At 39.7% G+C, this 72,089-nt stretch overlaps 2 protein-coding genes across 7 annotated transcripts in view; both read right to left on the bottom strand.

The window, feature by feature from the left end:
* ehbp1 (EH domain binding protein 1) overlaps positions 1–2,072 on the bottom strand; it is a 161,762-nt gene extending 159,690 nt beyond the window's left edge. For all 4 annotated transcript variants that reach the window (XM_063492101.1, XM_063492103.1, XM_063492102.1 and 1 more), the window contains exons 1-2: positions 1,699–2,072; positions 668–1,153 (exon numbers count right to left, since the gene is read on the bottom strand). In XM_063492101.1, the coding sequence (XP_063348171.1) occupies positions 668–771 (104 nt within the window). In that variant the 5' untranslated portion in view covers positions 772–1,153; positions 1,699–2,072. The remainder of the gene's footprint in view (positions 1–667; positions 1,154–1,698) is intronic.
* Positions 2,073–31,054: 28,982 nt separating this feature from the next.
* b3gnt2b (UDP-GlcNAc:betaGal beta-1,3-N-acetylglucosaminyltransferase 2b) lies at positions 31,055–55,993 on the bottom strand. Of its 3 annotated transcripts, none has more exons than XM_063491834.1 (3): positions 55,759–55,993; positions 40,082–40,226; positions 31,055–34,718 (listed from the first exon to the last, which is right to left on the bottom strand). In XM_063491834.1, the coding sequence occupies exon 3, from the start codon at positions 34,691–34,693 to the stop codon at positions 33,500–33,502; it is 1,194 nt and encodes a 397-aa protein (XP_063347904.1). In that variant the 5' UTR covers positions 34,694–34,718; positions 40,082–40,226; positions 55,759–55,993; the 3' UTR covers positions 31,055–33,499. The 3 variants fall into 3 exon arrangements, with proteins under 3 accessions (XP_063347904.1, XP_063347903.1, XP_063347905.1); XM_063491833.1 differs by having other exon boundaries at positions 55,836–55,993; XM_063491835.1 differs by lacking the exon at positions 55,759–55,993 and adding an exon at positions 44,870–44,947.
* Positions 55,994–72,089: the final 16,096 nt, after the last annotated feature.

Genomic DNA, 72,089 nt, shown 5'->3' with positions numbered 1-72,089 from the left:
ACTTTCCTAGCTATTTGCTTGGTTTTCTGCTTGGGCTGATTCCCTCTCATCTCTTTACATACATGCGTAAAAACCATAATCAAGAGTTTAAGTCACTTTTAAACGGTCACTTTTAAAGGCTGCAGTCTCCTGTTGATTAATGTGACTTCATGTAAACTTAATCTGACAAACAACCTTTTGTTGTGTGCCTGGAGTTCATCAACTTAGACTGTTCTTGAGTTGTATTTATGTGACTGTTTACATTAACCATTAGATTTTTCCTGTGAATGAGACTTAACTGGTTATATTAATAATTTGTATATATGGTGAGTTTGGAGGTCAAGCTGAGATTCCCAAAAGCATCCCTAGAGCTGCTAGTGGTTTGCTCAAGAATATCAACAGAGGAGTGAGTGGAGGAAGAGAAGGGGAGTGAAGCCAGCACATCTGGTTGAAGTGAAATCTCTCTACTGCACCAAATCCACATCGATACACAAGAAAAAAAGAAACATTTTAAAAGCCAGCCGGGCTCCTCCCTGCATACAGACATGCCTGTACACCAAGGAGACTGTGAGTGTATGTGTGTGTGAATTATGGCCACCAGGAACAAGCTCGGCATTCCAAAACACACACACATACACACACCTTTCACTAGGCTTCAATGACAGCAATGTGGTCGCTAAAAACTCACCATTTCTTAGTGCATTCCACCATTAGTTCCTGATAGGAAGCCACGAACTGGAATTTAGACGCATGCTTCCCCACACGTTGCAGTCTCTTCCACACCGAGGCCATGTTTCTTTGGGACGCGGGGTAGTTTCTGCGTGCCTATCCCGTCCTGGACTTCCTTCTTTGGGCTTCCCTTCGCACGACTTCACGCTTGTGTTTATCTGAGCATATCCAACCCGCATAGACACATAGTTAATGTTTTACCGGAAGCACTTTAAAAAAAATAATAACAAGAACGACACTAAGAAGACGAAGATGATGATGATAAGGACCGTCTTTAAAAACTGGCGGATAAATCCAAACGTAAGGAGGTGAAATCTCTGCAGCAGGAGACTAGGCTTGATTTGTAGAAACGCATGATGCTAAGGAGAAAAGCACTCCACAATTTCGAAAGGCGTGATGAGTAATCCACTGGGTATAAATATCATTTTTCCATCTCCTGACCTTCCTGCAAAAGAAAGGGGGGGAAAAGACACAGTCGGTAGAGAAACACAGAAAAGCCCGGAGTATCTTTGACTATGTCACAAACCCACTAAACGTTATAGAGATGCAATTTACGTAAAGCAGCTGCTCCGTTATCACTGGCTTAAGCTCTGCAGATGTTACAACAAGACAGTTTATCTGCAGAGCACTTTGTTCATGTATGAGAATGCAGCAGCACTTAATGCTGCCAACACGGCGTGTCGGGGGGGGGGGCTATTTGCTAGCATGTTTGATAATAAAATTTGAATTTCTGCAATGAAATAATGAAAGACAAGCACTGACATCAGACTAAAACAAGCTCTTTCAACCACACAGTTAACAAAAGCTGCAACAACAGGCACCACCTGAAAGTGAGACCCCGCTAAAACACGTTTTAAACACGAACAAATTAGTGGAATTCCTCGGGAATCCAGGGAGTAGTCTGCGCCGCTGTCCGCCGCTAACCGGGATGATTCAGCTTCCAGGCTAACGACTTTACATGTGAAACTCCTGAGGCTATGTGACACTCACCTTACTGCAGCACCCAGCGCATAATGTGTTATCAGCAGAGATGGCGAACTGTCTTAAAAAGAGAACAAAAAAAAAAAAAACCAGACGAGTGAGTGTAGCCTGCTTGCTGGCTAATTGCCGCTTTCTCTATGTTGCAGCAACACCAGTCATACAGCTAGCTAGCCCTGCTAGCGACCACGGCTAGCCATCACAACATGGCACGAGCGGAAACCGTTGCCTGTCCCTCTGCTCCTCAGGTAAGCGCAACCCCCGGAACTCAAAAACCGGCGTTTATTCACGGCTGTCCCGCGGCTAAACTGAAGCAAAGTGAACCGATCCCTGGCAGGGATCCCCTCAGCTAAGTAGTCCGATAGTTACTGATACTTTGACTGATCTGTTTATCTGAAAAGTGCGTAAAGTTAGGCGAGGTCCAAAAAGGTTTCCGTTAGAGGAAGCTGCATTTTCAGGATAACTGAAAGAACAAGGATAACTCTTCAATTAATCTATTAATCAATCATTATTACAAGCCAAGGAGACTAAATTATAATAGGAATAAATAAACATATTATTATTATCATTATCATTATCATCATTATTATTATTATTATTATTATTATTATTATTATTATTATTATTAGTAGTAGTAGTAGTAGTAGTAGTATATAAAAAGTAAAATAAAATAAGACAATAAGATAGAGTTAAAAAAGTGAAAGATAATAGACTAGGGTGTTTACTTGGCTGTAAGTATTTTTTAGTGCAAAAGCCGATCTGATTATCATTCGCTCCCCCCCCCGACAAGTATCCCTTACAATATGAGCATTTAAAAAGGTTAAAACTAATAGTGCGTAAAATTCAAACTAAACTTTTTGATTGATTTTAGACATGTAAAAGAAAAATAAAACACACATAAGTAACAAAAGAGCATTGTAAACAGGTAAACAAGAAAAGGGATACTGAACTGCCATCAACAACACTATACCGATCAGTTTACATACTGGAAAAGGAGTAGGACGAAGAGTAAACTTTTGTAATCCTGCCTCTAAACTGTATTGACTGAAAATAAATTGAAATAAATATATTCAAAACAAATAAGTTTAAAAGATAGGAAAATTACAGACAAATAAAATCAAAACAAGACAAAAAATAAAATATAGAATAAGGGCTAAAAATACAGTTATACCCACAATATTTCTTCAGTAATATTTTGATGATATCATTATAAACTATTCCTCGAACTTGCTTATCAAGTTTTTGCGCAAGGTGTGTTTTATTTTGAAGGTTGATGCCCCTACTTCCTGTCTTGGTTCAGGCTAACTTCACTGATCCTCTCCTCTCCATCATTTGCTCTGCCGCTTGGATGACTGAAGGCTGGAGAAACGCCTCCAGACATCAGCCATTGGTGGCATTTTTGTGCCTGTTTACTCATTCATGAGGCATTTCTAGGATGTTGTTGCTGTTGTTATCGCCCCTGTTAAATCCTACATCCATCAAACACATCGCTTAATCCTTCATAGGATGGTAGATAAGGGTTTGCTGCTGCTGTCCCCAAACCTCCTCAAGTCACCATCAAGCATCTGGCAAGTCAAATATCTGCAGTTTGCCAAACGATGTGGCATTTAAATGCAGTATACAGTAACACATTCCTCCTTTTTTAGTGGGTTTCAGCTATACACATAAAAATAGCTTTTTTTGGGGGGGGGGGGGGCTGTTCTCATTATGCAAAGTCATATATTTTACTGGATCATGATAATTAACATGATAATGTTGCAACAGGTTAGTATCTTATATGCTGCTGGGAAGCTTTATTTCTAATCTGAAGTATCCTGAACAAAAACTGGGAGCTGGTTCCACAGGACAGGAGCCTGATGGCTCTGCCTCCCATCTACTTTTCCAAACTCTAGGAACCACAAAAAAGCCTGCAGTCTGAGAGCAAAGTGCTCTGTTGGAATAATATAGTACAATGAATTTTTTAAGTTAAGTTATGATGTAGGATTTTCAGTTCAGTGGGGGAGCCAATATTAGTTGATAAATTACAGTTTTTGTATCTAAAATATACCAAAAAAAAACCAAACAGAGCAGAAACAGAAATCAGCTTAAAAAAGACATAAATAGGGTGCAGCTACATTGAAACTACACTACTTTGTACTACATTGTACAAAAAAGATCCCATTAATGTTCTCATCCAACATCAGTGGTGGTGGGTAGCACCAGAGGGAGCAGTCGTATTTCCCCTCCCCTTGTGGACACATCCCTACTTGAAAGCCTGGATCTACAGCAGAGCTTCACCCTCAGGTTTGTACTAATGAAGATGAGACCTCCATTTTCTGGAGGAGGAGTTGTCTTTCACATGTTAAGAGGAAATAAAACACCCACTGCCCATCAGAAATCAATAAACCCTCATCCACACACACACACACACACACACACACACACACACACACACACACACACACACACACACACACACACACACACACACACACACACACACACACACACACACACACACACCATTGCACATGCTTCACACACCCCTGTTAACCACAGGCCTGTAAATGCAGAGCAGGAGAAGCAGAAGGAAGGAGGCCAGCTCTGCTGAGGGAAATCCAATATGAGGCAGATTAAATAAATCTCAGAAAAGATATGGGTATAATAACAGGAAATTGATATCTTATCCTTTTAGATGTTGCTCTGGGTTATGAGACACATGTGGGATGGTGGTGCTCTTTATTTTTCTATTTTTCTCTCTGGAGCTGGTTGAATAGTAAAAGTTTGACTCCATAGGTAATAGATAAAAATCTAGTGTAACTGTATTTGTGTTAAACAGTTTATTGATAAATATGCATCAAAGAGACAGTTGATTTTCTTACACTTAACCAACGAACCTAACTGCATGCCTGTGTTCAGTTTGTGGAAGGAAGCCAGATTACTCAGAGAGAACCCACACTTACACAGGAAAACATGCAAACAGAAAGGCACCAACAAGCTGGTTGCGTTGAAACCAACAACTTCTTGCTGAGTGCCGATGATGCTGCAGTTTTTAGTGGACCTTCATTTTTCAGCTCGTAAAACCTGAAAAATAATTTTTCCTGTGACAACACATTACTCAACCTCTAAATACCTGTTTATGATAATATGCAGGATTGTTTAAAACTCTGAGCACAACAACTGTTTTCCAATTTTGGAAATATAAGCCTCTCTGGATTAGGCTATGATGCAGTATGTTATAAAGCATCACAGTCCCAATGGTTTTCTTTAGTTTCCTGTTCATCCTATAGTTATTTTATCTGTGTGCCTATCATGTTCTTTAGTGATATTCTCTGTATTTTTCCTACTCACTTACCTGAATTTGATGGAAAATGTCTTGAGGTCAAGGCAGAATGGTGTGCAGAAAATCAGATTCTGTTTACTCTAGCCTCTTTAATACATGACAGTGGATTATGCCTGCTGTGCTGAAACGACAACATCCTTCTTAAATCTTAAGTGTCCAGTTTAAAACGTTTATTTATTAGCAACTGGGGAATTCAGGGTCTTAACACAGGAGACAACTTGTGTCAGAAAGGAGAAGGAGGTTGATCCATGTTGCTGGTAAGTTCTGAAGCGTCTAATGTTTGAACTGAATTGGTCTGAAATGGGAGTGACTGGCCAGATTTTTCCAGGAGGCAAAAGATAATGGAGGGCAGACATGCAGGTGAATAATTTGGTGGGGACGGACTATCTCAGAATGAGTCTACAAGAATAAGAGCAAATAAATCTAACAGAGAGACAGGTGACATTAGCAGAGGAACAGTGATCATCAGAAAGCCCGCTTAGGACAACTAAAAGAGATCAAGCTTGAAGGAAGCTTAAGTTGGCCCTTAAGTACTAGCTATATAACTACCATTTTTTTACAGTTAAAAAAAGGTAAAACAATTTTTTTTTCCACGTAGAAATTTCATCTATTGTAAAGGTGGTTTCTTAAAAAAATGTTTTTGTAATACAATCATAATAAAGACAGAAGTCTGTAAACAAAAAGAAAGACTGACTTGTTAGAGTTAACCCTTCATTTTAATGGCGTTCATGATCTTAATTTCTTAATTTTTGTGTTACTCTTGGTTCTTCAGACAAGGCAAACAGCCTCATGAGAAGCAGATTTTATCAGAGCACCATAACATTCACAGTTCACCCGTGCGTTTAAAAATATCTGCAGGTTATGGCAGGAAATAGAAAACGCAACATTAACTGCTTTTTTTTTTGTAAGACAGTGCGTCACTTTGAACTGTGGAATGATTTGATCTCTGTTCCTTTCATAAAGGATGGTTCAGTGGATCCTCTGGTAAAGTAGGTCATAAAAGATGTACTGCACCTTTCCGGGGTGTTTGGAGGATTCAGCCTGCTACAGACCAGCAGATTCCTCCAGGTCACTTCACTCAGTAGAAAACAGATCCCTCATGTGTTTTGTTCTGTTTTTATGTCCTGCTTTACTTTACTTTTGCCTTTTCAGCTGTGGTTGATGTTTCTTGTCTTCTGTCTTCCTCCTTGTCATTAGATAGGAAAACAAACTAATAATATACTATTTTTGTTGTTAGTTTGGTGATCTTAAATTGAGCTTACCTTTTGCTTTTGCTGTAATCTTGACATTAAAGCCTTCACGTCTTTTCCCATCATGATGCAAAACAGTATTTTGGCTCAGCTTTCATTCAGACAAGAATTTGCTAACTGAGAACAATGTGGGGTTTAGGGTCACAGTCGATTTGACAGCAGGGCGTCTGCTGATCCTGCTGCTCTGTGTCGCCTCTTTACATTTGACTCTGACAGATTACAGGGAGCCTCCCTGCATGTGCCAAGGAATGCTCTGATGTGACAAATGACCTGGTGCTAAACGACGCTTTGTGTGTCTGCCCGCATGTCAGCGAAGGCCTCATTTCATAAATAACACAGGGGACGGCAGGCCTGCTGAAAGAAAGGGACAACAGTGAGAGACAGAGGCAAGCATCCTTCTCCTAACGTCTTCCTGAAAGCAAAGAAATGCTAATTTGCTTCCCCTGTTGCCAAGTAATGATTTTCATTTTCGATTTTATGCCATTTTAATCGCTTAATTGTTTTGAAAAAATACTCAAAATTACACAGTGAACACTATTTCATTTTTTAATGAATATAGCATCTCTAATGCTGCACCACGGGATCGTTTTATGTGCAAATACATTTTTCTCAGCCCAAAACACAAGGGGAAGGAGCGAGAGAGCAAAGCGGCATACCCCCAACTGAGATTTGCCCCATTTGGCCATAAATATAATCTGTTTATAGATTATAGCCAGAGGAAATTATGAATCCAAACTAAAGTGAGATATCAGCAGGAAGTCTGATCACTAAGTAATTAATTATAACCAGATTTATTGAAATTGAAAACTGTTGCTTGTGCGGTTATACGACCCTTGATTTGTATGTTTGTTTTGCTCCTCATGCTTTGCCTCTCACCACAGCCTGTATCTTTGTAGCTCTGTCTTTGTAAGCCTTTTTTCCACACATGGAGTCTAATCAGTAGTAGCAGAGCTTTTTTTGTTATTGTGGGCTCTGTGTTGATTGTGCCAACAGTGGTTCTTTCTTCAGCCAACTGTGCAGGAAGAGTGTAAGTTTCACACCTAACTTCTCTTTCTATTTCTCGATCACCTGTCCACCTACTCGCTCTGTTCCCCCTCTGTGGAGAGCCAACAAAAACACATCCTCCAGGGTGTAAGTCGGCTCTTCGAGAGCAGAGTCTCTGACTTTCTGTGTTAGACCACTTGAAAAGACCTGTTAACAAAGCAGAGTCCTTTAGATACTAAGCCAAGTGAGTCTGAACCACTTCAGTGGAGCACAGATAGCCAAAAGTGTCACTGTTGACAGCTTAGTGGAGGAAGAAGAAAACAGAAGCTGGAGCCTTTGAGTTTTAGTAGTGTGTGAATGTTTTAACGGCGCCATTCAGGGTTGGGGGGCCTACAGGCATCTATTTATTTCACATTAATGCACAGCTTCTTAGAGATGATTGGCTGATAAACAGCATTAAGAGTCTGTAGATGTTAAAAAGGCCATAAAGGGGTTAGTTCTCTAACCAGTATGGTAAACCAAATAAACCAGATTTTATGTCATAAAGTGAAAGTGCAAAAGGTGTGTGGTGTTCTTTCATTTTTGGGGAACTGAACTGGTGTCTGGTTAAACATGCTTCAGAGGCCAGCAGGGGGCGACTGCTCTGGTTGCAAAAAGAAGTCGGATTGTATAGAAATCTCAAAAATGACGCAATTTTACTCAATTTCTCACCTCGGCAAAGACTTTCCCAGTGCGTTTATGGTTTCAACTGGTCATTTGTAGTCTTAGTCTTACAGCATGATGTTCCTTCTGTAGATTACAGTCATCCATAAAGAGCCTATCGAGCTGGATATGTTTTAGAGCGTGCAGTGTCTGGTTTGCTCGACATGTCCGTATTCTAAACACCATGACAGGGATGGCTAAAATATTGCACTTCAGGCTTCAAATCAGGGTACCACAAACCAGGGTGGCTATTTTTACCTTTTATATACAGAATATGTTATACAGATCCGCACTTGTGCTTTGTTGTCCCGTGTATCAAACATTCATCATGAGCCAAAAAAGTGAAATTATTTCACTTTGAATGCAAGGAAACACACTGTTCTTCTTTTATCTTTTTCATGTTGTCTAGTCAAACACAATCTGACACTAAAGTGAAAAAGTATGGATGATATGGTGGCTTTAGAGAAGTCATTCATGTTGAAATTTCACTATTTTTTAAAGACATCTTGGATCTGTATGTCACACCTCGGATTAAACTGAGCAAAAAAGGTTGTTTTAAGAGTTTAAATCTAGCATGATGGCTGGGCTTTAAGATTACTGATTTCTACTGGAGAACTGAATATCATCCCTTTTTAGCTGTATTACTCAGAAAATGCAGAGCGTAGCTCCTTTCAGAATTTGTTAAGCCTTTTCTTTACATGAGATTTGTTTCTGGCAATAACACCAAATATGTAAAAACCTCAGGCTTGTTTTCTAAACTCATACTGTTTTAAAGTCAGGGGTTGTCAGCCACCGATACCTGGACACGATGCCTCTATGTAATTTGGAATTGTGATGAGTTGGGAATGCATCCCATATCTTTCATCAGTCAAGGAAATCTGGAAAAGCAAATACAAATATAACTGTGTGTAAGTTTGCCAAGGCAACCTGAACCACCATGTTTTCCTCTTTCCACGATCTGGTCTTCTGTCCCTGTGGAGATGTGTGTGATGTGCTTGCAATGCTAGATAGAAATCTGATAGAAACTGTGCCATCCTGACTCATGGCAGAGTGTCTGATCTGTATCTGGTGCTCAGTTACAGGAAGCCTCTATGTTTTCAGACGCATGACTGGAGACGCAGCTGGAAGAAGGGTGTGGCAGTTTCCCCTTTTGGACTGCAGCTATCAAAAGCCACAACTGGGTTAAATTTTGGGTTAAATCTCATAACAGAATTATGGGAGGCGTTTAACTATTAACTGGACAAAATACAATTTTATATTTGACTCCAGGAAATACTGATGTCCTTATTTTACTCTTTCTGATGTTTAGGAGACAAGTTAATTCATTCACTGAGACAATAATTTCTAGGTAAAAGCTACACTAGAGGCTTTGAAAAACTACGTACACCCTTTCTGCTTCCATAAGAATTAGGATGGTAAGTAGCAGCCAGGTACTGCTAATCAAATGCACTTGGTTTGTTGTTCATCAGAAAGCATGACCACCTCTATAATGGTAGACGATTTAGTAGTTTGTTGATCTGGATCAAGTGTGTGTTAACACAGTGCTACAATCTTTCCTGCAGTAGATTCACTCCAATGTCAAACTGCGCAAAGCTCAAAGAAACTGAAAAAAACCGCAGAGCTCCAATGACAGGCCTCAGTTAGCACTTGAATCTGAACAAACCACAAGACTTCGGGAATAATGTCCCATGGTAGGAATGTTTGATATGTTTCATAATGTTAGAGTCAAATGTGAGGCCATCTGTCTGACAGCTGAAGCTTGGCCAAAACTGGGTCACACTACAGGATAATGATTCCAGGCACAGCAGCAAATCTACAACAAAAGGTCTGAAAAAGAAAAGAATCAAACTGTTGCAAAGCTCAGTCAAAGTCCAGACTTCAACTTGAGTGAAATGCTGCGATGAGACCTGAGGAACAAATCCCCACAAACCTCAGTGAACTGAAACAATGCTTTAACGGTGAGTGGGGCCAAATCCCTCCACAATGATGTGAGAGAATGATATTATCATTTCATGTCATTGCTGCTAAAAGTGGTTGTACAAGCTGCTAAAATCATGAGGTGCAATGACTTTCTCAGGACTGCATCACCTTCAGTTCAGGTTTCTTTGAATTGGCTGTCATTTGCAAAGAGGAGGTTTGAGTTGCCGGTGTCCTGCAGGTTTTAGATCTCACCATGCGTCAACACACCTGAATCAGATGTTTAGCTCATTACCAGGCCTCTGGAGAACTTCACAGCATGTCGAGGAGGTCACTTAGCCATTTGAATCAGCTGTGTTGGATCAAGGACACATCCAAAACCTGTAGGACACTGGTCCTCGAGGCCTGGAGTTCGACACCTGTGGTTTAGGTAATTGAACCTTTCTTTCTGTTGGAGGCTACTGGTCAAATGTCAAAGAACCTGTTTCAGACCCCAAACATTTAGCTTTAGGATATGAATTTAAGCAGCACAGCATGTTCTGTAAGAAAAACATCTTTTTTAAAGGTACCGTTTGACATCAAAACAGAAATCAGAGAACAAAATGCAGCCACAAGGGAAAGGTAAATCATGAAATTATGCCAATTCAGTCTGCTGCCTGTGGGCTGCCAAAATGAGAGCTGAAAGCAACAAAGCGTATTAAAATGCAAGTTATTACAAAATACTTCATCAGTGAGTAACTCCTGGGATGAATAGAAAGTCTCAAGTTGATTATGTTTAACAGTGTAAGAGTAGCGCAGAGGGTGGATAGCATTTTAATGTTCACATTACTGCTTCTGAGACAGTGCATCTATTCATTTATGGACACATTAAACTCAATCACATCTTTGTCACAGTGTCACAGCAGTTCAGTCAAAGCACCTTGCTCTGCTAACACTCTCAAATTAGAATTAAATTAATCTGTTTTTGCTGAGCAATGAGGTTCCCGCGACAGCAAATTACCCATTTACACTCATCTGAGCGCTTATCAGATCTGTGTGAAACCCACACTGAACCAGGGAGAGCCTGGACTGTGCACAGACTGCACAATGATCTCTAGTTTGAAGAATCACTTCTCCTCTGAAACATGGTGCTGATTACATAGGACCTGCTGGCTGCTGATAGCGAAAGCCAATACATCACATTGCCATTTTATTCTGACTGTGAGAGCTCCACGGAGCGGGGCGACACAGTGGACAGCAGTGCTGCACAATGGCTACAAAATAAATGTTTACTCAAGCTGTCATATTTTGAAATCCCATCATCTGCTGAGTGCAGCAGCTCTGAATTATTTCGGTGACCTGCACTGAGGAGTTCAATGCCCTCATTTGTATTCAAAAGCAGAACTGAGAAAAATCCATTTTGAGTCGGCAAAAACAGCTTAAAGCACATGATTGCCATGCATTTGTTTATTGGGGTGCAAAGTACAGGCATAAAGCAGCATACAGGGGCTCAAACAGATTAATGCAACTGTTTCTTTTAGCTTTAGGATGTTCTTTTATTAAGCAGTAAATTTGGAGCATTTCAGACTGAAAAATTCAGCCCTTCTAATCATGTTTGCCATTTACTTTCCTCTGTGAATCACTTAGGGGCACGAGACTGGTGAGAGAAGTGGCTCAAATATAGACGTATGAAAGCACAGCAGCACCCATGTTCTGTTAACCTCCGCTGCTGCAGAAGAAGAAAGGGACAGAAAAGGGAGCAACCCAGAAAGTGGGCTGTGAATCAGCCCACTGCTGTGAGATCATTAGCGAACAAGTGCCATGCCAGTATCAGCTCACTGAATGAACAGTGACAGTGGAGCAGACAAGTCACTCTCCAGTTACTCTCCCCAAGAGAGCCCTCCACTTCCATTCACACAACCTGAACAAAGGCTAAATTAGTCCCTGGACAACTGTCTTGGGGCTTTTTTTTGGGCGGGGGAGCCCGCTCAGGCACACTGAGTGCAGAATGACTTCCTTGTGAGCTCTACCACCGGCCTAGATTAGACATTTCCGCCTGCCTTTTTAATCACTTGTTAATTAGCAGCACGGCGACTGGATGAAGTCATTAAGGGGTTCACTGGCAGAAGTAATTAATCAACACCTCAGAGCTTGTTTAATATGCTGAAATCAATACAGCCATTGTTTCTCTTTGGGGTCTTTTATTGAATTTCCTTCTTTCAAGGCCCAGGTGAGCTGATTTAATACTTGCAATTTCACTTGTACTTTTTAATGTGATCAGTTTCAAAAGCTTGTTTCACTGTTGGTCTCTTTGCTCCAGACTGAGATATCACAACTCCATGCCATAATTTTTTATGTTTTTCTCCCTTTCTGGTCAGTTTTCACATTATATTGATTTCTTTGTGGCAGTTGGCATTTGCTCTCTTATGACCAGTCACACACATAGACAGGTCTGCTGGCAGCACATTCAAGGAAGAAAGCTTATTAAAAACATTGCTTTTGTCAGTAATGCTGTAAAAAAAAACCCTGTGAAAATAAAGTGTAATTGAAGTTCATCCATCCATTTTCTCCTCTTTATTCAGGTTCTGGTTGCAGTTTAAACAGAGACAATACCTGCTGCTCATCTGGGTGGACACAAAGGTGTTCCCAAACCAGCTGAGGGACATAATAATGAGTGTGTCCTGGGTCTATCCTGGGGCTTTCTCCTGGTAGGAGACGTAGCAGACCTTTCAGTATTCTGCATATCACAGAAATGGCAGGATGTGAGTTGATATCTACTAAAGAACAAATATAAAAACTCTTTATATATGCAAGCAGGGTGAGCCTCTTTGCAAATTTTAGGTCATAAGGTAAACAACTTATATGCTATACTTCAGGATCACTTATTAAGGTTTGGAGAAAACAAAATAGTTTTAAAATTGTTTAAAACAATCATGAAATAACATTGTTTGTAGGAATCTATATTTGTTTTTGAGTGATTGCCCATCATGATGTGGATAAATAAAGTATTTCTGTTTGGACTGAACCTCCGCTGTGGCCCCTCCTTGGCAGGGTGGAAAAGCAGGGGAGTCACTTTATATGTTACATCCAGGTTTCCTCTAGGCTGGGGCGTAACATTGGCGCAACATTTAGTAGAGATGTTCAAGCCTCTTTTCATTCCCAGGACATCAAGTGCTATTGTTTTGTCAAAGCGACTGGCATCTCTTGGAAATGCACAAGCTGTCCTTTGACGTCGGTGCCTGGACACACCAGTTGCTGCAGAGCGTGAACTGTCCTGCATGCTCCAAAGACAAAGTAACCATAAAAGAAGGCAGGAAGGAAGGTGTAAGACTGTCAGCTAGGAGAATATAACTCTTATCCTGTTTGTGTTTTCTTCTCAGCTACATTTGTTTTCAGATTATTATTATTATTATTATTATTATTATTATTATTATTATATTCATTGTTTGGTTAGCTTTAGGCACCAAAACCTTGGTTACCTTGGTGACCAGCCCAGGTTGTATCCCGCCTATGACTCCATGACAGCTGGGATTGTCAGGGCTCTGTGTGCGGGCAGGCGGAGAGGAGGATCCAAACGCAGGACTCGAACACTGAATTGTAACTCAAAAAACCTCAGCTTTATTTGCTGGCAGAAAACAAAACAAACTAAGCAATGGTACTGAACACGAAAATACTTGAACATGAAAACACACAGGCATAATCCAAAGGTACGACACGACACCGAGCACGGGAAAACACAGGGCTTAAATACACAGGGTGGTAATCAGGGAATGGGCAACAGGAGGGAGACACAGCTGGGAGAGATCAGGGCTAACGAGACAGGGGGAGCAAAGTTGCACACACTAACAAAAGACATAGACTTTCACAATAAAACAGAAAACAAGAAACCACTAAACAAAGACGCAGACACAACACTGAGAGACAGCCTAGACCAGGGGTGGGCAATCTCAGTCCACGAGGGCCGGTGTCCCTGCAGGTTTTAGATGTGTCCTCGAACCAACACAGCTGATTTAAATGGCTAAATTAGCTCCTCAACATGTCCTGAAGTTCTCCAGAGGCCTGGTAACGAACTAATCATGTGATTCAGGTGTGTTGACCCAAGGTGAGATCTAAAACCTGCAGGGACACCGGCCCTCATGGACTGAGATTGCCCACCCCTGGCCTAGACACTGAACTGAACCAGCAATAAACATGAGAACACAAAACCTAAGAACTAATCCCTAAACAAGAATAACTGAAACATAGATCCATCCTCCTCATCATCATCATATCACAAGCACTACAAGAGAATAAGAAAACAATCAAACACACCAAAATAACTGAAACACAGATTCATCATAAAACCCAACAAAGCACCAGAGAAACATAAAGAACAATCCATCATTCAAAAATAAACCAAAACATAACAACTCAAAATACTGGGTCAAACTGACCCAGAACCGTGACAGGGATAAGCTCCAGTTGAACTCGATAAGGAGTTAGGAAAATAAATTATGGTTGAAAATAAAATAAAATCTTCGAATAATTCAGTATACTGTAAGACACCTAAATCATGAGTATATGCTATGACATTGAAATATACTTACTATAAAGATATTTTTTATGTTGTAATAAATTTTTATTACCTCATGTTTAGTTGCTATTTTGTATTAAAAGTTAATTAAAAATCGTTTTTTAAAATAAAAAAAATCACAACAAATCTATTATTATAGTTTTTATGATGAGTCTTAATAGAACCGTCATTTTTGACTGGAAACACAAAATGAACACAACATGAGGGTTAACCGCTTACATTCAGAGTCCAGTCTGAAACTCTTCTTGAGAGTGATTGTAGTCACTCTGAGTAGGATTGTGACTGTTGCCTCCCACCAGGAGACACGTACAATCACACTGTGATCAAAAGTGGACGCCAAGATGTTGAAGGTGTCAGTTCCTCCTATTTTTACTCTAGGCTGACTGAACCATCAGGAGTCAGCTGTTCACTTTCTTGATTTCCACTAGCCAAAATTAGCATACCAGTTTATAATACAGTGAATAGGAAATGAATAGGGAAAGATGTTGAAGGGATGTGGGCACAAATATTAGGTCTTTGGTAACTTCTAAAGAAGACGAATGCTTGATGTAAGTATTTCTAAACCTGACTGATGTGCCATAACTAGCTGTTTTCATTTCTGTATAACTTCAAATCGATTTTCCTTCATCTAAGTCACATTTTTGCAGCGAGAAGAGTGTGTAGGTCTTTGTCCGATTAATTAACTTGGTGTGGTAACGCAGGTCAAGCTTTTTTTTTTTTTTTTTACAGCAGAACATGTAATCACATTTTTTGGGCAGAAAAATATGATAAATTAGGGGATCAGAGGTAGAGCTGCTCATCTAGCTACTGAAGCCTCAGCGGTTCCTCTGGGAAAATACTGAACCCCAAGTTACCCCATCGGAGTGTGAGTGTGTATGTGAATGTTAGCCAAGCCGTTGAGGTTTAGAAAAAAGGGTTTGTGTGAATGTGTGTGTGTGACTGAATGAATGAGGCTTGTGGTAAAAAGTGCTCAGAGTATAAAAGCCTTATATAAGTACCAGCCTAATCACTGTTTCCAAATGTTGTGCATTAAAACAAGCTGTTAGAGGGTAATCTAAGGCATCCATATGTGAAGACCTGCAGGCTGACACTATACAGCTTTCAGTGCTTGTTAATGGGGTTTTTTGTCTTAAGCTACTGACTGAGGAAAACGACTGAGAACACGCCCTCTCTGTTGCAAGAGGACGGAGGGTCACATGCATTCACATACCAACTCTCGAGGGCTTTTGATTGTAACTGTTTTAGGAGGGGGGAGAGCGTCCTGATCATGTGTGGCTCTGAAGGAAGAGGAAACGTTACCGGCCTCACTTCCACCACCCAGATATTCTGGTGATTTGAGCTGGCCTGCTTCCAGTCACAAGGCCACTTATCTTGCATTTCCTCAACGTAAACAGTTTGCAGAGCATGAAAGGCTCACTGTAAGCAGCAGTGTCCCCGTAATTATTCTCCAATCTCAGTTTACCCAGTATCTCTGGCAGTGCAGAGTAAGGGTTTGCTGGGATGAAGAGGTCAAACTCTGATGAAGAGTTGTTGCTGAAGACCCTGAGAGAGTCACTCACAGCAGCAGAGGTGCTTAAAAAGCACGAGAATCAGATGTTTAAATTGTTTTATGTCAAGCTCTGAGCAGGTGGCTGTGAATTCTCATCTCTCTTGCTGAATCAAGCTCAGTATATTCCTGGTTTAAGGTTTCTTCTTTCCTCCCTCAGGCTGGTTTGTCAGAAAATACTGCAAAGAAGTAAGAGGAAGTGAAATGCATGGTCTGTTTTTAAAGACACGAGCAATTCCTGTCTTCACAGTATTTGTTCTAAGTAGTATTTCAAGACACAGAACTTTCATGTTAAAGCTCTGGCTCATGGAATAACAACAGAAAGCAGGAAATGAAACAGGTTTTCACATTCATTAAGAAAACTGGATTAGAACAAATAACAAGGAAGAAATCATTTGGTTTGGGAGACTTTGTTCTTGCAGAAGTTTTGACTCTTTCTGGTAGATGAATAGGAGGTAAATGGTAAATGGCCTGTATTTATATAGCGCCTTTACTAGTCCTTAAGGACCCCAAAGCGCTTTACATATCCAGTCATTCACCCATTCACGCACACATTCACACACTGGTGATGGCAAGCTACGTCGTAGCCACAGCCACCCTGGGGCGCACTGACAGAGGCGAGGCTGCCGGACACTGGCGCCACCGGGCCCTCTGATCACCACCAGTAGGCAACGGGTGAAGTGTCTTGCCCAAGGACACAACGACCGAGACTGTCCGAGCCGGGGCTCGAACCGGCAACCTTCCGATTACAAGGCGAACTCCCAACTCTAGAAGGCACAGAGGACGTGAAGAGCCCTTACTGAGGACTAAACACCAGAAATCAGATGGAGGTGGTGAAGGAAGATGGGGTGTAAGACAGGAATAACATACGAACAAACAGTGCTGGGAAAAGGTGTAACACAGTGATCATGAAATTCCATTTAGAAGAATGTAAACCAAAGATAAAATTTATAGATAAGGATTTTTTTAAACATAAAGAGAGAAATAAGATTGCAAGAAAAAGGAAAAAGGATGAAAGTCAGGACATGAAAGGGTACAGACTGAAAAGAGGCTGCGACAGTTTTGTGGCTGATAGAAGTCACAGCATGCATGGAGAGAAACCAGGTCAGCTCTTTAAATACAGTGGACCAAAATCAGCCCTGATGACAACCAGCTGGCTAGAATTTCTCTGGTCCAGCCACGAATTAAATGATCCAACAAGGCCGACTAAGGAGAGACATCACAGCAGAAAAGTGACAGGTTTGCCACCGGTAACACATTCTTCTCACGGATGATGACAGGTCCACACTGAGCACATGTTACTGACTGAAAGAGACACCATGGCAGATGTTATGATGCTTGCAACATCATCCAGCATGACCAGTATGGCAAATCCTCAGACCCACTGTCACACAGTCTGGTCAGAAGTATGCAAACTAGCAGCCCACTGGACAGATTGATATCTCTGAAGTTTAACTGACTCTGGGTTTCACTGTGATGATGGTCCCTTAATCTGAGCATACTACAGATGTATAAGCATCACTTGTCTTTGAATTCAGTTCACTTTGTCAAACTATTAAATATATCAACTTTTGTTGCAATTCCCATTTTTATTGGACTAAAATTTTAACGTCGCTGTCTACCACCCTATACCTGCTGGCTGAATGGGAATAATAGATGCAGAAGGAACACAGATGGCCTTGTTAATAACATTTTCTCTTCAAAGCTTTAGATTTTTGTAGAAATCATCAATGTTCCCAAACACAAGTGCAAAATTGTCAATGTCCTTGCAACAGTTTGTCACAGTGAAATTAACAGAGTTGAGAAAATTCCCTCTCCCCTCATTTTGCAACAGCTGAGAAACCTGACGGCCTGTTTTATGAGGAAGAGCTGCTTCAGTTCAGAAGTTCACTGTGAGAAATTCCTCCAACAGTTTTTGTTTTAAATTAATATGCTTCTGTTTTATTCTGTGTTTTCTTAATGCTGTTAGGTGATCTGCAGGCAGTGATGTCTAAACATTTCATGAGGCTGTGGAGCAGCTTTTTAACAGGTACACAATACCTTCATTTATTATTGCTGTAACAGTATAATCTGGGAGAAAGACAGTTTGCTGACAAGGCGGGATGAAACTGCTGATTACTGTAGTCTCATATTGGAGTTGATTCATTTTAGTTTTTCTATTTTGTTATTGGATCAGGGCTGCAATTGATTCTGTTGTGTGGAATTTATTTTCTCAAAATGTCTATCATAAATTAAAAAATATAAAGGTATAATATTATTGTTTAATCTGACTAAGAGTCCAGACTAAAACTATACTCAGTTCACTAGCTTAAAACACAAAGAAAAGAAAAATAACTCAGAAATTGATGCGATTATTTCTGTAAACACACTCATTTTCACTTCTTTCAGATCCACTTTTTCACCACCAAGTTTATTTTAATTTGGTAAAACTGAACTATGACCAGAGAGAAAAACTGTTCTAGTTACCTGAAATAATAATGAGTAAAACTAGATTTAAACAACAACTATGTGAAATAAACTAACTATGGTTTGTTCTCCATGACCATGAGTCTGTTGCCATAATTACCCCCATATTATTATAAAACAAATACTAAGATGAACACTGAAACTAATAAAAACTAAACATGACTAAACTGAAAGGAGCAAACCTACTGTTATCAATGTAAACTAGTCAAATATGTTTTAAATAGATTTCACTGACTAATGCTGTAACACATGCATGTACAGGATGTTTAATATAAGGTATGGCCTCCGGACACTTGCGCTGTCCACGAACAGACTGTGACTCAGTGCAAGCAGTCACAGACTGCTCGTGGACTGCACAAGTGTCCAGATCTGTTTTTCAGGAATTGCTCTCCATTCCTGGAGAAGTGCAGTCTGCACACATCCAGACATGTTCAGCTGGAGACATAGTGGGATTAAAAGCTGGCCAAGGAAATGTCTGGATATCCTCTGTACAGAGGTGGGAATTTTCCTGTTGAAGCAGGTTGGACCACACACCCTCGTTACCTCTGTCAGATCAGATAGGGTGCTCTTATACAAATCTGCAACACTCTAGCATGTCTAAAGGCCAGTCTCAGTCAGCTTTAATCAGTTGTGGCACAATGATATTGTTGTGCATACAAAGGTTTTTTGTGCTTTGAGATCACGTGCTTGGGAACTCAGTAAACGGAATCAATTCTGAGTTAATTTGTGTTTGTGGTGAACAAATCATGAATCCTGGCACTGACTACATAACACAACATAACACATAATATTTTGAATATGTAATTTACAGATAGCCTCAGCCTTTAAAGCAAAGCGTGAATGCCAGTTTGAAATAATAATCAGTCAGCAGTTTGTTCTTTATAGTTGCAGCACCTGGCTGACTCGCTAATGCAGCTCATGAAATGCTGCTCTGTTGTGCACGATCTGCAAAATCTCAAACGTTGCTGAACTAAAAGCTCTCTCCGTCCAGCTCCTCGTACTCTGAGAGAATAATTGATCTGCTCTGGAGTTTATTATCAGGAGTTTCTCCTCGCTGGCTGTCCAAATATACCAAAAGCTGGAGAGAGGAGTGGAGGAGTTAATACTCTTGGGAAAGGTGCCTACACAGAAAACAGGCAAAGAATTCAGAGAGAAAAAAGACTGAAAGGGAAAAGAATGTAGGGAGAGATGGAAAATGTTGCTTCTGTGTTTATATGTTTGTGGAAAAAAAGTTTTAGGGGAATGAAGAATAGGTTGGACAGCACCGAGTGTGGCGTCTTCAGTCAAACTGCCCTGGGAGGAGCAAGACTCGTATTAGAAACAGTGAGTTAATGCTAATAAAATCTCCTTTGATGAGGTTTAAAATAAAATAAAAAAAAGCAGAAGAATGAAACGAGAGGGGAAAAAAAGGAACTGCATGAGACAGAAAGAAAGAGGAGGATAAAGAGAGAAAGACCAGCAGCTGGAAGCCTCATATTCTCCTTTAGCTGATCTCCAGCGTGCTGTGGAGCTTGCTGGCCCGCTTCATTGCTTGCAGGTGTAATAACACTGACTGATCCAGGGCTAGGCTTTTGGAGTTCAGGATAACCAAGCAGAGACGATATTCCTACGCCCCTCTCTTCTGGAAAACTTCAGCTCAGCTGTGGTCTGCAGACATTTAAAGGATCTCAGCTGGTAAAATGTCTCATATTGCCACCTCTTCATCGTCCATTAACAGATGAGCCGAGGTGCAGCCGCCATTCCTGGCCTGCTTTATTATTGCGTTTTACGGCTTTTCTGCTGCATTAAATCATGTTAGGAGCCCTTGGTCGGACAGCGGTTTGAAAGTATGTGATCATAGGCACAGTTTGCTTGTATCATTAGCAGTGTAATGGTCCTGTTTTTGTGTGTTTGAGCCATAGATGAGCCATAGGTCAAGTCTAAGGCCAAATTCAGAAGTTCGATGACTTGTTTTAAATCTTACATTCAAAATCAGAATGTCCTGTTATGATTCTCTCTTTTTTTTTAACCATCAATTATAATCTGCAGTAAGATGCAGTTAAAAAAATCTGCAAATCTTAAATTTAAATCCCATGTAATTACAGTAACTCAGGCATGAAATGCTACAAACTGATGTAAATCAGCTAATCTCATAACTATTTAACTGGTGTAAAGTGAAGTGAAGGTAATTTAAACCAGATGGTTGCTGACTCTGGGTCACTGGGGGCTCTCATTTCACATCTGCTCTCCCGGACCAAATAGAAACAGATGTTATGAGTTAGAATAAAGCTACTATAGAGATGTTTTGTCAAATAAACCCTACAATCAAACACTCACGGCTGATAAGCAACGAGGGTCTGGAAGCTGATTTTTTTCTTTAAAGATTTTGTATTCTCATTCTTACCAGATGGCTTTTCTCATTATGCAGGATAAAGCAAACACTGCGTCAAACTGTGCAGCCCAGCAGGCCTGCAGAGACTCTGTGTTCCCCAATAAACACAGAAAACCACAGTATTTTTCATTATTGTGACTAAATGAATGAAGCCAAATAGAAATTCCTCTCAGTTTAAGAAATTTCAGCCCCAGTTATTGATGTGAACTGCTGCTGCTTGCGTTTCTGTCCATAGGAGGTGTAAAAAAGGCACATGATGATAATAATTACCATAATTTCCAAAATCAGCATCATGTTTTATTGATTAGAGTGCAGAAAACTTTTAGTTTTTCTGAAAAATTTGTGTTTGCTGAGCTCACAGAGGAAAAAGCAAGAAGCTGCAAGTCTTTCTGCATCCAGAGGAGTCGCCCTCTGCTGGTCTTTCTGTGGGGACTGGTTGTGTGACAATCACCACAGGAGGAAGGACAGGACACGCACAGGAAGACTAAAATCCAACATTTAAATCATTATTTCACAGGATTGATGGTGGTCGTACACGAGAAGGAAGCAGGGATAAAGTACATATGAGTGCAGTGAACTGAGAAACCAGTTTGAAATGATGTACTGTTGCCTTCCTGTTTTTTTCATAGCAGTCTGCTCATTCTCATCAGATATCAGCAAGACATCTTCACCCAGTGAACTGCTGCTCACTGGATGTTTTCTCTTCCTCAGACCAGAGATGGTTGTGTGGGACGAATCCCAGAAGATCAGCAGTTTCTGAAATACAGCACCAACAACCACGCCCCATTCAAAGTCACCTAAATCACTGTTTTCCCACTTTTTCATCCCCAGTTTGAACTCCAGCAGCTCATCCTAATCATGTCCATGGAGTTGGCATGTGAGCCATGTGATTGGCTAATTACATAATCGTGTTAATGAAGAGTTGAACTGCTGTACCTATCAAAGCAGCCATAATGGACATGGATCATTTTTTGGCTAACTCGTTCTCTGAGTGCTTCCTCTTCCTCCCTCTCTATTCTGTTACACGTTTGTTCACACTGTCATCTTACATACATTACATAAATGCTCTAAACATGCACTTAGTGGGTTGTCGACTTCACTTATTCACACAATTGCTTTGAGCAAAAGGCAAGCTTCTGGGTAACCCATCCCCAATAATTAGTTTCAATACTTAAGAAACAGACGGACACAAAATTTACACAAACACCCACTTTAATCTAAGACTTTTTCAAGAAAACAACACTGCGTTTCTTTGATGAGGTCCCATAGAATGTATATATACAGCCTGTTAATGACAACTGTAAGTGTAGCCATGGCCCTAATGCTCCTTTTTTAAACATACCAAGCTATAAAACATCCTCAGGCACCTCCACATCTGTAAGATGAAAAATGAAGAGTTAATAGCTTCTTTGAAGAATTTCCTGTCATGCCCAGAATTAGCCAGTGTGGTTTTATCAGTTTTATCTTTTATCTGATTTGCGAACCCTCATCTGTGATTGGCCCTGCAACCCAAGCGCTAATCAAACGTTTGGGCTCTTTGCTGCAGTCCATCCTGATTACAGAGGCCTCTGTGCTGGCTGAGATTGAATTTGTCCACCTTCTGTGAGTCATGGTGCCTCGGCCTAACCATCCCTTGTTGACGTATTACAGTACCTGTGCTTCCTGATACAAAATACAGCAAAAAACTCACCAAATTAAGTCAAATCTCTTGTCATTCTCACACCCTGAAAAGCCACCAAGTGGGTTGGATTTGATTATTCGTCATGCTGGTTAGAACAAGGGCGGTGAGGACTCTTTGCCTCTTTTAAATCTGCAGGAGAGAGCAATCACAGAGGACAGATTACATTTTCATACCTGATACAGATCAGAAAAGGCTGAGCTGAGCATAAATTTCCTCTGCTGGAAGAGGTTTTAGAAGCAGACCAGCCTGCAGTGTGTAAAACTGAAATCAAACACTAAAATATGATCCTCCGAGATCCAGAGATTTGGATGAGGGAGAAAGAGGAGAATACACTTCAGATACTGCGCTGCCAGAAAGCCACATCAGCTTTTATTGACAGGGATCAAACAGACTTCTATATGAAGCTGAAGATACTCCATACTGTACTTTTTGCTTGGTTTTACACACTGAGGAGACCATTTGCAGTAACACTAATGGAACTGCTTGCTGAGAAAGTGATGGTCCACTTGGTCCAAGGGAGGAAGAAAGAAGAAACAAGTTAAAATAAACCAAAACTCAATGAGGAAATTTAGGATTTAGAAGAAAATTGAGAAACGGAGCGATAAGACGTTAGAAGGGAAAAACAAGGTGGAATGATGTGTGCAGACATGAAACGGGATCAGATTTAGGGCATTTTCTCGATGAAGTGTGTATAATCATCAAGTATAATGACAGTTTCAGACAGGAAATTAAAGATGCAGTGATAAGAAAACTTTTAAAATCCAGCATTAGGAGAAGTTTTTCCAGCTTTACTCCAAAATCATATCCAGGAGGTTCAGCATATTTATCCATGTTCTGATGGTTCATGCATATTCACATATGTATTTTATATCACTTGAACATAAAGATTTATCTTATGCAGCTGTTTGCAAAAGCTTTGATTTTAGATGTGAAAAGAAATAAATGTTAATGTGCTGCTGCTTAAATGTTCAAAAGGCTCAGCACCTGGCACAGATTTTACTAATCCTTCCAAACAAACAAAAAGCTTTTACTCATGATCAACTTTAAGGCATTGCTGCTTCTTTCATTGGGGAGCACAAGTACAAGAATACTGCTGCAGTTATCTGCACATCAAAATATGAAACACCCAACATACCCACTGTGGGTGTTCATTGGTGTACTTATGCATTATGTGGCCTGCTGCACATCTGCAGTTCTGTAGATGTAATTGCCAAATGTGGGCAATGAATTTTTGATTGAATTTGAGTTTTGAAGGAAGTAATCCATAAGTGCTCAGATTAAAGTGTATGGACTCGTAATAACTTAGTGAGGACCGGACTCAAATTCAGGATGACTTCCAAGTATTTTTTTAAGCTAAAGGTCTCTCTGTCTCTCTGTCTCTCACACACAATTTAACACACAAAGGAGAGAAAAAGGTGAAGGTACTGTAGGTCCTTGAGTGTTAGATCAATGTTCTTGGAAAATATATGTGAACACAGCTGGTTAGAATGAAAGCATTCCTGTTCTGGAAATGACGTGAAATTGCCCACAAATGGAATGTCTCCATTCCTGCAGTATACCTTTAACCAAATATGAAGCTTGCAATGGCAACTGAAGTAAAGCATTTCACAATTACACCAAGATATAACTAAAACTTATCTCCTTATGTTGCCCATGATAAGTGCCCTGGGTGAACACGAAGGCTCAGCAGCAGGAAAGCCCCGATGCCTGACCTATGCAGGTGGGAGTCATCCAGGAGCCCTGGGGAACCCCTGGGAGAGGACCAGCCACCTGGAGGTTTGGTGAGTTATAGATCAGCATCTGTGTTGCCATAGCGGTCTTTAAAGCTGATGCTAATTTTGCAGAGGAGTAAAGATGCTGTGCTGAATCACTGGCACAGCAACCGATGTAGAAAAAAAATCACCTGTGGGGCTGAAGTAATGCCCTTGGGATGAGACATTTCCAAAGAAGGGGAAACCAATAAAAGAAGGAAGTAAAAGACAAAATAAAACAGGAAATAAGTGAACCTAAACATAAAAGTTTAAAACCATGACAGGACTCAGTACTAATCTGACCCGACCCTGAGCTTTAACATCTTATCTTATCCATCAGAAGGGATACTTTTAATTCTCAGAAATGCTCATTCAACCTTGAAGAAAAAACAAATTAGAATTTCTTCCTCTAAAATTTATAAATGTTTGTTCTAATGTTTGTTTATTTGTATTTAATGAATCTGTTTAATAATCCAGTTTTTTTCAAGCTAAGAGAAGAAGAGGTGGCCCATTAGAGGTCACACATCCTCACGTGTGATTTGTCCCGGGAGATGATCAAGGACATGAGAGACCAGGCAGTTAATCACAGCCTTTATTTATGCACAATGACACCAATCTTATGGCATGTTTAGAAAAAGGACAAAGACACAGAGAATCCTGTCAAAATCTCGCGTGTCTGCAGCGACACTTCGAACTGCAATCTTTGCATTTTGATTTTCTTTTCTTCTGCTCCGAGTCGGGGTGATGAAATCCACTGCCACAGCTCTCCAGGGCCTCTGCAGTCACACCCTCGTTTTCCTTCCTCTCATTTTTATTAACACATTGCTTTTCCCTCCTTCCTCTGTCTTTGCCCATCTCTCTCCTGCCACATCTCCCAAACTCCATCATTTCCCCTCTGCGCTCAATTTGCCTCCGTTTTTATTCCCCTCCCTCATTATTCCTCTTCTCCCTAAAGGATGCAGAGAATTAGAGCACAACTTCCTCCCCCAGAAACACAGGCTTGGTAAAGCTTTGAGTTTCGATCAGAACTCCCTCTACTTTCAGAGCACTTCAGTTCTGTGCGGCAGTAAATTGCCTTTCCTTGCTCTTTGTGCACTGGTGTGCAGAAAGAGCTTCATGGTGAAGTTAAGATGCCGGCACTGCGGTTGACAAACTTCTCAGTGGGTTGCATTTTTGAAGGAGCATTATTTTTATAATTGTAACCATAACATCACATCACATCCCTACCCTTCCAGATTCCCAGTGCTGTTAAGATTTAATGACATTTTGCATTTCAGATAAAAATCCATTCACAATAGTTTGGAGAATCTTCAAAGGCACACATCCTAAATAGAGTATTTCTTGGCTGGTATGGTGCCGTTTAAACATCAACAAACTTATTTCCTGCTTTTTAGTGAATTTAGCTGGAAAGTGAAGAGATGTGGATCATGGCAGTGACTCACTCCCTCCACGGCCACCATCCTTCAGTGAGCGGCTTCCCTCCTCTCACTGTTTCCAGCTAGGAAAAAACTCAAATGAGACTCAGTTTGTTTGTTTTTTATTTAAAATGTATGAAACATACACATATGAAAATATGCATGACTATCTGCACTGCTAATATGATTTCACAGTACTGTTTTCGTTCCACAAAAGGCACACAGTCAGGCATGAAAATTTCCCTTCCTTTCTTCTTCCTCCATTTTCATTTTTTCTTCTTCTTTAATAAAAGAGCAGCTGGACTGATCTTGTAGTCTGAGTGCTGCAGGGCACAGAAACATTCAAGGATTCAATTAGACATTTAATAACCTTTTCTTCTTCTTCTTCTTTTTTTTATTTTTTTTTTATCTCCAGACGCCTGTTGATGCCAGAAGCTTTCTGTCGCCAGCACAGGCTTAAAAACATGTGGCTGTATTTGTCTGTGTGAGTAAAAGGTGTGTGATGATAAGCAAAAGGTGCTACACTGATTTCAGAGACAGATGAGGAAGCGAGAGCTCCTGGGACGCCTGGCGTACAGATCAGCTCATGGGTGCCTGTGTGTGAGAGAAAAATCGCTGCTGCCATCAGTTTCCCAGAACCTCATCTGCGCTTTATCATATCGGCTTCCTGGCAGCATCCTGATGATGTCATCCATGAGTCAGGCTGTGGTCAGCCTGACTCCTCCGTTTAGATTTGATCATCACCTCCTTCTGCTTGACTTTAACATCACAATCCGTTAAACTGACGTTAACTTTAACCTCAGGTTTTGGAGCTATTTTTGGATTTTGGAAGTTTTGTCTCCGATCTGATCTTTGCACTCAAAGGTCAACGCCAAAGCTAGAGAAGCGTCTAGTAGTTTGTAGGTTGCTGAGTCAAGGAAATGTCTAGTGAGTTCTGATCCCGAGGTGTCACATTAACACAGGGTTTTCAGCTTCCTGCATCTTACCATTACACACAAGGTAGCTTTTGGCACCAGACTGTGCACCAAAAAAATACTGGTAGATATTTTTAGAGACCTAGAAAGTCTGAAATATGCAGTTGGAGGGTTGTCAATCAGAAGACCACATTTCCTTTCAGCACTATTGCTTTTATTAAAATATTTCCTGTCACAGCATTAATGATGGTAAAACCTGATGCAAAATGCACCTCTACCACATAGATGTTTATGACATACCTTGTCTTGGAGTTGGTGCCATGATGCAAGGGATGCAACTCTTTTCTCCATCTGCTTTGATACAGCCATAAAGGTCTCATTTGGACCCTTATTTTTTGCACTTTGTTCTCACTTGCTGTTTAGTTTTGCTTGTACCAGAAGCTACCTAAACAGGTTTAGGAAAAGATTGTAATTTAAGTTAAAATATTGCATATTGAAAAGGGAAAGGTTGGTTTTTGGTCTGTTGCTTCATGGCATAAATGCCAGAGCGGTTTTGAGGCACTGCTGGTTCTGAGAAAACAGCCGTATTTTACACCCTGAAGCTAAACTGTGCAGGTTATGCTTTCAAGCACAGGGCTTCCAGTCTGAGGTCATGCTATGCAGCAGCGGAGTCTGCATGCATCAGGGCTGTGTGTTTCTTTTCACTTTTCACTGAGTGGGCTCGATCCACTGCCATCCTTAACTAATGAGTCCAGCTCTCGAGCTCATTTGAGGGTCAAATTTTGTGCTGAACATTTCTTGTTTGCAAGCTCTTAGCTATTCCCAGAGTGATGCAGTGAGGCATAAATATTCAGTCTATATCATACCGTGTGCAATAAAATTTAATGAACAAAACATCTTCTTTTACTCAAATATATGATTATAAAGACATTAAGTAGGAATGCATTCAAAATAATGCTACAGCCCACAGACAGAGGGAGACAGGAAGATCTTCAACAGTACATTTTTTCCTCTTAGTAAAAAGAATTCTCTGGAAGAGAAATTGGAAAACTGCTCCGTGGTCAGAATGACTCAGCTGTCGCTCTCTGATTCATGTAGACCTGGATCAGACTGCAGGTGGGCGGAGCCTGTCCTGCATCCAGCAGAAGCTCCAGGTGCTTTTACTTCCCACGATGGATAAACAATTAACAGCTTTCTAAGAACAGCTGTGTGAAGGAGAACCATGAAAAATGTCACTTCTCCGGCTCTCCTGTCACCTGGAACGAATTACAATCCTGCAATTTCCAAACGGGCAAGAAAGAGGACAATGAGGGCCTGTCTATACAAGCAGGGAAAAGTAAACCTGGACTCACTGCACGGAGCGTTCGTTTTTCCATTTTCACTGTAACTGGTTTCACTCTCTTTTTGGGAACTGACTGAAATATAAAAGCTGAAGTTTCATAACAAGTTAATGTTACTACTTGAGTCTCTATGATTAATGAAAAGAATGCACTATCAAATAAATTAGAATGAATAAAAACATAAAAACACATTACAGCGCTCAGGTTTGACCCCAGCTAACTATGACATAACCAGTTTCAACTGCACTTTTCTTACTGTGGAGAAACTAGCTGTTATTACTTTGAGCGGACATACTCCTGAGCTTAAACAGGATGTCATGGCTACACATGAGACAAGCAGGGACTACTATTATCATCATCATTATTATTAATGAGTGCTGAAGTCTTCCAAAGGATGCAACTGTGGAACGTAAAGAGGAAAGGGAAATAGTTTTCAAGGCTGAACACCTAAAGTACACACAGGAAAAAAAAAAAAAGTAGGCCGAGCTCTCTCTCCCTTCCTGGTTGTAATTTGTTTCCAGGACATGGATGCTCTGCAGCACACACCACACTGTGAAGCCTTTTTAAGTTTGCACACACTTCAGGCTGAAGGTTTGGCCGATCTGTTCTTATTGCAACAGCAAGTTAAATCTGCTCTGATGTAACAGGATTCAGGTGTTTATTGTTCAGCATTTCTTCACACTTACATACCAAGAAGACTTTAACAAACACCAGAATTCTGTGTCTGTGAAGCTGGAGAGGTTGTGTAGGTTTTGGACTCTCTGTTGGCAAAGATCTGCGGAAACAGAGCCGAAGTCCAAAAAGCTGCGTCTCTTTCCCTTAAAAGGTCATTGGATTGTTATCAGAAAGGAGAACGCACCGACTGTCTGCAGAAAACACACATACACAATTTTTACACTCCCACACCTGCGGGACAAAACGACTCAGGCATATGACTGTCATCTCTGACAACTTTTTTCTTTCTTTCTCTCAGAGTGAAGAGGTCCATAAATAAATAAATAAATAATTAAAAAAACATCCCAGAGAAAGAGAGAGAGCTGAGGGCTTCTGGTCTGCTGATGCCAGATATCTGTTTATATTAATGAGTTTTAAACAAGCAGAATTCCAAATTTTTAACAGTAACTTCCTGTTATCATAACAGACGACTGCTGCATTAGTGTTATCATGGGTGTCGATTTCAGGAGGGATTTAGAGCACATGTACTTCTTTCACCTCACCCCCATCTGGTCCCGGCAGATGGCTGCCCCTCCTTGAGCCTGATTTCTTCCTGTTCAAGGCGAGTTTCTCCTTCCTACAGTCACCAAGTGCCAGTCATTGCTGGGCTTTTCTTTTTATTATTGCAGGGATTTTACTCTACAAAATAAAGTAAACTGCTGCTGTATTGGTGATATATAAAGAAAGTGCCTCCCAAATAAAAACATGGAAGAAGCAGAAGAATTACTTTTCTCGGCTGTTAACACATTTGACATGCCTTCTTTTCCTTCATCAAAAAGGTCTGACTTTGTACAGCCTCTGAATCTTTTTGGTCTGATATTATGACATATACACATATATGCATGCACAGATATGTGCAAAATGTAAATAAAACTGTTTCCACATCAGTGCTGCAAATGTCACAAATCGGTTTAAAAACTAAACTGTGTAAGTAAAGGAAAAAGAACAGTCTAAGAATATATTCAAGAAAGGAGCAAAATCTCACAAAAACATTAAAAAGCTAAACAAATTTTGCAGCATATATTTCTTAAACGTACCTCTAAATTTTTCCCAAACATACACACACTTCCCACATGCTCACTGAGCCTAACTCTACCCTTGTTCCTAATCGTGCCCATCTCTGTGCTTAACAACTGAAATAAATGCTCTGTGAGAAACTGACATGCACATCCTGTTTCAGCTGTTTGACCCACTGTTTACATTCTTGCTCTCAAGCTGCGCAGAAATCCATATCAGCGCCAAGCACGGAGAAAATACCGCAGAATGATCGGCTACTGCCCTCTGCTGGTGAGACACAATTACTACATTAGAATGGACTTTCATTGTTTTTTCCAACTGAATTGAACCACATGTTCTTGTCATTTTTTAAAGGTTAACTAAAGAGAGAAATAACCTTTTACAGGAAGGAATCTGTAGATTTCACAACATGAGGTCCACTGTTCACAGACTGGTGAGGCGATGGGGATCATGTCCTCCATTTCATTGACATTAAAAGAGAACAATGATATGGAATGGTGACTTGGTAATGAAAAGTTGGACATATATTATATATAGTTTATTAAATATTGAATACACTGCTCATTATAAAAGCTTAATGCAAACATGTAACTGCAAAACTAAATGTATGCAATTAAATATATCAGAGCTATTATCTTAATGCAGTGAGACCAACTGTTTTGGAAAGAGGTCAAAGTGCTCAATGTTTTGGAGACCATGTGAATTACAGCCTCAGTTTCATGTTCTTAGCTGACAGTAGTGGCACACGGTGTGGTCTTCTGCTGTTGCATCCTATCTGCTTCAAAGTTTGATGTGTTGTGGGTTCAGAGATGCTCTTCTGCACACTTCAGATGTCACGAGTAGTTATTTGAGTTTCAGGCCCGTCTTCTCTGGCATTCACACAGACGGCTGTGTGGGAAAATCCCAGCAGATAAGCAGTTTCTAATTTTCTTCCCCAGTTTGGGCTTTGAACTCACTGAAAGACTTGGATTTAACAGCGTGCCTTTGGGAACAGACTCCTGTGACCCAGAGCGGTTTTTTTTAGCTTCCTTACGAAAAACCGCATTTCTGTTTAACATCATTAACAAGAAAGGACTACACACCACTCATGTTTTGATTCAGCTGCACTGGCTAAACGTTTACAGTTTGTTTTTAAAGCCCTTCATGGATCAGCTGCGTATTATATTACAGATCTATCACCTCCACATTCAGCCTCGAGATCGCTGATGTCATCCTCCCAACTATTTTTTTTTTTAAATATTGGTAAATCTTGCTTTGCATGTGTGTATCTTTAGGTTAACTCCTGCTTTAAAATGCTTGTTATAAAAAAAAAGTGACTTGAGGTTTAAAAAAAGCATCAAGATTTTTTGTAATCAGACTTGACATTTTTCAAAATTTTCATGTACATCCTTAGAAACCATAAAATCAACATAACAGCATCTACAAAACCATTAAAATATAGCTTTATTGAAATAATCAGATAATGTTAAAGCGATCACATTTAAGTTTGCGTGACATACAGTACATACAAACATCAGGCACAGATTTGGTAATCATCTTTGACTTGTGCAGGCAGTGAAAAGCGTCTTTAACTCACATTAACCAAAGGTTGAAGAATCCACAAAAGAAACATCTTTCTGTGGGTTAAAAAGAACACAGATACTCTACATACACTCCGATTAAATAGAAAAAACACACAATGAAGGAACAGCCACGGGCCTCGTTACATTCAGCTGAATTTCCTTCATCATCCACAGCTTGGACACATCCAGGACATTCAGGCCAGAAAAACACTGACTGTTCAAACTTGGATAAATTGTGCACCTCTTCCAAACAAAACCAAAGCAAAACAACAAATTCAACACCCACATCCTGTAGACAATCATCAGGCTGAAGCAACAATTAGAAAGCGATGTAAACAGTTCAGGCAGCCGCGAAACTACACAGCGAGGAGAGAGTGCAACAATTAACGGCATGTATGTCAGCAGTGACAGCGCTATGCACACAACAAGTGACAAAAATATTAAATAATCTAGAAGCTTGAAATACACGTCTTTCAGGTTCTCATCTTCTCTTTTTAGTGTTGGTCTTATCCTGCATGAACGTGCTGAAGTTCAAAAAGAAAAGAGAAAAAACAAGAGACCTGGTGTGATTGTCTGTAGGATAATTTCCAAATGTCACATAACGGATATAGGAAGGATGTAGAGACTAACAGAGAGATAATTAATAAGCCGATGCTTGAAATAAATGAGGTGGTCGGCAGTTTGGGAGTCGTGGGATCGCCAGTGTTTACAAAGCTCTTCCAAAAAAAGTTTTTTTGCCACCACCCTGACCAGCAGGGGGAGCTCTAACAGAGACAAAGTAACACCATTACCCTTCTGTTCTCAAAAGTCACACCAGACTCAGATTCAGTTTAATCATCTCAAAGATTCAGACTGAGGGTGAATACTTTTGCCGACCTTAAAAAAACCCCAAAAACCAAAAACAAACAAACAAAAACACACGCACACACACACACATTCCTGACTTTTAATTATGGTCTCTGAGACTAAGTTTCCTAAGTATCTCATGCTGTGTGCGAGTCAAGCATCTCACCGTGTCGTGCACACAATACAGCTCAGAAGGAATTTTATGTAATACGAGGGAAAGGTAAATATGTGCAGGACGTCTCGTCAGGTGAATGAAGCTAAACAGCAATGAGCTAAGCATTAACTTTTAAATAAAACACTAGTTCACACACACTTTAAAGCTTTCACCAACACACAGGTCCCTTAAGAGTCTCTTGCAAAACCCACGGACACTTTAATCAAGTAACAGTTTGTGTATGTACGTGTTCAGCCTGTTTTAAAGAATCTAGACTCACTCAGGTCACAGTAAAGCAGCATTTATCCTCATTCAACGCTTTCCACGGGCACATAGCGAATACGTCACACTGAAAGGTTGAAGTGACACACCTGTGAAAATGCACTTTGGGCTTTTGTTAAACCTTTTTGAACCTGAAGCTGATTTAGACCAGCATTTGGATTTCTCTGAGCCCCGACCGGCTGAGCTGCGGAGAGCGAGGCTAGACATCCCGGTCTCATTTTAAATGCTCCAACGTTGATCAGCCACACCAATTAAGGGAACTGCTAAGGACAACTGCACTTTTAAGAAACCCCAAAGGTGGCTTTGGTAACGTGACCCGGCCTTTAAAAAAACATTTCAGCAGGTGGGTTTAATGTTGTGGCTGACTGAGAGCAGAGTCTCACTGGTGGAAACTGAGGAAATGATGTGAACAAAACTCTGAGCTTTAGAGTCGTGAGTAAATACTTCTGGGAGTGTGGTTGGAAATAGCAGCACAATCTAAGCCTCCAGCTACGACTACGAGGAAGTGTTCACCGGGAATGCAGGAACCACTGTTTTTCAGTGTTCAGAAAGCAATCAATTGCTTTTACTCACTTCAACAACCTGACCAGCATGTTATAGCTTTACCAAACCGACCCTTGGGTGCCAGGCAGACACTTTCCAGCTCTCATTTATTTAATACAGCATTGAGACACTTTGTGGTGGAGGTGACAGTGTTAAAGCACATAAAGGCCATATAAATAGCTGTGATATAAATATATGAACTCAAAGATATCCGCTTTGGGTGAAGCTCCTTTGAAAGTTAAGCAGAGTTAACTCCTCTGTGGAATAGAGTCAAAATACAAAATGTGAAAAATCAGCGCTGCCGCGTCGCCCTAATTTTTTCAGGCCACAACGCTCAACCAGGCGGAGGATCCGTGTGGCCATCGTAGTAATATCTTAACTTAAAGCTGCCAACTTTTAAAGTTTACACCCTGTTCAAGTTAAAATATTTGCCCCTTTGGCCTTCCTTGTGATCTATCCTGACATGTTTTCAGACTGACTGCAGTCACTGGCAGGTCAGGTTGGGTCTACTGAGCCAGGCCCAGATCTGGATCATCTCCTGCGGGGTCCTTGGGTGAACCAGCATTAAGCTCTTGTAAGCGCAGGGGTTCGACCTGTATTTCTCCTCTATGTTAAAAGTCCTGAAGCCTTTGTGCTTTTCGGGGGCCAGCCCCAACTTACGAAGACACATACCCGTGTAGACGTCATCTATTGGGTACAGCGCTACGCGTTGAGATGCGTTGTGCAGGCGAGTGGCGATGTCACCTGAATAAAGGTAGCCGCCTCCTCCTGCGTACGGTGGGTACATTCCAACATACATGCTCTCTGGTATGAAGTATTTGACCCTCTTGTCTCGGTGGGGCCCCGCATTCGTGATCACATCACCCACAAACAGGTCCTTGGCTTTGGGTCCCGAGAGCCCCTTGAGAAAGTCCATGATGCGGTAGGTGTTGACGAAGACGTCGTCGTCGCCTTTGAATATGAATTGGGCGCCGGAGCAACGTGCCTGGATCCACTCCAGGAAAAGAACTTCTTTGACAGTCAAATTGAAAAACGAATCACGGAAATCCCACTGGATGATGTCTTTATGGCGGGCGTTCTCAAAATGCAGCATACCAGACAGATCTGGGTGGTGGTCTCCAGGTGTGGCGTTACCAAGGAGGAAAATGGTAACCACTGTCCGATTGGCTAATACGCCTGCCTTTCCCCAAGACTGGCGGATGGCCTGGCGGCGATCAAAGTGAGGCACCAGTGATTTGACAGCCAGCAGCAGAAACGGTGGCTCCTTGCAGATATCCAGCTGGTCCATAATGATCGGGTAGGAGCGGCAGCGCATGTAAAGCAGGAAGTCCTTGAAGCGGGGCGGCAGGGAGTTGTAATCTTTTACCTGAGTGGTCACCCTGAGGTTAGGCTGACAGATGTTGGATGTCAAACTGGTGTCATTGAGCCACTCAGGGATGTCGCTGCTGCGGTTCGTCATGAAGATATGATTGCTGTGAACGTCCAGAATCTGCTGCTGGCGGTTCCAGTAGGCAGAGCTGGGAGTCACTTTGGCCCAGAAGGGTTTGGAAGGGATACGAATCTTTTGATGTCCACTTTTGTCTTGGTTGATGTTCCGCGAGATGATGATGAAGATAAAGAGGTTGACCATAGTCAGTGACACCACAACCTTAAGCCTCATCTTTGGCAGCAGCCCCATGACAGATTACCGCACCCGCCGACACCTGTGCAGACACACAGAAGAAGAAACAAAGACTTTAGTCTTCACCACAAACTGATCTTTAGTTTTCATCTTTCACATATTGTTTACTTGTTAATATTCTCAAATCACTCAGGTAATTTCAGGTCAGAGAAAGCACGAGGGAGAACTATATCTATGGTAAAATGTGCAAGTTTACAACGTCCCTCTGTTGAGAAACAATGGGTGGAAAAAGGAAGAGAAGACACCTCAACCACACTGACAAAACGATCACATGGAAACCCCCGTTTGTGTTGTAAGACGTTGTGTAAAACTATGTCAGAATAGTTTGTTTATCCAAAGCAACAGCAAGATTACGTATTGATCTGATCAAGAAGGTCAGAGATCAAACTGCTGATAAGACTGAAGCAGAGTGGTGTCATCTTCACACTGAATCACTGGACTTTTCACAGGTTGACTGACATGGTGTATAATAATGCTTTGTTGTTTGGCTGTCATAGTTACTTCTGAGTGAACATGCTGGTTCACTCAGAAGTGATGGCTGTGCTTACCAGTGAGGGTTAAACTGATTTCTTACAAAACACTTAAAAACTTCCCGTAAAACTTATGAGGTGGCACGTCTCCATTATCACCATAATCAAATCACAGGTAGGGTAGGTTTTTTTCTTGGAATAATTAAAAACAAAAAAAACTCCTCCTATGACACAAAGACAATTTAACTTTGAGCTACCTAACTAGATCTGCAATCATCAGGCCTTGTTATTTTGTTCACTTTATTTATGTGTGGTCATGCAGCATGCGTTCACAACTGTGAGCCTGAACTGATCTAATTACCAAGCTGCATGTCCAGACCAGTCCAAACTAAATATGAGAAACCAATTAGTAAATGATCTGCTTGGTGTAAGGAGAGTTCAAGTTTACCACATTAACTGTCGGGGTGAAGCACGATAAGGTAGTCTGCCTGAAATCACAGCATACACCTGCATTTCCACTGACAACATGTTTACTTAATCGAGTCAATATTACGTCAGAGGGCAATTTAACGGAAGGCAAACATTTGAGGATTCATTGTCCTCCTCTCTGCTTTTGTATCCTTTGCTCAAACCAATAAGAAATGAGGACGACATGTGAGCTTGAACAGACAATACCATCCTTTCAGGAGGCTCAGCTGTGCCTCAGGTTTCTGTTTAGTCACGCTTTCCCCTCTGAAAATGTCCTTACCTGGAGTTCCCCTCACTTTCTCCTTTTTCCTGCAGACCAGTGAAGCAGCCACTTTAACTCTATATTTTCATCAAGTTATTGATAAACTACATGTTTTGGTACTGCTTAACCATACTTGTGACAAAGTCTAACCGAGTAAATGTTTTCACTGTGAGGCTGCACACTTCTGGGCAAATTTCCAATCTTAACAACACTCTGAAGTCACAAAGACTAAAAGTAAAATAAAAAGACGACTGGATAATGATATAAGATTGCAAGCTCTGAAAGCCAAAAAGGGTCTACTCATCTGGGAGACATTAGGGCTCATTTAGGGAAAGTGCTTCTTGATCATCTCAGTCAGAAAAGCAGCTCCCCAGCATTGTTTTCAATAGAATAATTTCAGTGATTTCAATGAGATAAAGACTTTTGCTGCTGTTATTTATTGTTAAAAATCAAGCGCAGCCTCTTCTTTTGTGCTTTTTGGCACGACCGAGGTGCCTGTTTGCTTTCACTTTCCTCTCATCTGCGTCTGCAGACATCTCATCGCAGAGCTTTTGGGACAGACAAGACACTTTGAGTTATATTTTAGGTTTAAGTATATCCCGTTGTAGCATTAAAGATTACAAGACACGGGATTTGTTTGCTGTCAACCAGGCACAGGTAGGTTACGAGGCACTAGTTTGTGTTTGGGCTGCTGGGGATTTTCATTATATCTGAAAACTGTTTAGTCTTTTTTTTTTTTTAGAAACATTTGGGTGTAAGGGTACTACTCATCATTGTGTTTAGAGATGGTGTAGGTGTTTTTAATTCTGCCTTCACCCGTTTCCACCAGGTTTTGAATGTTACTCCCTTTGGCCCCAGAGAGCCGAGTCAGGACATTAAGACTTATTTATCTTCATTACAATTATCAATGTAAACAGCTCAAAAAGGGGTGCGAGCTCTGCCTGATGAGCTAACAGATCTGAACTGCTCCCTGGATCCTTCCTGCCTCTGTATTGTGTTGCTCTCTCAGCCTCCTAGCAACAACTCTCCACTGCTGCACTCCTGTTTGCTCTCCTTTTTCTATTCCGTGAGCCTCGTTCACTCCTCCTCACTCTGCCCGTCTCCATCAGGTTTCCTCCGTTCCTTTGAATTTGTTCTGACTCAACACAGGATAGGAATACATCACACTTATCAGTATTATATCACCAAACAGACAAGCATGGACTTATGCTAGTTTTCCTTCAATCTCCTCTTCTCCCTTACTCTCATGGACAATTAAGCTTTCCCGTCCTCTGCATCCCATACAAACAAGATCACTTCTGGGAAACAAGTGGGTGGGTCGGTGGGGGAGGCTTCTTAAGAAGAAAGCTAAACAACATGTAGATGAAACCACAACTTCTGGACCTGTAATTAACCACCAGTAGTCTGCAGCTAAATCCACGCATACCTGCCTAAGTCTGGCTGACCATCTGCATCTGGTTTAAGACATTAAACTCAGTCATAGTGTTTCACATCGAGGCCATTTTAGCTGAAGTAATTAAGGCATGTTGGTGGTTTGACACACAAATATCATGCTTCTAGTTGTCAGCATTAAAAAGATAAGGTCTACACTTGTGGTTGACACTCACACAAAAACAGTTTGGTGCATGACCTTACTGTGTCTAAAGTTTAAGCTATAGTTTCAGTTCTTTTGCATTCAGTCAGTGATGTTAGAGCTGACTCCAGCAATCAGTTCACACATGATTTTCTTTATCTTGAAATATACATGAAAATTAAATGAAAAACAAAACTTAAAGATGTGGAGGCACTGGAGGATGTGGAGATGTCTGATCAGGGTTAGTTCCTGACTTGAGCGCATTTGACAATAAAGCCTGCCTTGAAAGGACAGCTGGCAAGTTCTGCTTCCACCACAGGAGGTCTGTGGGCAAAGACTGAGTGACAGCCCTCCTGCTTCTGCTGGGACTACTGTGTGTTTTTCTATGTTAGGTTGCAGTTTCCTGGTAGGTAGAGTTAATCAGTGCAACTGGGAGCACCTGGCCAGTTTCTCTCATTTTACACAACACATTCCATTTATTAAACACTCATCCAACCAGTAATACTACTAACTAACAAACCTCATAATGTAACTTGAGGTTTTTGGATTCTTTGGGTAAATAATTCATATATTCTGGTTTAACACAGAATCTCTCTAATTATTTGTTATGGCTCATAATGTCTTCATTATATTATGATATGTCTTTCCATGCCTGCAAGCCCACTGAGGTCCGCTTCAGCCTGAGTGACTTAAATCCCATCAGACAGTGGGTGCAATGGTCCACGCCTGCCTGTTCTTTTGGGACTGTGTGGACTCTTCCTAACGATCTACATTACAATCAACTATCTACGGCAGCAGACTTCAAAGTATAACAGGAATGACTATTCGGCCGTCGGCCCTCCAGATGTCTGTGTCCATGTCTGCAACACAGTATAAGCAAGGCATAAGCTGGACTATGACACGGGCACGCTCACCACAGGAAGTGTGAGAGACCCCGAGGCAAAAATCAGCTGCAGACAGCTGTTACACAATTCTTCTACAAATTCTTCTATGGAAAACTTATGAATTTTACTTCCTCTGGAGCTCAGTGACCAAAGGCTTACTTATAGGTACACTAAAGGATGAGTAAGTTAGAAGATTAAGGGGTGGGAAAAAAAGTGCAGTGCTGCAATGGCAAGAGGTGAACTTAATTTATTACACAAAAAGACATCAGAGCTTCAAAGCAATAGAAAAAAAAGTCACTGTTATCATGTTTCATAATAACTGGAAGCAACTGAAATTCAATTGTCCTGCCCCACCAAGTATGCTGGAAAGCTGTCTGCAAGTGAACACAACTGACTGATGGCCTTCTTGATTTGATTAATCTAACTAGATCTAGTTACCTCATAGAACCTCATCAATGTATTATTTTTAAATGGACCCTCATTTTAAGGATATGCAAAAACACATTTAGATCCAGAACATATGCAGTGCCCCAAGAAAAGACAGTATGAGTCACATCCCGTCATCACAGGAAGCAGTGCACACCTATACTTGTTATGGTGCCAAATACTCCTAGAAATTACAAAACAAGTGGACAGAAAGTTTTATTGTATTTTTTCTTAAACCAACTGTATGCAGAATCCATACAGAATGAGGAAAAAAAAGTCTAATTATTAATAAACTAATAATAAGAAATAGTCTCACTGTGGTAAATGACAGCAATGGAGCATGATAACGTTTCAGGCAGAGATGAAGAAACGCAATGTCAAAAATGTCTGCAAACATCAGCAGTGGCGCTTTTATTGCTCACAATAAATCTTTATGGCTCTTCTTTTGCAGAATTCGTCTGACTTGGCTTTAAAGATAAAAGCTAATTATACTTTGTTTAGATAACGGATTCCAAGACAGTCCGGCTTCTTTTACACAGATACACTTGACTACTTTGATTCAAGTCAACCATCAAAAGATGCCTATTAAAAACCTTTGTGGTATAATTAGGATTTTTGGGGGGTTAAAGGACTACACATTATACACTGAAACAATAGCATGTAATCTATTTATTATTTTTTTATTCCATATAGATACAATTTGCCACCATCGGGACAGGACGTCTCTGTGTGTACTTCACATGTTCTTCCTGTATCTGCGTAGGTTGTCTATGGGCACTTTGGTGTAGTTTTTAACATATTTATCCGATCCGCTTTTAAACCTCTCTCCATTATTCATTAACTTTATGTTTATCTATCATGAAGCTTGTGGCGACACCATATGGTGTCGGGTAACAAACAGGTCTGTGGGATTGTGATGAGGTCAGTAATTTACCAGACAACACTAGGCTGTGTTTGACCAGTGTGGCTTCCACCTGATAAAAAGGTTCACTGAGGTAAGCCATCCCACCTGAGTGGGGGATGGGTGTGAGACACTACAGAACAATGGCAGCTTGAAGGGCTGGGTTTGTATGCTTCTTAGTGGACCTTAATAGCTTTCATGATTATGTTTAGATGGCTTTAAATACTATACTGCGGAGAGAACCGATGAACAATGCACCTTCCTAAAACCTTAAACTTTATGTGTAAACATAACAGAATATAGCTATACAGATCTAAATGAGAGTCTTAATGTGACAGACATGCCAAGAGATGCACTGCCTATTCAAAACATTTCCAAAGACGCACATTGTGTGATCTTACCTGTGCAGGTGAGTGGGCCTCTTCAGCTCTTGTTCTCCTGGTGTCTCCTCAGCACTTTTACCCCATACTTTTGTGCACTGTCTGGGGACAACAGCCAATGGGGAAAAGGGATCGGGAAGGGGAGGAGGCAGAGAAAAGACTGAATCTGCAAATGAGAGAGAAAGAACCCAGGTGTCAATACTGAGGAAGAGAGCATGAGGACAAAAAAGACATCAGTTCTAATTTTACATACTGAAAGCGTGCTTCTTAAAGAAAGAACCAATAACCCTGATTTAAATACAAAATGATAACTATATCTATATTAGTGTTTCTAGTAGAAGAAGTGGTGAAGTCTGACCCCTGTGAGCAGTCATGATTGGGTGGGAGGGTGTATACAGCTTTTAATAATAAAATACAGTTTTATGTGTGATATTTGGAACAGATGTAGATTTGCTGTTAATGAAATTAAAACCCTGGTGTCAAAATTCACAGTAAAACAGAACTTGGTTCCATTTAATTTCACTTCAGGGAGGTTCAATCATTACTATGATTTATTTTTGTATCTTTTCATGGTTTTCATTTTTTTAATTTTTAAGTTAATAATTTTCCTGACAGGTACCACAGGACAAAATGAGTTGACTAAATCTATGTGAAAGCAACAGAGCTGGTTTCCAGAGGGAGTGCTTTCTTAGTACAACAATTAAGTAATTCCCCGTGTACAGAATTCTTACTCGAAATGCAGATCCTAACTTCATGCTGCATATAAACATGGCACTCTGATTGCCCAGTGGGATAAAAAGTGGTTCACTTCTTAACAGGGTATAGTGCTATAGTAGGTTATGCTGCACACCTATTTAGAAGAGGTGCGCTGCCACTCATGATCAACATAGCCAGGGTTTCTTTGTGTTAGCTGACTTGACAAAAAACAAAAATACTGGCCACTGCCTGTGCTACCTCTCAGGCTCCTAGTAGACACACTTATATTATCAATTTCAACATCCTACGTCACCCTTTTCTCAAGTTTTTGCATTCACAAGAGTTTCAGAAAACCTACTCTAACCTTTGACCTTTACGGCAAGATCACTGAGATTCAAACTCATTTGATATTTTTAAGGAGCACACCTATGGTATCAATTTGAAGTTCCTATGTTGCCTTGTTCTCGAGTTATTGCATTCACAAACTTAGGCGCCAGAGAGATTTGGTATCATGACATTTAAAAATGTACCAACTGAACGTCAATCAGACATTATCAAAAAGAACAGATGATAGATACAAAGACAGGACAAAGTCTTGTGAAGTCTTGTGATTTGATGTCCATAAATGCTGAGTGATTCAAAAATCAAGCAGAGGAATTTTCTAATCTGTGTTCTATTAGCTGCAGTTCCAGAAGTGTCAGAGAAACAGATCAAGCAGAAAACATTAAGACATTTTCTGCATCACCAACTGAACTGATCTCCCGTGACAATGTGACGCACAGTCTGCATCCCTGTAACTTTATGACTGAACTACATTCACTGGTGTTTGTAACACATGACTGAACAGACTGCATGTGAAACTTTTTCGTATATCAGCAGATAAACTCTATTACACTTAGAGCAGACTGTAAATAAAAAAAAAAAAAAAATAATCAGTGAGTACGTGGTGTCTCTAGCTAATGTTTAAACTTTGAACATAACCTGATCCTGACCAGGTTATGTGTTCAGAAAAAGTTGCCATAACGATCTAGCGAGGTAAAAAAGAAGCCACCCTCCTTACACTGAGTTTAAGCTTGCTAACCCATTAATTTAACTTTGCAGCACACCTCTCTGCTCTGGTGTAGGTTATATTCCAGATAAGAGACCAGCGAGGCGCTAAATGTATTATTTATTTATTTATGTTCTTAGACAGAAATGTTTGCATTTTTCTCTGAGCACCAATCAAGAAATGGTCTTAGAAGCAACTTCATATTTTATTCCCCTCTATGTTGCAGGAAATTTTATGATAATTTGACTTTCCCATATATTTAGTAAAGTGATAAATTAAATGTATACAGTCTGAGCCTGAGTTTATCTGATATACAGTTTGCCTAGAGGCTAATCACACTTACACATTTGACTAATATTTTTTAAATTTGCTGCAGCTAAAAGAAAAAGGATAACATCTCACTAAGCAAAACAAACAACATAGTTTATTAACTTAAAAGAATATCCAATTATTTTGTCCAGCTGACATGTCAGATCCTTTCATGTGCTGATGATATACTGACATGTTTGTTAAGTTAGTAATTTTTACGATACTTTTTTGCACACAAAACACTTTCAGCACCAACACTGTACTTCTATAATCACATACACACACACACCATGACCCCCCTACCTCAATTGTTAATCCTTAATGTTTAAATTCCATAAAAATTTAGTTACAGCCACAAAACTCTGGAGGCTGGTCACTCAAGTGCAGGTACACATCTGACTGACAGCTAAGCCATGAAACAGACTTCACATTCATGAAGAACAGTGCAGACTATTATCACCATCTCACTGAAAGACAGGAGGGGTTGCTGTATTTAACAGAGCTCTTCTCTCCACAGAAACTAGACTTTGTGCTGTTCAGGACTAATACTTATTTTCAGTTTTAGAGATTTGTTTGCTTACTAATATTTGGGCTTACCCAAGGTATTTTTCCTTCTTAAGAGTCCTTAAATCTGAGCTTCTCCTCCTTACACAGACATGCCGTTGCGTGGATGTTTGCATAAAATCATCTCTCAAAGCATTTTGACTTTAAATTGTGTATGGGAGCAACAAGCAGGATCTTAAATAAACTTGTACAGTTTGTTTTTGTTAGATAAATCTCTCACGAACAGAAAGAAAGATATAAATATAAAGAAAAAAGTGAAACACAAACACACACACGCAATAATAATCTAATGCTTTTGCCAAAGACTGATGTAGAAAGCTCGTTTTATACAAACACGACTGGGTTTTGTTAATCATTAAACCGCCTGTGTGTGCTGGTTAGATATGAGAGGACAGCAGATAGCAAGCATAGGCAACCTCTTAACGAAACAAACTGAAAAAGCCACCGGAGGATGGCCAAACAATTAAAATGGAGTTAATCATCGAAAGGAACGCCTGGCTTTGTTCCATTTCCGTTGCTTCTCATGCTTTCCATTGTGTTTGTTTGGCCATGCTCAGAAACTTTCCTCTTTTCTTTCCTGTATATGCTCCTGTACATAAGTTATTTAAGAGTAAACAACAGCATGCTGTTTTTTGGGCAAAAAAACAAAAAACAAAACTCAAAACAAAACTACAATGCAAGAGAACAATGCAAGAGAAAACGGTGCAGTTTTCCTATTTAAAACATTATATAGCCCATGATGTTAATGCTAAAAATTAATTACAGAAACCTCTAGTGAAAAACAAACAAACACATTTTTGGGTTTAGATTGTGAGTCTTGGAGGGCATCTAAAATGGACATAAAACATGTTTTTGCAGCTCTGGAAATTTCACGAGTCTCTAAAATGCTGAAAAAGGCAACACAAATTTCAAAAGTGAAAAATCAACACACCCCTTTTTACTTTAAGGACCTGTCTTGACATCACTGAAGCTGACATCTCCAATCACTTCTGCCTCATTTTACTGCCGCTAGGCTTTTCGTACTAACTGCGGATGAAAACGCTAATTACATTTTTAACAGTGAGGTTAAAGCAACGTTAACTGCCATTACTATTCAGATGAATGCACAACTAATGAAGCTCCACTGATCAGCCACGCCCTTCTCAACGTAAAACTTCAGCATTTTTAGGAACACAAAAACAGAAAATGTATCTAGGACATCCTCTTCACTAGCCGGTTGATATTTGTGGGCTTGTTTTGCAGCGGGTCTGGTTAGCACACACGTCCTACACACTCACGGTTGCAATAAACCCTCCCAAAATTGTGTGAAACAGGTCAGCAGGGCAGAGAAGCCAAAAAGGCTCAGGCTGCTAACTGCTGTGTGCGAGTGATAACAGATAAGTCTCCTCCACAGGCCACGTCAGGTCTGTGGACAGAGTTCAACCTTCAATTGATAAAGGCTGAAAAAAAAATAAAGATAAAGAGTCTAACCATTTAGAGGTGCATGCACCTGACTTAAGGGAAGAATATTTCTTGCAACTTCCCTTTAATTTTTTTGACCAGTGTTTATGCTGACGGTAAAACGTCTTGTCTCTGGCCCACTTACGGTATTTCGGTTTCACATTTAACCATTTCCTCTGTGGGTGTTTCCAGTGGCAACGCATCACAGTGAAAACTGGCCATCGAGATCTGGCACAGCAATGGGGCAGGTCCCAGTTTTAAGTTTTTCCTCCTAGAGCGAGTGGAGTTTTCAGCAGCCTCTGGATCAAAAACAGTTTTGCCACCACATAAAGAAACTGAGCAGGAAATTAAGCAGTATGTTGACTCACAGAAAACCTGTTAATGATTTGAGGTGACAGAGCCCTTGTTCTTGATGTACCTCTCTGTGGTCTGCTTAATAAATTCAACAACAATAAAAGTCAAGGAAAGGAACGAAACAGTCACCCATACCAAGCTAAAAATGGATCTGACTGGAACACTGTCACAGATTTTTGTTTAAACAAATGTCCCATGAAGCTATACAAAATGAATCTTGGGTTATATAAATAAAGCATGATAATTACTGATGATACTCAACAAGAGGATTACTGCCTGTCCCCAGTCAGGATCATCTCAAGTACATTTTGACAGTATGCATCTAGAAGTTCATCATTTCCTTTTATCTCTCTGACATTGTATATGCCTAATGCATTATGTAAAGCACTTTGAATTACCTTTGTATATGGATCATCCTTATCCATGGATTGTAAATCGTTGAGCAGACTCTCTTCACCTTTGTAGGTTGAAACTACCAAAGATATTTTTTGGGGAAGTAATACTTCATACAAGACTAAGATATTACTGTACGAAAAATGTGGGTCTAATGGGGACACGGTGCAAAGAGAGGAGGGCCATAAATAGCCTGAAGGCTGCAACTTAAAGAGGGACTGTCTGAGCTGGAATATATCCACCAAATGTCATGCCTCCTTCTCAGAATTTTCCATTGATGTGAGATGGTCGCCTAATTTTATTTGTTGGATCTGATCGCTGTGTTGGTTTTATTAAAATGCAACAGATGGATAACTATCTTTAGAGGACATTCTGTGAAAAATCTCCCATTCATCCTCATCAGAATTACTATAAAACCACAATAACAACCTAAATATTTCAACCTAGAGGTCCCAAAAAGTTGATTCCGTTCATCATCCAAGTTAATTGGATGAGTGACAAAACGTTTCTCCCACTGAAAACGCTACGTCCAGACAAACAGAATCAACCTTTAGGGATTTACTTACCTCAATGGTTGAGCATGCACCGAGACAAGCAAGAGGTCCTTGAAGTACACAGATTGGGATTAAGTTCCTGGTTTTGTACATGAGCCCCAACAACAACAATCCTAAAATAACAAAAGCCCAAAACCTGAACTAATATCAGGAACACTAATTTCCTAATCCAAATATAGAAGCCAATGGGTGGGTTCTACAGGGCGAAGAACAGCTCTCAAGCTCTGCACATTTATTCTCAAAACAACCTGAGGAAATGTTCTCTTTTTCTCCTAGTAATGCTAAAGTGACCATTTCTTAGCTGCAGTATAGTGATGGGGAAATGAGAGACATTCACTGCCTCACAATAGCACTGGAACTTAAAATAGACTGGAATTTCTCATTATCAACAAATACTTGTGACCCTGGCTACACTTAGGCCACCTGCTAGTCATTTGCTCACACTCAGCATACACTGAACTTAGGTAGTGTCACTCCAGTGTGACCTGATGAGCAAAGATGCAGTGCAGTCTACAAAACGAATCATGAACTTCCAGTCTTTAGAGAAATGCATTGACAAGACCCTCCCTGTAACTATGACAGATAGCCATGTTTCCACTGAAAGGCTAATTGCAAATAATGACAGGAACTCCTTGAGAAAGACAAAGAGAATAACCGAAGATCTCTGTCTCAAGGCTTTATAGTGTACATCTTAAACATTATAAAGCTTGTAAAAATGAAGTGAGACATCCTAGAAATTATGCATCTGATGCTAATGCAGCAAGAAAGGAAATGGACTCTTTAAGCTGTTCAAGTGACAATGTTATCACATCTCCCGAGGAAGATGATAAAAACGAGTCATTTTGCACCTGCACATTTAAATTGTGAAGAAAGCGTGTATGGATTCAGATGACTGCTAAGCTTTAGTTTTAACTCTACATTACACATCATTAAACACCACCAATATCTCAAGGTTTTCTTATAAATCTACCCTTCTCTGCATCCCCTGATAGTTTTATTAAGGTCACTATTACCCATGTTATTATGTGCATGCCAGCACAGCCACACCCACCTCGCCATGTACACTTCTCAGGCTCCTAACATGACATGGTGAGCTGCATGCTTTTTTGCTAAAAAAAATCTTTTTGAAGCTATTGTATTGTGCATGCACAACTTTTCTTTATGTCAAATGAGATCAGAATCACATTATGATAACAAGGTTATAGTTTTCCATGTATAATTAAATAAGGGAGAAAGTCCATAACTCAGACATCATTAGGCTGGAATCCTTGAATGACCTGTGATATCGAACCCACTCTGAAATACACGGAAGACCTTAAATCCAACTAGGAACAATACAAATGACAAGCCATGTGGGCTCAACTTGAAAATATCTGTCTGGTTCTTGCGCATTAGCGAACTCCTATATCCGGTATTGCATCTTTATAGTTACTATGATTGGCTAAATGGATAGAGATTCTTAGGAACTGAGGCCAGGAAGTGGTTATGTGGCAAAGACAGGAAGCACAAAGACAATGGTCCACACAAGGACTGTTGTCAAAAGGGAACTGATGTTTTCACATTTCTAAGTGTTTTATTATTGAGCATTTTTAATAATAGTTTAGATTTTCAATAAGATTCACCAAGAAACAATGCTTGTAAATTAATTGGGTGACAAAATAGCCACTGACAATTTAGTTTCCATTATCTCTTTTATTTTGAGTTTGTGTGAGTTGTTGACCACTCATATGTTGCCCAACTCCAGTGTTCCTGTTACCAGACCGCTAAAAGCTACCTCATGACAAAGACTTAATGGAACAGGGACTTAATGGAATACAACAGTAACAAGATGACTCATTTAGGATGCAACAAATCATATTTCCATTGAAAGTAACAGCTTATAATATGAACTTACATGCGTTCATAACCACACACTGGAAAAGATGATACATTTTCCAATGATCTTTTATCAGTTTAATAAAGTATTACTCTAACCTTCAGTAAATTAAACCCTACTTACAAAAAAACCCCAACAACTTAAAAATCAGTCCGGGTGAATTTCTTTTGCTAAAAAAGTGGGCAACAAAATATTTACTTTTAAAAGCGGATAACTATAAACCATCAACAAGAAGAATGTTGTGAACCATTAACTTCTTGTTCAACAGTAAGTTTTAAAATTAGGAGATTTAGTGAAACTACAGACACTATTAATTATGTTTAAGGCTAAAAATAATACTTTGCCTTTCAAGTTACAAAGTTTATTTTCAATGTGTTCGGGGGTGAAGACAGCAGAAGGAAATTTCATTTTAAGCATCAACTAGCTAGGACTACACAAAGATTAATGAGTCCAACTAGGACTGGGCGATATATCGAGTTTTTAAATATATCGATATATTTTTATACGAGATATGAGATGTGACTATCGTTTATATCGATATAGTCTATGTTACGTTATAACTTTACTTGTGGAGCCGCAAGTTTGCCTCGCTTTCGTCCATTTTTGTCTCTAAGCAACGTTACGCTGCCTCGCCTCTCTCCTTCACTGAACACAACTCCCCCTCCCCCATCGCTTCACCTGCAGGCAACGAAAGGATGGACACGGCAGCTATCAAAGAGGAGCTGGTCGGTTAAAAGAAAACATTTGGAGATTACTATTTTAGTGCTGTCAGCGTGACGTTAACGCCATAACTGCATTAACGGGGCAAATCTTTGTTAACGAGTTACCGCAGATCGCCCCGTGTGTGGGGCTGGACGGCGTCAACGCGTTAACGAGCTAACCGGGCTAACGCGTTGACGCCTAAAATCCTTTCATTTTCTCAAAAATCGACAGTGCGCCTTATGTATGAATTCTGGTTGTGCTTACTGACCGCGAACCGATTTTATGTGGTACACAGCGCTCAGCAATCTGTCAAAAAATGTTTTGGTACGACTTTGGTAAGCTATGAAGCCGCACTGCTTGATGGATTGTTGGTGCATTACGGCTACCGAGGAGCCTCGCGGAGTGATACGTACTCTGCTTCAACGTTATATTACCGTACTGTGTGTGTATAAGGACCACAAATGGCACCTGCTAAGAGACATGGTTACAAAGAGGATGTCAAACTCCAGGCTGTCAGTCACGCAGTAGAACTTGGGAACAGAGGAGCTGCGAAATCTGTCTTTGTTATTATGCTCAGCGTCTTTTAGTTTACATTTTGACTGCACAATTGTGAGCTTTTGTTATGCACAAAAACAACATTGTTCTATTTAATTTATGGAGCATTATTATTTACTAAATGCTGATCATTTATTTCTGAGTAATTTTTTCTTGTACATCTACGGTGTATGTTAATAAAAGTGCCTATGTCAGATTTGGGACACAGCTTTGACTAAGAACTCTGTTTTTGTTCTTACTTTATGGCTTTAAAAAAATATCAAGATATATATCGTATATCGCCATCCAGCTAAAGAATATTGAGATATGAATTTTGGGTCATATCACCCAGTCCTAAGTCCAACAGTTAGGGGTATACGACTGTGGAACTCTCTTCATTATAATCTAAAGAATTGTACAAATTTACATTGTTTTAAAGTCTTACATGTCTAAAACGATAATTCAATATGAAGAATATGAACGAAATTGGAGTTAATTGAAGAAGGAATTTTTTTTTCCTCTCGCCTTATTTTATTCTATTTACTTATTTTTTTCTCCTTGTTATTATGTGAAGTGGTATATTGCTGATTGTAAATTTGATGTTTGGTGTGCGTTAGGATCTGGAGATAAATGTTAGTGTGTTCCTTGGTTTATGGTGCCCACTTGTAATATTAGTTGGATTGCAGATAGGGGGCAGGGTTTAATAAGAATATTTTCTTCTTCCTGCTCCTTTTCATGCATTGTTGCAGTGTTATACCGAGAAAAAGCATGGTTTGTGTGTATGAAAGGACAAAACTGTTAAAACTGTTGAACCAAGTGTGAAATAAATAAATCAATGAAATGACATGAAATGAAAATGCACCTTCAAACTTTCTCCAGGTGGTAATTTCATATACAAATAAAGCCAAAGATACAAAGCAGGCTAAACTTGGCTCGGCTTCTTTTAGAGTACTATTGACAGCATAAACGTAGGACCCAGATAAAGACAAAGTAGTACAACTCAGTTGGCTTAGGCTGTAGACATATCCACTGACAATGGAGCTAGATTCTAGAATTTAACCTCAGAGTGTGCTGGAACAGAACTACCACCATAAATGCAGTCAGAAATGCTGTCTTTAGTTTCCTCAGTGTGCCATCATCCTGCAAGTCATCACTTACATTAGGGCAGTTCTGTGAGTGTGTCCTGGCTATTATACTGGCAATACTGGCATCACTTTAGTTTTCCTCCCATTATCATTAATGTCTTTTTAAGCCCACTGATGTATTTGCCATATTCTGGAGCTACCACGGACTGTAATATTATGGATTAATTCTGTCTACTCAGTAAGTTGTTTTTAATGGATCTTGGGAAAAAGCGGCAGCCAAGCAATTTATAGCTGGTGCTAACTTATGTGCAAATACACATCTCTTCATATTAGTGATTAAGAAACCCTGGTATTGTGAACACGACTCAGTTTCATGTGACAGTTATGTAAAAATTTGAACAAGTAGCCATTCCAGAACCTCTGTTTGAGCAGTATGTCTCAACCTTTGCGGTTTAACGGAGCTAACATTGAAAGGTTGCTAAAGGTTCCGTTTTGAGGCTGATGTAAGGAAAAGGAGAAGAGGCTTGTGTGTTTGATTTTGACAGTCTTGTGCAGAATACAAAAAGTCAGACAAGTTGAGCCTGGCTGAGCAGAGAGATCTGAGCTGTTCTGCCACTGTATGACTGACTTTATGGCTCACGCCACGGTGAGTTGATCCCCCTTGTGGGTCCAATATATAAATAGAAAAAAAGGAATGAAATTCCAGACAAATGTTATAAGGTACTGTTTTACCTGTTCGGCTCCTTATACTTTGCCACATGTGAACAATGTTAATTGTAATTTAGCTCTCTTTACTGGCAAAAGATGTTCAAGGTTTTTCCCCGTCTCAAAAAGCACAGTTTTGCATAAGGCTTTTGATTTCCCTTGATTTGGTTTTGTTTTCAATTCACTTGAATTTGCCCATTTCCGTTTAGCTTATATTAGTTTCAGTGTCTGGTTTCTTCATTAGTCCGTTTAATTATCATGATATTAAGAGTAGTTTCAGAATACATTTTACAATACAAACATTTCATGGAGGCAGTTAACGCACAATCACGCCAAGAATCACCCCGAAATCGTGCAAAGATATATTTACCAAATTGACAAGACAATGAAGAAATATTTTAATTTTACTTTGGAGTGTGTACATTCTCCCCCCACAAAGTCTTTATTTATACAATAGTTAACTAAAATGTTTGACACTTGTTTTTCAGCTTTTACTTTAACCTTAGTTCACTACAATAATGTTATGCCAGATGAGAAGCCAAACCTTCTGTTACCTTATGTAAAAAATATTATATATATATATATGAGTCATTGCTAGATGTTTATTAAACAATGAGTAAACATGTGTTCAAACATTTTTAATCACAGCAATGCTGAGGTTTATCTGGGGAGGTGGAACCAGATTTTTTTTTTTTAATGTAAAAGAAATTCTGTTGTATAGTAGGAACTAAAACTTTATAAATAAATTTTTTCCCCATTTGAAAGAAGAGCTTACTGGTGGTGTTATGTTGACCTTCATATAAAATCATTTGAATAACTGATAACATAATTACTAACTTCTGTTGAGCAAACAATGCCCACGAAAGGTTTGCTTTTGATGTTGATAAGTGACTGTGGTTACTTATGCACACATCTTGACATTACTGCCAAGTTACAAGCTTTATAGTGTGTAAGAAACTAAACCAAAGAAAAACAAAGAACTGCCCCAAACTCTCTGGGTGTTGGATGTAATCATGAATATTTGAGAAAGAGCAAAGTTAACACCATCGGGCAGCAAACAAATGAACAACATTTAGAGAAACTACGTGAACAGGCCAAATATTTATGTTGACAGTTTGGGTTCAAGTGTTGACAATAAGGTGATAATATTAATAAAAACGGATGGTAATTAATAGAAAGTAGACCCATATTTCTGTTTGAATGCAATGTTGTAATTCAGGCCCCATGACTGTCTAAAGGTGGTTTACAGTAAGCTGAATTAATTAGATTGTTTTTATTACTTTTTGTAGGCTTCTTCTCTATTGAGCTGCATAATAACACAGCGTTTTTTTATATATAGAAGTCTTTGGCACCCAAAGAGGTTTTAGAACCAAAGAAAATCACCATCACTGTAAGAATTTTTTAAAAACAGTTTCTACATTTGGTTTCCATTTAATAATTTATAAACAATACCATCGTTTATAGAATGTAGAGAAATACCTTATTAAACAACAGAAAAGATACAATTTCTTGGTAACATAGACTTATTGCATTCATTGTACATGGGCACTCGCGCCCCAATGACTTCTTCAGGGGGATAAGCAGTGTAACAAACTTACAGTGTGTGTGCTGTGCATGTAGCTTTGCTAAGTGAACATTAAGCTGTATAGCTGATCCGGCTGTGTGACTGGCTGTCTAAATGGGGCCTTGCAGATTTCTGTGTTAACGATAATATGGTTATAGTACAGATCTATTGGGATTCCACCATAATTAGCAGCACCCCTGGGTATTGCCAGATCTCCAGTTTCAGGATGTGCTTAAATGAATGACCTTGAAACAAGAGGAAGACGGCTGAAAAGCCAAATGTATGAATTCAACTCAGAGCAAAAAAGCAGCATATGCAGCAAATGTACTTCTGTGCTTGTGTGATCTCTCTCCACTGTAGTATATGAGGAAGAAACCCTTAAGTAACATCAAGCCTAAAGTAAATAACCCTCACTCCTTTCCATGTTCCTTGAGCCACTAATTTGCTTACTGCCCATGATGTCTGGAATATTAATGAAGAATTTGGGTGGTATGGATTAGATGAGGCGACACATTAATCTAGGGTCAAGGTCACAAGTCTTCAATTAAAAGGACACTTGAATTTGTTCACTGCCTGCTCCGGAGTAGACATGAAAAGAAGTATCCTTTTAATAGGCCATTTATGCAAATAGCCACTGGAAGAAACTATAATAAACTCAAAACAACCCCAATTTTAACTTTCTGTTGTACTTCAGAACAGTGCAAAAAACTGCAAACAATATTCATGTGTGGCTGTCTATAGTGCACATGGGATGAAGCCCAAACGCCTAAAAGGAAACCATAACAGTTCCTCACCCTCCACAGAGAAACAATGAAAGCTGTTACTTGCGGAGGACACATATACTAAAGGAGGTACCCTCACACTTTCTTAAGTAGTTAGCTATCTGACTATTAAGCTTCTCAACCTGTGGATGGTCTCCAGCTCCACTGTATCGAACTCCTTGGTGTTACAGAAGCCTGCAGTGGATATTCTACCAAAATGGTGGAGTAGGACCTTTTTAAACTGCTGGATGAAGGCCTGGCTGCCAAAATAGCAACCTGATCAGCGTACAGGTAGGAAAACATAAGGAAGATGAGGTGCTGGTTGAATGGAGAGAATGAGGACTTCCACACAGTACAACTGAATGCATTTTTCTCCACTGAAATGGATGAAATAATTAAAATAAATCTTAAGATACACTTCAGTGGCCTCCAAAATAAAGCCTGTGTGAGAAACACTGCTGTACAAAAATGTGTTAATAAATAGTAAATATTAGCAGAGCTTTTCCTCACTCAGTGATGCAGGTCTGTACTGTGATGGTATTAAAGACTGACTTAGCAACACAAACAAAAAACAGTCTCACTCAGATACAAAGGTCATTCGTATTCATGAATGTGTCTTTGCGGTTATTCATAATATGTTCTGCAGCATGCAAAAACTAGGTTAGAAAAGGTACAAAAAATATATTTTTAAAAAATTAATTTCTGTTTATTTTTAAACCTTTTTTTTTGCCTGTCCCGTTTGGTTCTTTAGCCATCAGAATTGTTGTCTGAAGGCCAACAAAGATACCCAACGGATTTACTTTACCAAGCGGATCATCACGGCCTTGCCATATTGGGCCATTTGATCGACCTTTTTTTAATTAACTTTTTAACTTTAAGATGTCACACTGTGTCCATTTTTGGAATTATTGTGATTTATAAATAATTAATAAACAGTCACTTGTACAGATGCCTTTTACTGTCACTATACACTTGTACAATGAGATACAGAGCATCTCCTACTCAGTGCGACAGTATCTCATTCGTGAATGATTAAACTAGGTTTACGCGAAACCATTAATCAATCACAATTCACACAGCATTATCGTCACAGGTCAAAGTTGGAAAAGTCACTAAGGGACACTAAGGGGGTAAAATTTGCTGGTTGACTGGCCAGGTTGCTCCCTCAGGTGTGTGGTCAAAAACAGAGTGCTGTCTATTTGGAGCTTAAAAATTAACGACTGTATAATAAACTGAAATTGTCAGACTATGTTTTTAGAGATATATTTTCAGACAATGAAGCCAAGATAACAAACACTGATAACATTGGAAAGTTTGGCTGTTTTTGTACACACCTGGGATTCTCTGTATTTTTCTTTGGCTGGCTTTTCACTTGCTGGGTCACATTTATGTCTGTGAATGATTACATTTCATGTATACTTTAATGCTGATACAGAATTTAGATCCATATTTCTACGACAGTGTGCTGTACAATGTATATTTTCTAAGAGAAAATATCAGCTCTACCAAAATGAATTGATTAGACAGGTTTCTGCACCATGTTTGTGTCGACCTTTTTAATGTGAGTCCCTCTTATTTATTTTTTTACTGTATCCAAATCAGTATGGGCTACACCCCTGATCTATAGTACAGCAATTTCAAATAAATATCATAGAGTGGTCAGATGTAATTTTAACAATATGTTAAAACTAATACTGTTAATTTTGGCGCCTTTACATTCATTTTATCCACTTTGTATTCGTAATTCCGTAACAGACCAGTCAGAAACTTCACCATGACTGATAGGGAATGCTCATCCTAAGTGTGGTTTGGATGTTTCTGTCTAAACATAGCACTGCTACAGGGCTGACGCACACATCTGTGCAGAAAAACCCTTGGAAAATGTTGCTCGTGTGATTCAGAAATTTGATCATGAAGCGCATACACAGCAAAAAAAGGCAGAGAACAGACAGAGAAGAAAGAACAGACAGTTATATTGGGAACTTGTTTGTCCAGGTTTGACATTAACAAGAAGTTTAAAACTAACTTTCCTCTGTGCTACTTTTACAGACTGTTTGTGTGTCCAAAGCAGGGAGGTCAAGCTCATTTTTAACTCAAGGGTACATACAGCCCTAGTTGACCATAAGTGGATCACTTGTTTAATCACTTAATGATAACCTACATGTTTGTGAAATTTCAACAGTGTATCTCCGTATTTCCAAATTCATAGGCTTAAAGGCTCAAATTAGGTCCTATTTACTCCAGTTCCTTAATGAAATGCATTGCAATACAATTAAACACATTTTTGAATCTTTTATTCATTCCTTTTTTGAAGTTATAATAAGGGAAGAACGTGTTTACAGTGACATGCGACTTATTTTCAGGGCATCTTAGGCTGGTCAGCAAGAAACATTATTGAACTTTTTCTATGTTGATTATTATGCAGTGATTTCACTGCTCAAACTTGGCTATATATGGCTAATAAAATAAATATTGACAACATTTCCATCTTTAGGGTTTAAACAACATGCTGGAATCTGTAAATATTTTTTTTAACTTCCCAGACATTTTCACTCCCAAAGACTGCTGGCACAGCTCACCAAGAATGAAAATGCATTTTATGGAAAAAAATGGATTTTAACCCTATTTAGTAGCCGAAACTGAACTGGGTAGTGCCCCCCCGGCCACATGTTTTGACACCCCTGCTCTACGCATTCGATGTGACACTTTTTGATTGAGAATAGCTACAAAAATGTCTTACTTTAGTTACTGATTCAGTCACTTCCAAGAGCCCGAAGTGCTTTCAGTCTCGCTCAAGTTACTGTTAATCATAAACGCATCTTTATATTTGATAGGCTGCTTAAATATTTACTTCATTTAACCCCGAAACGGGTAAGTCCATAAATTCATTAAAGTTAGTCATTTAGCCCTAAAGTAGAATAATGTTGTATTTTTAAAGATAGTACTGCTTTACAAATGCCACGGCACTACGTCTTGTCACAGTCTGTTCCTCCTACTGCGTTTCTGGTTTCTTTTTTGAGTTTTCCTGAAAAGGAACAAGCACTTTACATGTACAGTCCTGTTCCCTGAGTAACTCGGACTTTCCTGGAAACTTACTGGGTCGGTTAACTTACTATGAGGATCTAGTTCAGCTGCTCGATATGACTGTTACTCCGGACAGGTGGGGGAAAATAAACTCGGTTGAACTCACTTGCTTGGCAGTCAGCCTAGAGACACTCCGACAGCGGCGAAATAGTGAAATAAATCCATCACGTGCCGTTCCCGGTCGCTAATCGTCGTCTGTTTACCGAGGACCTCCCGTGTTTTCCCTCCGCTAACAGCCGAGATCTGCTGCTTATCGCGACTCGTCTATTTTTTAACCTTCTCAATGGGGACTGCACTCGCAGTCGCGGCACCTCCCCAGACCACGCCCTGTACAGTGACGTCACCTAGCGCGCGATTTATAAAGGCTACTGCATTATTAAAAGGCTGAAATTGTGAAGGCGTTATCATAAAGAAACCTTGACGAGCAGAAACCGGTTAGGCGACAGTATTTCTTCGAGCTTTAATTCCAGGGAACCAGACTTTCCTGTAATGTTTTGAAGTGCTGTTGAGCAATAGTTCCGGAGGCTTTCTGAAGGTCTCTGCTTTTCTTTCGAAACTGGCTGCTTTTTCAACCCTTTTCAGTCAGGTCCTTGTGCCCTGATCGTTTAAAGAGGAATGTTTTTATTATTTGTTAACACTAACTTATGAATTATTCAAGCATAAAAAGGCAGCCAACTGGTATGAACCAGTGTTGTGATCTCTCTGTGTGTATTATCATCAGTTAAACATTTTAGTTAACTAAAATAAAAATAAAAACTAGACTTTTGGAATAATAATAATAATAATAATAATAATAATAATAATAATGTGTTTATTGAGACTTTTGATATTTACAGTACTGTGAGTCTTGCCTCTTGCATTCACACAATAATACCACATTTAACACTGAAATGAATAAAACCTAAAGTAAAACTCAACATTTTCAATAAAAACTAACCGAAAAAAGAAAATTCACTTTGGAAACTAACCTCAGTTAATAATGCCATTACAGATGATATGGAGGCTCTTTCATACAGATATGAATACAGGTGTGCCTTGGTTATATATTGTCATATGGTCTGCAAACCTTATATGCAAACTTTACAAAAACACAAATACATACTGTATTTGACTTCCACATTAAAGCTTAAATTCTCATCAGCTGTGCCAGTGTCAAAGCCTTTGCTCCTGTGGAGAGTGTGGTAGTGGCAGAGCAGCTTCATCTTGTGTGATGGGTGTGTCCTCCAAACAGCAGGGGGTCAGTAGCCATTCTGTCTCCTCTTAATGACTGGGACCAGGACAATGGAGCTCTGCTGTGTAGTGGACTAGGAGGGGTAACAGACCCACAGCTGGTACTCCTATGAAAAGAATGGACATCCAGACTGTGGTCATAAATAATTAACACACAGAGGACACACAGAAGTTTATACAGATGAAAGTACATCTGAATGCTAAACCTTATTGACGTTCATAAAATATATCATAAAGCCAACTTGCTTTCAGCACTTCCTCGAAAGCAGAGGCAATTAAAGGATTGTAAAAAAAAAAAAAAAAAAAAGGTATTGACATATACACATTATAGTTATTGATGACCAAAACCTGCTCTCATGTTGTTACAGATATGACCTAAAAAAGACCTCAAACTCTTGAAGTGAAATAGCAGTCTAGTTGCAGACAGCAATAAAGTTTGAGTCTATTCAAGAATCATATCATCCTCATGATGCTCATATCTGTGGATGCCACGGATGAGCACTTGCTATTTTTTGTCTTCTTTGTTGATGATGCATACTTGGTGTACTTGTAATATACTGCCTGTGCAGACTTAAATCAAACTGGAGGGTACGTAGATGTCTGCATGGAGTTTAGCATTCACGCTCATGCTTAAATTGTTCTGAGGTGAATCTATGTTTGGTGTGACCGAAGAGGATGCAAAGGATAGGGTGAGATGGAGGCAGATGATCAGCTGTGGTGACCACTAAAGGGAGTAGCCAGAACAAGAAGTGGTCAGTGTGGTTGCCACCATTTATACATGTGCAGTGTGTTTTGACAGCCATGTGTAGTTGCATGGAGGTTGTACTTGCATATTAGATTGACTGGCAGTTCTAAGGCTACGTCCACACTAATGTGTTTTCGTTTGAAAACGCATTGTTTTCTCTCCATTTTGGCCTCCCGTCCACACTGGACGGCGTTTTCTCTGATGGAAAACGCAGCGTTTTGAAAACGCTCTCGAAAACTTATACATTTGAAAATGGTGCTTTCGCGTCGCAGTGTGGACAGCAAAAATGGAGACTTTCTAAAATGATGATGCATGTTAGTGATATGATGCAGTCATGTGACCAATTAAAGTAAGGCATTATACAGCAGTTGTTTTGTTTGCTCTCAATTTTGACAGCCCTATTAAAGATTAATGTCAGTCTGTAGAGTTGGATGTCTCGAGACCGGTCTTGGTCTCGAGATCACTTTTATGTGGTCTTGGTCTTGTCTTGGTCTCGACGGACTTTGGTCTTGGTCTTGTCTTGGTCTGGGATCCCTTGGTCTTGTCTTGGTCTCGCTGTCTCGTCTTGCTGTCTCAGATCGACATAGTGGTCGGGAGATTTGGAGTCAACAGTATCCATGACACACAATGTAACGTTCGATAATGTGTCATGCACGAAAGCATCAGCTCTAAGAGCTGTGCTTAGAGAGTGCTTTGTAGTGAATCAGAAGAGTCGACTCCCATTGAGCGAGAGCCGGCTCCTCACTTAATTTCCTTTCGCTGCTCAGCTCTCACACAGTGGCTCAGCTATGCTCCAATCCCTCCATATTGTGGCCAATCACATGCGAGGATATAGCATAATATCATTATGTGAAAAACAGAGAGAGTGAGAGACGCGACAGTCAAGTGGAGCGTGCGTCTGTCCTCTCAGTAAGCGAGTGAGACAGTAGACAGCGGTGAGGAGGGCTGTGCGAGTGCATTGCAAAAACACATAAATATGCCTGACACCCGTAAACAAAGCAGCATCTGGCTGCAGTTTAAATACTTTTTTGTCTCGGTCTCGGTCTTGGTCTCGTCCCGACTTTGTCTTGGTCTTGACTCGGTCTGTCTTGGTCTTGGTCTTGTCTTGGTCTCGATACCCTCTGGTCTTGGTATTGTCTTGGTCTTGGTTTAGGCGGTCTATCAGTCTGTACATGCTCCAGATAGCTTTTCTTCAAATTCTTTAACGATCACTCACTTTTGCAACTTTGTACTTTTGTGTTACTCGCAGCAATAACTCCACCTCATTGTTAGTCCATTTAAAAAACTTTCAAAGAGCCGGAAAGTAAATAAGCGGCAGACAGAAATGAGGCAGGTCGAATCTTCTTGCGTTTCACGCATGCGCAGTACTGGAACGTAAGCGTTTTCGTCCGTTTCAATGTGGACGCGCAACTCTGTGAAAACCGCTGGAAAGGATAGCGTGGACGCGGAGCGTTTTCAGACGAAAACACCGTTTTCAAATCTATCCGGGCTAGTGTGGACGTAGCCTAAATTGGCGTAGGCGTGGATTGTTGTCTGTCTCTCGGCATGTCCTGGTTGGACCCCCTCCCCTCACCCGATGACAGCTGGACTCTAGCCAACCATGACCTAGAATCGCATAAGCAGAAGAAGATGGATGGCTGTGTCGTGTTTTGGAGGTTTTACATTCAGTGAACTTTCAAAGTTTGTCTTTGGACATTGGCCATTTGGTTCACTCATTTTCAGTCCAGCCTGTCTACCAAACCTTTTTCAGAGGAATGTTTTTGTTTGTAACGGCACTTAATTCTGACCTCTGAGTCATTCAAATAATTAAAAAAAAAAAGCTTAAAATGGCACCTAAGGGATGAACCAGCATTGTGTCTATTAATGACAACTTGGCAAATAAGCAGTTTTAAATTCTGTCTTGAGGTACTTTTTAAGTTGAATCTACAAAAAAAGAAAGAAAGAAAGAAGAAGATAACATGCTCTGACAAGCATAAAACTGTAGTTTTGTTCCAACAAGATGATTCTCAGAGAGCAAGTAGGTAGAAATCTTGCATATATTGACATGACAGTAAAACTCCAGGAAATAGGGGGCAAAAAATCCAGCAAAACCTGACTCAGGACCTGAAAGATGCATCTTGCCCTTTATCTGACCCATCTACTGTTCGCCAAAGCCATTCTTAAGGAAGGAAAGAGAGAGAGGCAAAGCAATGAGTGTCTACAGCCATCTGTGAAGCATGGTAGAGGCTCTGTCATGGTTTGGTGCTGAATTTCAGCGAGTGGTGTTAGAGAGCTTGTCAAAAGTGGCAGAATTCTGTATGCAGAAAAGTATTATCAGCTCTTATTCCACCACGCAAACAAATCTGTAAAGTGTTTGATTGTAAGCATCCTTATTTTCAAACCTGACAATGATCCCAAACACACTGCCAAATGCAGTAAATCCATACCTGCAATGAAAAACACACAATGGAACACTATCAGCCATAGATTGGCCTCCCTAGAACCCTCAACATTACTGACGAAGTGAAGGAATCATCTTAACAGAGAACAGAACAAAAGGCCATACCAAATATTGTATTTCAGGATTTTTTAAATTGTACAAACAAATTGTCCAAACTCTGTTTTTGCCTTAAATAGTGTAATTCCATGTTTGCAGAGTAGAATTCCAAACCACAGCACTATCTTTGCACCTATTTTCCTAGCAAAATATAAAGAAACTAGTGATGGCTCAAAAGTTTTGCACAGTACTGCAAGAGATAGCAGTGCTGAGATGAACAGGGTGAGAGTTTTTAATACACCAATGACAATAAATAAATAAATTGAAACACACACACACACACACACACACACACACACACACACACACACACACACACACACACACACACACACACACACACACACACACACACACTTTTCTACTGTCCTTCCTATTTGTCATCTTTATATAATCATAGCCCAGGCTGTAAAATTTCTGAAACCTCAGAACACTTCAACATGCCCTGACATATCTTCACCTAAAGTCACACTCCTCAGGGGCAACTTTCATTTTACCTCTGACTTATATCGTAGGTTAAGAATAGTGGTAATGCCTTGGAAAGCAAGCAAACTCACTATGAAACTATACACATAAATCTATAGATTACAATTTCTGTACAGATTTATAACTGAGATTATCAGGCAAGGAATCTATTAATGTCCAAAGTATGGGTACAATAAATTTTAATTATTAGTGTTAGTTATTATAGTGTTAAGAGTTCCTGCACATTGCATGCTATGTAATGCTTCAGGAGATTTTAAATTACATTTTTTTTCACTGTGGCAGGTCTGTTTAATCTTTTTTTAATACTTGGCAGTTTTTTCTGAATAAAAGTGGGGCGAAGACTTCCGCAGTGAGCGAGATCAACAGGAAGTGGAGACACATAGCAGTGTAATATATAAAGTAATGAAGGGTTGACAGACTTTTGCACAGTAGCATATATCAGCTGTCCTGGAATAGGTTATGGAGTTAGTTTGTGTTTGTGGTACTGACAGTTCACCCAATGCAACATAATCCATCCACTTTTTTATATACTAACTATTTTCTTTCAGTCAGTCCCACGTGTGCGATGAAAATGGTTCCAAACCAAATGAAAACAGAAAGGTTTTAATAGGTTGAAGATACATTTAAAACATCACAATCTATAGAATAAGATGAATGTATTCGGACCTTTTGTTTTGCTGTATGATGCCACAAAGAATCAGTATTACATCTCTGCTAATATTTTAAGATTTCAATACTCATGCAAGAGGAAGTGTTTCTATTTTTCCTGATAGATTGCAATTAATTGGCACAGATATGGTTCACACCCTGCTGTGAGTTAAGATTACTTGCTCCATATGTATTAGAGATCTTCCATCAATCACTGTATCTTCAGAGGACCGTGCAGGCTGCTTTATCTGGACTAATAATGTTAACGGTGATAGGGTGACAGTGGAGGTAGCGGGTGTGAAGGAGGCCACAGGCAGCCAGGACTCAGGTGTCTTTCCTGTCTGCCTCAGAGTCTCAGGTGGTCACAGAGGCGCTGTTTGCTGTGTATGATCACCCAAGGGTGTCCGTTAAGCACAATGTGGCTCTTGTAGCCACTGCTGCTGCCCAGCTGCTCGTGTATCAGGTTTAATCAAAGCAGGACTAATGTGTGGTACTGCTAATAAGGTTCATGAAATACAACATGTGCAAGAAAGATTTGAAGAGATTAAACACCCACTTAAGCAGTTTTTTGGGATTTATTCACTTTATGCTTGTGCGCAATACTGACTGACAGACAGACTTAAATGATACCAAATACCTCAAAGAATGTAACTGGTAGGAAAGTATAAAAATGACTCATGGTAAGAATGCAAACAGAATTCTTTAAAAATGAATTCACTTGGCTTTGTGTTTAAATGTAAAACACATTTCTTTCATTCCAGCTGTCAGTGGCAGTATTTTTCATAAATTTTGTGTTTTGACATTTTTAAAAGGCTTTTGCAGCTTACTCCAGGGGTCCTTTGGTTTTTGGGTCAAAGCAGCATTTGTCTGTATATTTAATGAGGGCAGTCCTGCAGGCTTGTGTGTGGTGTGAGTGATTAACAGCCACCAATGCAACTTAGTCTGAGTAACAGCCAGGTCTGCGCACCCACACGTACATACACACACACACACACACACACACACACACACACACACACACACACACACACACACACACACACACGAACAGGGGAAACAGTAGAACTGAGGAAGTTAAAGGATTGGGCTTTAACGGGTAAAACTGTCAGATAGAAGCACACACACGCACGCACACACACACACACACACACACACACACACACACACACACACACACACACACACACACACACACACAAACAGGGGAAACAGTAGAACTGAGGAAGTTAAACGATTGGGCTTTAACGGGTGAAACTGTCAGATAGAAGCACACACACACACACACACACACACACACACACACACACACACACACACACACACACACACACACATCATAAAACTAAAAGTGTGTGTGTGTTTACTTTCTGTATGTCATAAACCTTTGAAAAAAAAGGGGAAAAAGCAGCAATAACTGCTGTTGTGTGTCATAAAAATAACTTCCATATCAACTGAAGGGTAAAACTTGAACAGTATTTTTATTCTGGACATTACCTTGAACGTGAGATCGATTGCTGATGCATAATTTACTCATCACAAAGACTGCCAAATAGATTAGGCAATGCTCCAAATTTAGAGTGCTCAGTCACAGTAAAGGTATGCCACTGCTCTCCTCCGAGTATATTGTGTGTGTGTGTGTGTGTGTGTGTGTGTGGGCACTGACAGCAGAGACCTTTTGTTTACAAAATAAAACAGTTATTGTGACAACATGTGATAACAATGTAAAATGTTAAAACGCAAAGAAATTTTTCAGCGCAAACACCAAACAAAAGACAGCAGAGTCTTTTCATAGCTTCCAGCTGCTGACTGCAGACAGTCGGTAGCCACCTTTGATAGTGTGTGTTCACTTCCTTCCTACTGTAGGTGCACTTACTAAGAAACAAAATTCTTAGAAGAATAAAAATGGAGCTATTCTAGATAACAGGGACGGATGCTAAGAATCTTTGTACAACTTTGTAAATGGTGCGTTGACAGCAAACAGAAGAGCAACGTCTATGTGTTGCAGCATATATGAAAATATACAATATAAAAAACAGTTAAAATATTCTACTTTTTTATCTCACAAACTATAAAAGACCCAGTAACATTTGGCGAGAAAGAAACAAAGCCAAGTTATAGATCATAAAGACACACTGCATCAAATCCTATTTCTTCTGATGCTGATGCTCAGTTTGAACTTCAGCAAGTCGCTTTGATCACGTCTACAAAGCTAACTAATAATATAATAATATTAGTAGATGTGAATACAAACTTTATTTCAATGTAAATGTTAATTCTAATAAGTATACTCAACTTGAATCAGTTAAGTGGAACATGAGCACAAAAAAGGAGGACAAAAACAGTTCCTTTTTCTGTTGCCTACATTGCAGAGGGTGACTTTCCCTCTGAACAGGAGTGGGAGTGGGATTCAGCAGGTGGGGGACCCCTAAAATCGGTTGTAGGGGCTCAGTGTGGGGAAAACAATCACAACTCACCATAACTTCTATTAAGAGCTCCAATAGATTTTCACAGGCTGCGATCAGATGAGCTGTGCGACTGCTGCTCTGAGGTTTACTGCTTTGTTTTTTTATTTACACAACTGAATTCAACCAGATGTCTGACCATGAGCACCACAGCCACTGTGCACCAGTCAAACACTATTCTTTACTTTAAATCCATCACAGTACAGCAAACCTAAACTGCAGAGTATTTTCATACCTCAGTTTGTTTTGCACAACATTTTGCAATAAGAAAAAAAATAACTTCACATCATATGCAGATAAGATCTGGCTTTATAAAAAGCAAAATTTGCAGTTTATCAAATACCACTGAACAGTTTTCACCTCTAAATATAACCTCTCTTCTTCCTCTCCTGTCCTGTCCTGTCTTTCTTATCTTTCTCTATCTCTGAGTGACGTTAGCTCATTCTTTTCCTGTGAAATACAGCAGCTGGATCTTTAGCTAGAAACACTGTTCAGGAGCGGTGGGTTTCTCAGTGCAGGCCATGGTTTAAACTTTGCCCTCCCTGATTCTTCATCCTCGTGGTCTTCTGCATGGCAACCGTATATGTCCTCCAGTCAGGGATCTTATTCTGTGTAAAAAAACAACAACCCCTCAATACTTCTACAGTTGCTACTGGACTTGTTTTATCTCTACAATCAGTGTCAGCTTTGACCCAACACCTTAGAGTTTCTGTGCCTCACTGTGCTATCACCAGTACAGGAACACCATCCTATCATAGCCCCCACAAATTCCTAAGGCAGCCTCTCCCTGATAGTGCTCTGTGTTAGTATCAGTGTGTGCAAGTCAACCTTCAACACCCAAGCCTTCACACCATGAAGTTAAATATGTGCATCTTTCTAATAAGAAATGTATCAACTCTAATATGAATATACATTGCTATTAATGTTAAAAATAAACTTTATTTCTAACACACACAAACAGTTAATGTGTTTGCTGATGTTTGTTGAGCTGATAGAAACATTGCATTTGAAATTACCTGCCACTTAAAAAAATGTTTTTCCCGTTATGCTCCTCTTACTCCTCTTTTAAGTGAAGTACGGCAAAAACAACTTATGGAGACTCAAATCAATGTGAAGGCTCGCAGTGACATGAAAAAAATAACTCCCCTCAAATGCCTAAAATCAAGAGTAATGAGCCTGTCCTGAAAAGGAGTGGAAACTACAGATATTTGTTTAAAAATTTAAGGAGTAAATAAAATAAAAAAATACAACTGTGTGCTTTTAGTGCAGATATGTAGTTTCCTGCAGACAACTAGCAGTTTTTCTCAGAAAAACACATCTGCCTGTTTTAATGTAAAGTAAGGTTGTGGCTGAACAGCTAAAGAATAAACTGAAACTTCCTCTGCAATGCTGCCAAAACACCAACACTGAGGTTTTATTCATCCCCCCCCACCACACACACACACACACACACACACACACACACACACACACACACACACACACACACACACACACACACACACACACACACACACACACACAGAGTCTGGAGAAAAAACCCTCCATTCGATCCACCCTGCAGACATGCAAGATTAGCTGCCCGGGTACTTATGATTTGACGTCACATTTGATATGATATGTCACACATAGACAACACCGACCTAAATATTTTACAGCACAAGCAGAAGGCAGGTATATCACAATATACAATCCAACCATCAGGGCCCCAAGGTCACCGTCTGTGTCTTAGGAATGTGACTGACTGAAGCTTTTAAATTGTTTTACAACACATAAAACAGATTAAACAGACTGATCTCATCACATTTTACATTCTAGAAGTATATTCATATATTGAGGATCAACTACTATATTGTTTAAGCTATTGATCAGTATAAATAATATGCATTTTAGATTTTCTTTTGTTACCCATTAATAATCCTCTTGAGGCAGGACAGGTCATTTTGAAACCTTAGCATCAACACTAATTTCACCAAAATATAAACTTTATTACAATAAACTGGTCAGTCAGAATTATGTTGTTTCTAAAACAAATACCTAGAGTTGCTGGTACTGCACACATGTGAAGCCTGACGTGCTGCAGATAAAAACCACATGCAAAATTCAGGATTAAGATTTAATTTATAATCATAAAAAGAAAATTATATAAGAAAATCACAGTGAAAACTTTAAATCAACCCCGCCCCCCTCATATTAAAAAACAGTATGTGCAGTAAGGGGAAGAAGGGGTTGAAATTCTTTGTCATTTGCCTGTTCAAGCTTCCTCTTACAGCAACAATAGCACCCTTGTAGCTCTTTGGTCAGACCCTGGCAGCGATGTCCTTGGGTCCTGTGACTTTGCCCGTCTGTTCATTCCGCTTGCCTAATCCAAGCGCTCGCTTTCTCAGACTGATGCGAGGAGATCAGAAGAATAGACAGTAAATATAAACTTGAACTGGATTTGCTGACTTATTCACAATTAAAACCATCACTTTACAGATATATGGCTGTCAGGCAATATATTTTATTTTATAAGAGATATATATATATATATATATATATATATATATGCACATGAGTTTTTAATTTTTTTTTAATTTAATGTATAGATTGTGCCAGAGGCAAGGAATAAGTCATTGACTCAGTTAAATATCTACGCTGTTAGATTTAATCAGGCAAAGTGCTGTGTACTGGGTGTGGAAAGCTTTCAGTGTTCCAGTAAGAGCAGATAAGTTGGAAATGAACAACAACATTATATTCTAGCAAATCCTTAAAAAGCTCTTTGTCTGAATCTGAGTAGAATCCAAGAAGTGATTGGTTAACACAAGAGCTGATGTAATGTATTGTGTTGTAAGGATTTATTGTAATACCAACTGACTTTTGGAAAACCTTTTTGAAAAAATAAACCTGGGGGTGATTGTTTACTTATATTGTTAGAAAATCTTTTTAGATGAACCAACCAAGCAACTGATTTAATTTAGAAATATATCTTAAACAGGGGTGAGGAACACCAGGCCTCAAGGGCCGGTGTACTGCGGGTTTTAGATGTGTCCTTGATCCATCACAGCTGATTTACATGGCTAAATGACCTCCTCAACATGTCTTGAAGTTTTCCAGAGGCCTGTTAATAAGCTATTCATTTGATTCAGGTGTGTTAACCCAGGGTGATACCTAAAACTTGCAGGACACCGGCCTTTGAGGCTTGGAGTTTCCCACCCCTGTATTGGGAGATAAGTTGATGTGATCAAGTCTGGTGCTGCTGACACACACAAAAAAAATAATATATTTTTGGAAGTTGAAACTACTGACCAAATAAAAACATGACCAAATCTCTAATGTCATCTCTTACCTCAGTGATATTAGTCATGTTAGGATAACTGTGACATAATAAAGAAATTAAGCATTTGGATGACATCTTTAGAGTGATTTAATCAAAAGAAAGTTTAGTATCAGTGGGCATGTTGTAATAAACACTGCTCAGCAGGACTGTACATGCTGAAATCATTACCCAATGCCTACATGCAGAAACTGTTTCCTGGAGCTGATTAAATGTTTAATCATTAGCTGTACCAGGAGTCACTGTACAGCACTGTGGGTCTTAAGACACTGTTTTACATGCTGGTTAGAAAAAAAAAAAGAAGAGGAGGAAGAATGCAGCCATTTTTAATTGTTAAACTTAACGGTGAGGTTCTCTCTCTCACCGGTGGCAAAACATATTTAAAATACATTTTTAGCAGAATGTTTTAAACCACAAATTAGCAAAGAACTGAGCTTTGTTCCCATTTAATTTTGTGATTTCACTTTCAAATTTACTGTGGAAGAAAAGAAATCTGCTCATTTTATTTTTAACGTCTGACCCAAAGGGTCACAAGATGCAATCAGATGATCTGATGTGAGAACTTCACATGACTTTAGTTTTGAAATGTTGCTGTGGCTTTACTTCCCCACATTGTAGGAATGATTTTTTTCTTGTGCTAAAAAGCACGGAGCCGGCAGCGTACAGCACAAGAAATCACAGGAAAGCTTTTATTTTTATGGGAATTTTATGGGAATCATGTGAACACCTCATAACATGCAGATTGTGAGCAATTTCAGTCCATTCTTTCAGCAGAATCTGCACAAATAACACGACTCACACAATGTCAAGCTAATACAAGTGATGTGGCTTGAAGGAAATTACAAAGATGTGGTTTGTGACATCAGAGAGAAATAAATTTGCTAGATCTCTGCGGGCTGAGCTTGAGGCTGGTTAAGTACTGGCAGAACTGAAAGCAATGTTTTTGTTTCTTCCTCCAACTGCTCCTTTTAAAGCAGAACTCCAGGCTTACCCCTTGATTTCACCCTATTTGTTACTCTTCTTTCGCACCAACGCTTTGCTTGTCCTCCTTAGATTCATGGATCTTCTCTGTGGTCTTCCTCTTTTACTTTGTCAGCAGCACCATTAACAACACCACATTTCTCTCATTGTTCATCTCAGGAACACTTCCAGTGTCCCTAGTTTTAAAAATCTGACCTTCTGGGATAATTTCACATTTATTTCATGATGCACAAAATTGTGACTGCTGGAAAAAACAAAAAATAAAATAAAAATAAAACAAACACAAAATACCCCCCACATGAGCATACTCCTAGTTGTACTTGATCAGTAGTGATGAGATTTTCAAAAAAAAAAAAGAAAAAAAAGAAGAAGTCTGGATCAGTTTAACATAGATGCAATTATTTATTGCTCAGTGCTAATAAATAATTGGTGGTGGGGGAAATCATGTAATGTTGCGGTCGTCATTCCCACTTCCATGAAGCTTAAACTATATAAAAACGCCAATTTTAAAACTTCGTAATAGGGACTCCCCGCTGAGACCCAACTTAATCCCAGCACTGAAATTAGACCTGTCAGTGAATTTGATGCCACAATTGACACCTGCTCTCATATTACGGTGCTGGGAAAAGATGGTGAGATTTGGAAAGAAAACACCTCACTGAGCACCAGTGAATCATATTTTTATAGCTGGTTTTAACCTGCAGAGACAAAAGAAAAACAAAAAACAATACACTCAAAGGGAGGAGAAGGATAAGACCCAAACGCACTGCAGGCTGGACTTTGAATAACAAATCCAAACACCAGAATTAACATTTAAAAAAAAGAAAAGAAAAAAGGGACAGACAAGCACAGGGGTCAGAGCACAAAAGAAGGCAGCACACAGAAAGACAATTTAACCTTCAAGAAAAGACGATTTATATAAACACAGTAGCCTGATTACATAACAGGACACAGATGGGGATTGAGGGACAGCTAAATATAATGACCACAGGTAAAAACAATCGAGGAATCAGTTGAAGTATAATTAACACAGGGCACAAAGGAAATATAATATTCAAGGTAAAATAATAAGAAGAAAGAAGTCTCCTGTCTTTAAAAAGAACATGGCAGCACAGCTTACGTTTGCAAATTTGCATGTCAGGACAGATAAGACCAAAGTGGAGCTGTTTGGCTGTAATAAACAAACCTGCATGTATGGTGAAAACCAAGCACAGCATGTCAGCAGAAACACTGGTTAGGCTTGATGGTGGAGGGCTGATAATTGGAGCTTGTTTTGCAATCTCAAAGTCATCAGCTGAGGTGCTGTGCTACGAAGTGGGTTCAACATACCCATGGTAGCTTTCCATAATCTGGATTCACTCATTTCTTCATTTCAGCATCTTTTTACTGGCCAGCTGTCAAGTTTAGAATTTAATTTAAAAAGGTCTTGAAAAGTGAGGACCTATTGCATCTTAAAGACCTCATAGCACCATATTATCCCAATAGAGCACTTTGGTTTAGAGACTGCAGGATTACTTGTGATTTTCAAATTTCCAAAAGTAGAATGAGAGCAGAGCTTTCAGCTTTCAGGCACCACTCCTGTGTACCCAGCTACTAATTTGGATTTGGGAAACAGACACCCCCTCTACTTTTAGGATTAGCCTCAAAACGTCATATAGTTAGGCTTTCTAGTTAAGTGACCCTAACCCTCAACTAAGTCACATTGCTAGTCTCAATTTGCTGGGGGCTTCCAGGGAGTATTTTCCAGTCATGTCTTTTCTCCTTCCTCATTGCCATACATGACTGTTGCTTTTAATCCTTTGTAATTATAAAATCTTTGCCTCTCTCACAATGTGTTTTCCCCTCACCCCCAACTGGTCACAGCAGATGGCTGCCCCTCCCTGAGCCTGGTTCTGCCAGAGGTCTTTCTTTTAAAAGTTTCTTTCTCAACTCTAACCTACAATATAAACCGCATTCAGGCAAATTGGTGCTATACAAATGAAATTGGATTGAATTAAAGTGAACTTTTACTGATTGCCGATGTTTGGCTAAGTGGTCACAAAGCTAATCAACTCATTAAGTTAACCCAGAGTTTTCCCCTGTGTGGGCATGGTATTGGCAGTAGCTGACCAATTACATTGATTGTACATTTAGCTGCCAGTGCAACAAAGAAAGATGAAGGCTAAACACATAATGACTGAAAGCTACACAGCTGCTATAGACAAAGGGGGGGGGGGGGGGGGGGGGGGTGTTAGTCCATTTGAAGCAAGAAAAAAAAAAAAAAAAGCCAGTGTGTCCAACTTTGTAGGTTCAGCACAGCTGAAGAAACTACAGAACCTGAGTAACAGATTTGACTTTTAGTCTTTCAGCTGCAACGTCTGTGGTGTTTAATGGTTTGAGAATAGGCTCATGTGTTAATGCTTAAAGGATAATAAAACATCAAATAGTATAGCTGCTAAAAGAAGTACATTTCTTACTGACTGTCAGGGAAATCCAGAGAAAATAGATGCTATTGAACAACATATCTTCTTACTCTCCAAGGTATTTTCCTGAGAAAATTGATCAGTCAGTAGGCGATGATTTCCACTGTAGAACAAACTGCTCTGGCGCAGGTTAAGGTTTGTGCATAAACTACAGTGGTGATATACCCCAGTAACAGTGAACCAGCTTTGTAGAACTCAGGATTCACCCTGATGTTACCTGGATGAGATGAAATCCTCTTTGTAGTACCCTCATTCAGTTGACCATGAACTCCTCTGCATACCAAAGAATACTTTGGCATGCATGCCATCCGTCTCACACCTGAAGCTTGGCTAGAAAAGACAAGAATCAAGGTGTCGCACTGGCCCAAAGTTCAAACCTCAACCTGACTGAAATGTTGTGTTGGGACCTTCAGTGAGCTGTGCATAAACAAATGTCCACAAACCACAATGAACCAGATTTAAAAAACAAAAAACAAAAACAAAAACCACCCTGTTAGGTAAAACAGGATAATTGAGAGTGTACTTACACCCATGACTCTGTCTGAACTACATATTTAAAACTGGATAAAATCTTTCTTTTGCTGATGCGCTTAATTACTCTCAAAATTCAAACTCTTATTTGCAAAGCCAAATAAAGGCTTAAAAAGCTATTTTAAGCAGGTGTGTTCTGCAGAGCATATTATGTATAGAAGATGCAAATCTTGCATTTTCTCTCTGTGCAGTGCATCTGTAATGCTAGAGGTCACAAATAACCCCATTTGGATAGGGAAATGTGTGTTTGTGAGCATTTTCTGAGTGCTTTTTGAAACCTTGCATGTTTGTACTGCTTTCCGTTTGGATAGAAATGTAGTTTCTGAAGGGTTAAACAGAGGTTACTGTGTCAGCCTCTAGTGGAAAACTGTTATCTTGTTACCTAATTGTGCTACAGAACAATACATGTAACAAAACTGAATTGGAGCCGTTTTCAAAACAAGAAACTGATCAGTACAACCCATCAATATAATCATTAACACAATCACTTACTGCTATTATTTAAAAACATTCAGCATTCTCACATCCTCTCACTAAAAAGAAATTTCATGCGTTGAAATCAAAAGAATTTATAGGCTACTATCGTTTGTGGTCTGTGCTTGTTTTGATGTTCTGCCTTTCTTCTTCATCCAAACTGCGACTGTGCCCCCCTTTTTGAGAGAGCAGATCACCTGATCATTAAGGTTCTCCTTTTTGTAAATGCAAGGTCGATGTCAGAGCTCCATTATGGATGTCTCTGTGGATATGACTTCCAAGTTATTGATCAAAAACTGAGCATAGCATTAGCTTGCAAAGGAAATGAAGTTAAGATTAATTGATCACTACACCAGCCCACAACAGCTGATGGCAAATAAATATAGGATGCACAAATAAAGCAACTTAACCCTGCCTACAGTGGCATCTGCAAGCCACTTTGCAACACCATATCAATTTACATTCTGTATATGGCTTAATGTCATATCC

Source organism: Pelmatolapia mariae, linkage group LG13, assembly GCF_036321145.2.
Source record: "Pelmatolapia mariae isolate MD_Pm_ZW linkage group LG13, Pm_UMD_F_2, whole genome shotgun sequence".
NCBI lineage: Eukaryota > Metazoa > Chordata > Actinopteri > Cichliformes > Cichlidae > Pelmatolapia > Pelmatolapia mariae.
The sequence above is the reverse complement of the archived record's forward strand: the minus strand, read 5'-3'. Positions and strand labels throughout refer to the sequence as shown.

Coding starts and splice junctions, on each gene's coding strand:
- b3gnt2b (XM_063491834.1), bottom strand. CDS start 34,693: ATGGGGCTGCTGCCAAAGATGAGGCTTAAGGTTGTGGTGTCACTGACT.